We start from the raw sequence: 70167 nt of genomic DNA, 5'->3' as shown, positions 1-70167 counted from the left end.
TCAGGGATTTATTTGCTCAGAAACTCCCACAATTATGTAAATTCTTATTTCCATTAGAGATTCCTCACTCTACAAAACTCAAAGTTCCCTGCCCTGGTTAAACAGTAACTTATACAGGATTTATGTTTGTTTCATGACTTTTTAAGTCTGTAGCTCCAGTTTTTGTGACACACAGCTACATTTCCTCTCCTTAGATTCTGTGAGGTTTCCCAGAAATAAACCATTTACAAGCAGTTTCATCATCTTGACTTAACTTACTTTTAGGCAGGATAAATAGATATATTCCTATGCAATTAGAAATAAGATACTAGAAATAAGCTCCATTCTTCTGAAGGAACGTACATGAGACTCTCTTTTCCATCCTCTGATTTCATTTTACATAGAAATCATTTCACAACTGTAGCACTGTATCACTGTCATCCCATTGCTCATCCATTTGCTCGAGGGGCACCAGTAATATCTCCATTGTGAGACTTGTTGTTATTGTTTTTGGCACATTGAATACGCCACGGGTAGCTTGCCAGGCTCTGCCGTGCAGGTGGGATAATCTTGGTAGCTTGCCAGGCTCTCCAAGAGGGATGGAGAAATCGAACCTGAGCTGGTCTCGTGCAAGGCAAACACTCCACTTGCCATGCCATCGCTCCAGTCACGCTAGTGGAATTTGTGATTTGTGTCTTTTCTGTTATCTGTCCTATGCTTTAAGGTCTTAAAAGCAGAGAACTTAAAATTTTAAACTTCATTCTGACTTTTAGGTATCCACTTCCCCAACATCTCTGTCTCTTCCTGTACCATGTTGTAAATTGGTGGTGAATTACCATTTCAATGTCACTCTATCAGACCAAAGGGAATCCTGTGTGCTTCCCTCATCTTATTAGATATATTCAGCCATTAAATAGATTAAATTCTGTAAATTCCTTTTCAGTGATATGTCTGTAACAAACCCTCTCTGTAATTACAGTTTTATAATCCCCTTTCACAACCTTTTCCTTTAACAACTGCAATAAATTTTCTAAGTGACTTTCCAATCAATAAATCCTCTCCCCACCCAACACTGTGGATATTTTCCCCAATGTGATCTACTAACCCTCTTGTCTCAAACATTTAACACCAGTAGAAACAATTCCAGCTCCAACTTGAGAAAAGAAAATACAAAATCATAAAAGTTCTTGCTCTATTAAGATAATAAGCTTTAATAATAATCTTGAAGGAAACCACATGAGTTGGAAAGTTATTTTTTATTCAGATACTGTGTTGCAAATTACTTTACTTAAAATGTATGTATTGAGGTAATATTGCTTTACAAGAGTTTCTTTCAGTTACAATTTTATACATCTTCAAAATATGTCACCACATCAGATTCCTACACCCAAACACCCATATTGTCCTACCACTGACCATTGAACTCCTTCCACTCTTTCAAGCCCCCTACTCTCCAATTTTGGTAGCCTCAGTTATCAGAGTCCAGAATTTGTTTTAATTTGTTTTCTCTATTTCTTTGCTTTGTTTCTTTGTATTCAATACATGAGCAAGATCATCCATTATTTTTCTTTCTCCTTCTTGCTTATGTTGCTAGTATAATTCCCTTCAGTTCCATACATTGTCACAAAGTGCAATATTTCATCTTTTCTTATCCCATTGTGTATATAGAATATATATATACATTTTTCTTTATCTATTCATCCAACAGAGCACTTGAGTTGTTTACAGATCATGGCTATTTTAAACCACATTGCAATGAGTACAGGTGTGCATATATCTTTCCAAATTAGGACTTTTGTGTTCTTAGAATAGATACCTAAGAGTAGAACTGTTGGGTCATCTGGTAGATATATTTTCAATATTTTTTAAATTTTTTTATTAGGAATCACTGTGGGGTACAGTTACAGATTTGCAAACTTTCGTGCTTGCGTTTCAGTCATACAATGATCGAGAGTACCCGTCCCTCCACCAGTGCCCATTCTCTACCACCATTGATCCTAGTATCCCTCCCACCAATGCCCTCCCCCACCCACTTCCCGCACCCTGCATCTGTGGCAGGGCATTCCCTTTTGTTCTCTCTTTCCTTTTGGGTGTTGTAGTTTGCACTCGAGGCATTGAGTGGCCATTGTGTTCGATCTATGATCTACATTCGGTTCGCATCTCCCAACCCGAGCTGGTCCTCCAAATACCATTTATTTGGTATTCCCTTCTCTGTCTGAGTTGCCTTTTCCCCCAGCATTTGAGACTGGCTTCCATGCACTGTTTACAATAGCCAAAATCTGGAAAAAAACAGAGTGCCCTAGAACAGATGACTGGTTAAAGAAATTTTGGTACATCTACACAATGGAATACTATGCAGCTGTTAGAAAAGATGGTCATGAAATTTGCATATAAACGGGTCAACATGGAAAGTATCATGTTAAGTGAAATGAGTCAGAAAGAGAGGGACAGGCATAGAAAGATTGCACTCATCTGTGGAATATAAAGTAATGGAATGGAAGACTAACACCCAAGAACAGTAGAGATAAGGACCAGGAGGTATATTTTCAATATTTGAAGAAATCTCCATGTTGTTTTCCATAGAGAATGGGCTAAGTTACCTCCTCACCAATACTGTACAAGTGTTCATTTTTTTCCATCCTTCTATCTACAGTTATTGTTTCTGCACTTTTTGTTACTTTTTTTTTTTGTTTGGGGGGTACCTTGTATCCAGGGATCACTCCTGATGGGGTGTAGGGACCATATGTGATGAAAGGGATCAAACCCAGGTTAGTCACATACAAGGTAAGTGCTCTACCCACTGTACAGTTGCCCTGGCCCTGCCCTTTTTGATGTAATTCATCTTACTGGTGTGAGTTACTGTCTCATTGTTATATTTGTATTTTCCTGATAAAAAGTAATAGTGAAAATTTTTTCAGGTTCCTGTGGCAAACTGTATGTCTCCTTTGGTGAAGTGTCTGTTCAGTTCTCCTTCACATTTTTTGTGAAAATTTTCATTTTTCATTTCCATGATTTTTGTGGTGAGTTCCATATATATCTTGGCACTTAGCCCTTTGTCAGATGTATGATGTATGAATATCTTCACTGATTAGGATGCTTTAATGTTTTAGTGATATTTTCTCCCACTGTGCAGAAACTTTTCAGTTTTACTTAATTTCATTTATTTTTGTTTTTCTTCCCTTGAGATCAAAGTCAAATACCAAAGACCACACCAAAGTCATTATCATGGAGGATTTGGCTCCTTCAGTGTGTTTTGTGATTTTAAGTTTAACATCCAAGTCTTTAATTTTACATTGATTTTTTTGTGAGTGTACTCAATGTCAAACAGTGACCCAGTGTAAATCATTTCTCTTTGCTGATTCACAAATACTCTGAGGATGCTGACTCATTCACCAGCCCTGCTTTACTGTTTCCTGATTGAATCTCCCAAGATATGCATACCAAGCAGCGAAAATCCATGGAAACACACTGGTTCCCATGGCTGAGAACTCTAGGGTACAGACACCCCACCATTGCAACCAAGCCAAGGGCTCAAACCCTTCACAAATACTCACTAGAGATGACAAACTGTGAATAATTTCAGGTATCCCCAAACCGAGGCTGAAACTCTGGTGTTTCTCAGAGTCAAGACGGGCAGCATCTCTCCCACCCCCATACTTTCAGAAGTCCCAACAACTATGCCTACTTCCCACAGCCATTGTGTGAACTCATTGGCCCAAACCATAAATCAGTAAGTTTCTGTACCCTGTGGCCACATACATGACCTACTAATATTCCTCAATACTAAAATTCCAATAAGAGCATATGTGTGCTCCTACTGAATGTAAAGAAACACAAAAGATGTAAAGAAACACAGAAACCAGCTAAACTCAACAAACAAAAACCATAACAGATGGCTCAACTAGCAATAAACAGCTTAACAAATTCTTAGGTAAGGACTTAACCTCATGATCAGATAAGATCATTTTCAAATTAAAAATAGATATCCTGATACTAATTTTAATATTAAAGTTTTATTATCTAATCAATTTCAATTCTAGAGTTGTATGAACAGTTATGGCTTTTTTCTATATTAAAATGAATTTTTAAATTAAAAATAAATAAATACCCTGAGGGAACAGTACCTCTAAGAGAGTTAAACACAGACCTAATTACTGGCCAATCAAATTAGGTCAAGATCTTAAAGATTAAATTGATCTGATTTTTTGTTCACAAGTGCCAGAAATTTCTACAGTGTTTTCCTCCCATTTTTAGTGTATAGAAATGAGAGCTGTGTTGCTGTGTAACTGTTTTATTACACACATAAAACACAAAGCTTTGGGACCCAAGAGATAGTACAGCAGGTAAGGTGCTTTCCTTGCAATGCTCAACCTGGGTTTGGTCCAAAGCACCCAATATAGTACTGAGCTGTCTAAGAGTGACCTGAGCAAAGTGAGCATGGCCCAAAACAAAAACAAAATCCACATGCCTTCGACAAGACTGATCTGGTTAGAGGACTATCAGAAGTCAGTTAACAAATGAGTAAGAAGTAAGATACAGACACTAGAATTTAATCACCTTATCCTCTCGCTAGGGAATCCTTCTAGGGCTTTTCCCAGCTATTTACCTCCATCAAGAATGATGTCAAGCCATCTGCATCTGTATATTCATTTACAATAGCACAAATCTGGAAAAACCCAAGTGCCCAAGAATAGATGACTGGTTAAAGAAACTTTGGTACATCTACACTTCGGAATACTATGCAGCTGTTAAAAAAGATGAAGTCATGAAATTTGCATATAAATGGACCAACATGGAAAGTATCATATCAAGTGAAATGAGTCAGAAAGAGAGGGACAGGCATAGAAAGATTGCACTCAGCTGTGGAATATAAAGTAACAGAATGGGAGACTAACACCCAAGAGTAGTAGAGATAAGGACCAGGAGGTTTGCTCCACGGCTTGGAAACCGGCCTCACCTGCTGGAGGAAAAGGCAGCTCAGATAGGGAAGGGAACACTAAGTAAAGGATGTTGGGTGGCCCATTCGGGTTGGAACATGCATGCCAAAAGTAGACTGTAGACCGAACATAATGGCCGCTCAATACCTCTATTGCAAACCACAACACCCAAAAGGAGAGAGGGAGCAAAAGGGATTGCCCTGCCAAAGAGGCAGGGCAGAGTGGAAGGGACGGGGTGGGGGTGGTGGGAGATATGCTGGGACCATTGGTGGTGGAAAATGGGAACTGGTGGAGGGATGGGTACTCATGCATTGTATGACTGAAATACAAGCACGAAAGTTTGTAAACCTGTAACTGTACCTCATGGTGATTTACAAAAGAAAGAAAGAAGAAAGAAAGAAAGAAAGAAAGAAAGAAAGAAAGAAAGAAAGAAAGAAAGAAAGAAAGAAAGAAAGAAAATTAATCAATGAAACAAAAAAGATAAAACAAAACAAAAACTGTTAAAAAAAGAATAATTGAGTCAAATTAACCTTAGTCTATATAAAAAAAACTTCTGTTATTTAAAAAAATACTTCATATGGGGTATTATGAAACAGTGGAAATTAGATATGTTTATTATCACACTGCTGGGTTTGAGTTAAATAAAAATGGTAAATAAAAAAGAACGATGTCAAGCAAGCACCACAAGGGAGACTACATTTTGTACAGACTTCAATAGTACTGCCTGTTTTGTTTTTCCATTTGTGCAGTCTCTAGTATCTGTTTAATGAGTAAATGAGAAAAGGGGAAGAAAAAATTTTTTAAAAAAGTAGGTAAGAGCAGGAGAGTGAAGAAAGTCAAGGGGGAAATGTAACCAAGATATTTCAAAGGGAATGTACAAATGACAAACTGTTTTAGGGAAGGATAAAAGCAAAGAAACAAGCAAAACAAATTAAAACAAATTCCAGGGGATTGTGGATTTAGTCCCATGCCCCATTCTACAGAGGCTGAAGTTTGAACGTAGGTTCTTCGGGGATCACAGGGCAAAATAAATACCAAGAATCCTGTCTCGGTTTTTTTTTTTCCCGCTGATAATAAACTCTGAGTGATGTTTATTCACCCACCAGCCCTGTTCTACTGCTTCCCTACTATGTCCCAGGAGATACATGTTAAATACTTTTACTTTTCATTTGTGTGGTGCCTTCAGTATCTGTTTAATGAGTAAAGGAAAAACAGAGGAAGAAACTTGTAAAAGAAAGTGGTAAGAACAGAAGAGTAAACAAAGTCAAGGAAACAAAATATTTTTCACTAATTTTTTTCACTTGACCCTGTGATTTTTTTTTTTCTCCTCAGGAAACAGTCATATTTGGCAGACTCCTTCACATTATAAATTTTTGCGCAGGTACAACGAGGCGACTAGAAGAAAGGGCTGGGACAATGGGATATTAAATCTAAATCTAAATCTCACCTTATTCTTTAATATCTAAATAATTGTAGTAATGAACGAAACTGCTGAGACAAAAAACAAGCTACCATCTCTGCCCATAGCTAACATGGCTGAAGAGCTTCCTCAGCCCACAGCCCAAGGGGCCCTTAAGGAGAAGCTCCTGACAATCTCCCTCGGGCCCGCCTCTCCACCGGAACCCCGCCTCCCTCTTGTGCCCGCCCATCCACCAGAAATCTGCTGGTGATTGGCTGATGTGTTGCGGCGGATATTACGTCACGCTGTAAGCAGAAGCGACTTGCGTGCGTCCGGACTCTGGGGTTGTTGACTAAGCTGTGCGTGTCCGCCTTTCGCCGAGTCCGGAAGGGAGACTCCGCGTGTTTTGGGTGACTGGGTACTGAGGTACGGCTTCTCGGGGAGACCAGCTCGGTGTTAGTAACCTGGGACCCCCCCTCAGCCCCCCGAGACCGCTGGTTCTGAGAGGAAGGGCCGGAGACGCGGGCGCCGCGAGCTGCGTCACAAGCTGGCGGCACGTCAGGGCGCGCGTCCTGCGGGTGACCGGGGGTTGGGGGGCCGGTCGCCACGGGGCTTGGGGCAGAAGCCGGGGCTGCCCTCGCTGTCGTGGCCCTCTTCTCCCGGGGCAGCGAGGTGCCGAGTCGCCACCGCCCCGCGGCCCCGCCGGACGTTGGCTTCGGGGGCTCGCTGGTCCGTAAGTCGGGGTCAGCGCGCGCTCGCTCTCTCTGTCTCTCGAGGCGGGGGGTGACCGGCGTCCGGAGTCGGTCGCCTTCGTCGTCCGCCTTTCCGCGCCCCCCGTGTCTCCGAGGTTAAAAGACTAGAGTCGTCGGGAAAGGGCCGCGCGCGGCGGGGACCGGGGACACGGAGACCACCTCTCCGCGAGGGCCTTGGAGTTGGGGGCGGGGGGCCGGGGAAGGGAGTCGCGCGGACCCCGCGAGCCCCGGGGCTGGCAGCCCTCTCGGCCGAGTGATGTAACGGCGTGAAAGGACCCGAAGGACTTGGGCCGCGGCCAAAGGACGCCGGCTGGTCGCTCTGGTCACTCGGTAGGATCCGCTCATCGACTTCCCGGCTTGGAAGTGCGCCCCGAGGGCTGATTCAGAGCGACAGTTCTTGGCTGGAGGAGGGGGCGATGGTGGGATGGTGGGTCTGAGGAAGGGGGCCGCTTTCTGTGCGTGTTCCAGCACCCTGTTCTTTTTGAGTTGCGAGGACCCAAGTAAGACCAGGCATTTCCTTTTTTTTTTTTTTTTTTGTGGGGGGTGGGGGGAATCACACCTGGTGATGCTCAGAGGTTTCTCCTGCCTCTGCACTCAGGAATCATTTCTGGTGGTTCTCGGGGAACCGTATGGGATGCTGGGGAATCGAACCCAGGTCAGCTCTGTTCAGGGCAAACGTCCTAGCTGCTGTATTAACGCCCCGGAGTTTCCATTTTTAAGATGCAGCCCCCGTGGTTTCATTGCCTTGGAGTCGGGTCCCTCCTCCCCGTGGTGGGGGAAGACGTGTGTGGCAAGTTGAGCAGAGATTCCTAGTTTGGATTCTATTGCTGTCCTAGAACCCGGTAATTGAGTATCACCTCGAAAAGTTACTTAAGCCCTTAGGATGACATTTTTTTCCTCTGCTCCAAACCTTCTACACAGAGCTCTCTTTTAAATTTTCCTTTTGAACCGCTGCCTTTTTTTTTTTTGTTTTGTTTTTAATCGTATTTGAGACACCATGCTTTACAGTACTGTTAATGGTGGCCTACGGGTGTGCCAGTGTGCTGCACCCTCCCCCAAATTGTCTACTTCCCTCCACCCTCCATTCTGGGCCTGTCCCCACCTGCTCATTTCTCCTGTTCTTTTACTTACGGCCATTTGTTATCCCACAAATGAGAGAGCGCATTTGGTGATGTGATTCTCTGAAGATATGGACAAGATATTGACATTGGGGCCTGGTATGTAGTGGTAACATATAACCGAATGATAGTGGCCAAATGGGTTTCTCTGGAAAGAATGATCTGAGTCATTGTTGGAACAGTAATCTGAATTTGATGATTTGTCTCAAACTGTGAGATGGATTTCTTCCTATTGCAAGAGGCAAGTAGAGAATCCATAATGACATTTTAAAAGGTCACATTCCGTTTTGTTTTCTTTCAAAAGGTGGTTGATGACTCCTTAATTTTGGGTTCTTTGTTTTGCTTTGTTTTTTCCGTAATCTCTAATTTTGGGGTTTTGTTTTGTTTTTCCTGTCTGTTCTAGCATTTCAGATCTGCTTGGTAAACCAAGTGTACCACCATGCTGGCAGCAAGACTTGTGTGTCTCAGGACACTACCTTCCAGGGTTTTCCACCCAACTTTCACCAAAGCCTCCCCTGTTTTGAGGAACTCTATCACGAAGAATCAATGGCGCTTAACACCCAGCAGGGTAAACATAATCTGAATGTTTCGTGTTGTCTGTCTTTGTGCTCCTAGTAGACTTTTTATTGACTCTATCACTATTATTCACTGAAGCAGTCAGCCTTAATAATGTCCGAAATAACTGATTCTTTTCATTAGTTGTCATTCATTTCCATCCTTATTGCACATGAAAAAGTTTCCATAACTTTCTTACTCATCTTGGAGTTTCTCATTCAGAGAATTTAGACTGATTGTGAGGAATTTAGAGCTCCATATTAACAGAGATCATGGAGCCTATAGTTTAATAAAAAGCTTAAGCCAGGAGTATTACCTGTTGGCCAGTTTCTTAAGTTATTAAAGATGCAATTTTAGCTCTTGTTTAGAAAATGGTAATCTTTTTCAGAATGAAAACTGGCTTCTTTTATAATCAGGTCCCTCGTAGTATTCAAAATAGAATGCCCTGGAGGCTGGAGCGATATAGTACAGCAGGTAGGGTGTTAGCCTACATGCAGCAGACCCATATTCAATCCCCGGCATCCTATATGGTCCCCCAAGCACCACCGGGAGTAATTCCTGAGTGCTTGAGCCAGGAGTAACAACCCTTCAGCATAGCTGGGTGTGACCCTAAAAAGCAAAACAAATCAAAAAATAGGACACCCATAAATTTTCAAATGAAAAGTATATAAGGTATTATGCAAATGCCAGAAGAAATATTTTTTCTTATTTGGTTTGGGGGACATACCCAGTGGTGCCAGAGGGCTACTCACAACTTATTGCTCGGTAGTTGCTTTATTAGTATTTGGAATCATGCAATGCCAGGGACCCAAGAGGCATGCAAAGGATGTGCTCCAGTCCATTGAGCTGTCTTTGGCCTAGAGGGTACACTTTTTTCCCCTCTTAAATATTTATACTGTTGCAAATGAGCTCAAATAGAGCTAGTAATTACCCTTTTTTTTTTGGTTTTGTATTAAGAACCTTCTTAGTTCTTTTTTGGGCTTATTCCTGGCAGGGATCTGGGGACTATATGGGATGCCAGGGATCGAACCCAGTCAGCTGGAAGCAAGGCAAGCACACTACCCGCAATATCTCTTCAGCGCCAAGAGCCTTTTTAATCCTATTTACCAGATAAAAACAATCAGTACTTTCTGAATGTATTTTTTTAAGTTAGTGATTACAATATCATTCTATAGGTGTAAATAAAATCTTTGGCTTATGAAATAAACATGTGACAATCTAGAATATTGAAGTTAGAGCATAGGTAGAGTACATATTTAGATAGACGAACACATTTAACGGTGAAATTACATATGTAGAAAGTATGAACTTTACTGTGTTGTCCTAGTAAAATGAAATCCTTCATTGTGTTAACAAGTTTCTTATACATCATCGTTTTTATATACTCAGGATTATGCCACAAAGACAAGATTTGGGAGGCGTACCAAAACTCAAGAACTCAAAGAGGCAGCATTTGAACCATCGATGGAAAAGATATTTAAAAGTAGGTGGTAGTTTTATCATTTTAAAACAAGTACATGGATGTATTTTTAAAAGGGTGTGGAGCGAAGCAGCGTGCTTACCTGACAGGTGGCCATCTGGTTCAATCCCTAAAAAACATAAAGTCCCCTAAGCCCTGACAAAACTGATCCTTGAACCCAGAGCCAGGAGTAAGCCCCAAGCATAACTGGGTTTATCCCCCCACACACACAAAAAAGTCCATTAACAGCTTCCCAGAAGTATATACAAACTTTTAGGTGCATTTTTTTGTAATTAAAAAAGTTAGGGGCTGGAGAGATAGCACAGCGGGTAGGGCGTTTGCCTTGCACGAGGCCGACCCGGTTTCGAATCCCAGCATCTCATATGGTCTCCTGAGCACCGCCAGGAGTAATTCCTGAGTGTAGAACCAGAAATAACCCCTGTGCATCGCCGGGTGTGACCCAAAAAAGCAAAAAAAAAAAAAAAAAGTTAGATACTCTATCATTCTCAGGTATCTGGTGACCCCCAAAAATTGGTATTGTGTGGTTTCAGTGGTTCCCAGATTTTATTTTCATTATTTTATTTTTAAGGATTTTTTTATTAACAGACCGTTGATCTAAAAATAATTGTTAATTTCATTTGAAGTTGGGTATCTAGAACATTTGTGTGTGTTTCAAATCAGTGGTAAAGTCTAGCTTTTCAAGAAGTCTTCTCTTAATTGGTTACCCATTTGGGTCTCTCAGCAATTGAAATTTTGAAATTAACTTTGGTTCACAGTATGGATTTCAGCTTATAAATTAAGTAATCTGTCAAAAGTAAAAAAGTACTACTGCTCCTTAATCTTGAAAAATGGCAATATATCACATGTTGGAAGAGATTACCAATTGCTATACTTTAGGGCATTTCTTTTTCATAAGTCAGCTTCAGTAAACAAATTGTAATCATAGTGACAATGTAATAAATATAGAAAAGGGGAATAAGATGCTTTTATAACTCCACCCTACCCCCAGCTGATAACAGTGTTTCTTAATAATCTAGAAAGCACCCTCTCCCTTTATTCTGCTGTATTTGTATTGCTGTTTAGATTTGTCTTCAGTGTCTAGTCTCTTTTTCCCTTAGCCTCATCGTCATTTGTTAACAGTGCTTTAATGGCGTCAATTTGCTAAGAATGTGAGGAACACAGCCTCACCTCTTGGTAATAAAATAGCTTGTATCAAAGATTCCACATCTTTACATACACTGTTTCCTTAAAATTTGATGGAACAAGAGTAAAAATGCAAGTCTGAAGGTTTTTTATTGATTGCACACCTTTTTTCCATTGGAATATTTTTATTAACTGGTCCCTTTATTTTGAGGCAATTTTAATATTTTCTCATAAAACTGTATACAGACAGTTTTAGCTGTTGGGAAGAGATATAGTAGATTTGATTTTCTTCAAATACTATGAAGAACTTACTAGTACTTTAATTTAGTTGGACATGACAGTATTAATATGTATTTTCTACTGCTTTCCACAGTTGATCAGATGGGAAGATGGTTTATTGCTGGAGGGGCTGCTGTTGGTCTTGGAGCATTATGCTACTATGGCTTGGGAATGTCTAATGAGATTGGAGCTATCGAAAAGGCTGTGTAAGTAAATTGTTCCCTAACAGTTCTAGCCTTAGATGTTTTGGTGTTCTCATCTTCATTTTTACCACTTTTGAAATGTTTAATATCTGGTTTTCCAGCTTTGTAGAAATTATGCATGAGGGGCTTGGATTATTTCTCTCGACTGAGCGCTTACCTTGCATGTGTGAAACCTTGTGTTTGATCACTGGGCACTGTAAAAAATAAATAAATGAATGAAAATAGAATTGTTTGTTTTGCACATACTCAAATCTGAATAATTTTTAATCAAGACTCTCTGCGTTTAAGCAAAGAACTATACATAGATGGGCCAAGTGCTTCTGTGTCTTTAAGTTTTTATAACTCCAAGATACACATAATTTTAGGATAAATGAAACAAATAAGAATTAGGGCAATGGAGTGATATTTTTCAGTATATTCTAGCTTATATATGGTTTAACCAAAATTTATGTCTGCAGTTCTATAACTTTGTTGTTTGTTTCTTACAGAATTTGGCCTCAGTATGTGAGGGATAGAATTCATTCTACCTACATGTACTTAGCAGGAAGTATTGGTGTGACAGCTTTGTCTGCTCTGGCAGTGACCAGAACTCCTGTTCTCATGAACTTCATGTTGCGAGGCTCTTGGGTGGTAAGTCATTTTGTTTATGTTTTACTTTCCATGAAATAATCAAAATATTAAATGAAAAATATTGGGAGGGACGCGCGCTGAAGCGGACTATAGATCAAACACAATGGTCACTCAGTACTTCTGTTGCAAACCACAACACCTAAAAGGAGAGAGAGAACAAAAGGTAATGCCCTGCTACAGAGGTGGATGGGATGGAGGTGGAAGGGATACTGGGATCATCGGTGGTAGAGAATGGGCACTGGTGGAGAGTCAGGTACTCAGCATTGTATGGCTGAAACACAAGCATGAAAAGTTGTAAGTCTGTAACTGTACTTCACGGTGATTCACTAATAAAAAAAATTAAAAACGGGCTAGAGCAATAGTACAGCAGGTAGGGTGTGTGCCTAGCTTGCAGCTGACCCAGCTTCGATTCCCAGCACCCCATGTGGTACCCCAAGCACTGTCAGGAGTAATTCCTGAGTGCAGCGCCAGGAGTAACCCCTGTGCATCTCTAGAAAAAAATGAAAATGAAAAAACCCAAAAAAAATAAATTTTAAAGACAAAAACATTGGGAGGTGGGTATTAAGTGGAATGACTATCCAATTTTAGAATACATTTTTGTTAATGTCTGAATTAGTACAGTAATGACAATATGAAGTACATTCTAAGCTAATCTTTTAGGCCTTTTGTATGGGTGGGCTGGCCATCCCGCTCCAAAAGCACCGCAGAGGTCTCAACCAGGAATGAAATCCCACTTTTAAAAAGAAACAATTTTTTTAAGGAATGGCAAAATTATTATTAAATTTATAAAACCGTTTAAGGAAAGGAGATGCAGTGGTCATTAGAGGTAATTTCATAGTCCAGGAAATCTGAGAAATTGAGGTTTAAAATATGAAGAAGACATTTAGAAAGGGAATATTTTATTGCCTACCAAGAAGAGTGCCTAATCAGAGGCCATAATCAAAATACATCTGCCTGATTCTGGCCAAGCACTTCAAGTTTTCAATTTCTTTAAATTATAGGAATGTTCACCTTTATCCTTTTTACCTTGACACACATTTCTTCCTGGTTATAAACATGGAAAGGCTGGAAGTCCAAGGTACACAAAGAAAAATAAGGATTAAGTACCTGGAAAGATAAGAATGTGGGATCTTATTTCCTATCTAGAGGGGTGGATACTGAAGGCAAGCACCTTCCGTATTATACTATCCCTCTGGCTCCAAGAATAACTTCTAAAAAGATGTCAGGAAGCTCAAATCGTGTACTTGAAGTTAGCTGCAAAACATTGTAAGTGGCAATAGGGAGCATTCTTGCTAACTTCACCCAAACTGACATAAACTCAAGGCCTTTTAATATGTTTTTTAAAATGTGGAATTCAATTATTCATATTTTAAAATGGTTTCATTGGTGGTATTAACTGAATAGGTATTAACTGAACTTAAATTTGTCGGTTTCCTTGTTGTTGTATAATGATTAGTTTCTCTTAACTAGTATGTGTTTTTCAGACAATTGGTGCAACCTTTGCTGCTATGATTGGAGCTGGAATGCTGGTACGGTCAATATCCTATGAAAACAGCCCAGGCCCAAAGCATCTTGCTTGGTTACTGCATTCAGGTATGTTCTAATATGAAATTATTACTGGCTAATTATGAATACAATTAATTTGGGTGACTGGTCACAATTGTAAAGTACGTTTACATTATTCTTATCCTTAGAAAGCAGGTTTCTGCAATTTTATTAGTTGTTTGCTACTGCCAGAATTCTGATATGAAAAATTAATGATTCTGAAGCTGAAACCATGAGAAAACTAAGACTATGAGACTCTTCATATTTCCTCCTATCTAGCATATGCAAAGAAGTCCTTTTTTAAAAAAAAAAAATTAATTCAGTTACTGTGAGGTACATAGTTACAAAGCTGTTCATGGTCAAGTTTCAGTCAAACAACGATCAACACTCATTCTTCCAACAGTGTCAGTTTCCCACTACCAGTGACCCCTGTTTCCCTCCCACCATCTCCCCTGCCCCCTCCCTCCCTTCCACTTGTCCTTCTATTTATTATTTATTTGTTTGTTTGTTTGTTTTAGCTTACGTGATTTCCAGTCTTGATACACAGTACTTGAGGGGTTTTGTTGTTTTTTGCACTGGAATCATTTTTCAGAGGCTACTTCCAAATCAGCAGTGCTCTGGGTTCATGCACTACCAGGGGTCAAAACCCAGGCCTCCCATGTAACAAGCATGTGCTCAGTTCTGTGAACTATCTGCCTGGTTCTTAAAGAGCCATTCTTTCTGGGTGTTCTAAAAAGTGTGAAACTTGGAGGGTAGAAAAGAGAAGGAAGAAAGTAAGATATGTGAATAAATAGAACTAGAAAGTTCTTCTGGGGAGCATTGAGAGAAAGCAAGCAGAGGGGACAGGGGAGGAAGGTCATAGAGCGCATGTCTGGCATATATAATGCCTTAGGTTCAGTTCACTTTCTAGTTACAAAGTTTTACTGCTACCTCATGGTCTCCTTAGCATCACTAGGGAGGTTACCCCCAAAAAGACAACAACAAAACAAAGATCTTTGGAAATGTGTATTCGTGTCTGGGGTGGTTTTGTTTTTGTTTTGTTGTTTTTTAAGTTAAAAAGATCAGAGGGCCCAAGATTGTTTTGTAGACAGGAAGGCATGGGTTTGATTTACCCTCTCCCAGCCTGTCCCTCATGGTGAGCACAATCACGTTGGCACTTGCCATTTGTAATACCTGGCACCATAGCCAGGCAGGGGTTCAACCTCCAGTCATCATGATAGCAACAAAAATCCAGAGAAAGAAAAGATGTGCATCATGTGTTTATTCTCTGATCTTTATTGCCTTTTGGTAGTAAAATGTTTGGCCTTGAGTTAGTCATTTTAGAGACTTTGTAATCTCAGTCCTTGCATATATGAACATTATGAAAATTGGTAAATTTAGATCAAAAATTGAACTGAGTCGAATTTGATAAGTTTAATTAAAATGCTAGTTTTTATACTTGTGATTTGTGACTGTGGCTAGAAGTAACATAAGTGTTGTGATTTAGAATTTTGAATAGCCACAAATTTTGGTTCTGGAACTTGGGGGAGGACTAGTAGCATATCAATGGGGGAGAAGATCTAAAATTATCTATCATATTGTTTAACAGTAGGTACAATATGTTAAAATGCAAAGTTGATTACAAGTAACTTTTCCCCCTTGGTTATTTATACTTGTTTTTTTCCAGGTGTGATGGGTGCAGTAGTGGCTCCTTTGACCATATTGGGGGGGCCTCTTCTCATCAGAGCTGCATGGTACACAGCAAGCATTGTGGGAGGCCTTTCTACTGTGGCCATGTGTGCACCCAGTGAGAAGTTTCTGAACATGGGAGCACCTCTAGGAGTGGGCCTGGGTGTCGTCTTTGCATCGTCACTGGGTAAGCTGCTGTGCTTTAACACTTGTTCTTAGTTCGTGGTGTCCTAAAATCATTTAATGTAGTCTTTGTTCTAATGAAAGGTATTTGTTACAAGTCATTGTTAAGTTGTTTAGAAGCTAAATGTTAGAGGAGTGGGTGGAACCAGCAAAAGGGATCTAGTGTGCCCTATTAATGGACACTAGATTCTTGGTGTGGTGATCATGATGTAGTGTTCACAGATAAAGAATTAATTTTTTTTTTAAGAAATATTTTATTGAACCACCGTGAAAACAAAAAAAATACAAAGCTTTCAGGTTTAAGTCACAGTCAAATACTGATTAAACCACCATCCCTTCACCAGTGCACCCGTTCCACCACCAAGAACCCGAATACACCCCCCTCCCACCCCACCCCCCATCTAAGTAGCTGATGATATTCCCATTATTCTCTCTATATATTGAGTACATTTCATATTTCCATACAGAACTCACTATTGTTGATTGGAAATTTTCCCCAACAATCAGGCCTGCTGAATAAGCATCATCTAATAATTTCTCTTCCTTGGTAAAAGTGAAGACTTTGAGTCTACTGCGGCTATCGCGGCTGCGTGGTTTTGGGTTTCTAATATTTTAGCTCAGTTCACAGTCAAAATGGATGGCTGCAAGAATCTGCTCTGGTGCCAAAATGGGTTAGGAGACCTCAGGATCACAGTCAGTAGGCGGGAGGCTCTGCTTCTCGTGCCGCGGCTCTTGGTTCATCTCTGGGCGGAAGGAGCGCCGGGAACACCTCCCCTCCCAGGATCACCTACAGGCTACGTCACTAAAGAAAGTCCTACCTCCTGGTGGAGGGGTCTTAGAGGGTGGCTCTCACCGCGTGGCTGCTGCCGCTGCCGCCATTTTCGCTCAGAAAAATGGGGTGGAGAGGGAAAAAAAATCCCTCCCCGGGCTGCACGAGGTTGTAGTTCAGTTCACAGTCAAAATGCATGGCTGCAAGAATCTGCTCTGGTGCCAAAATGGGTTAGGAGACTTCAGGATCACAGTCAGTAGGCGGGAGGCTCTGCTTCTCGTGCCGCGGCTCTTGGTTCATCTCTGGGCAGAAGGCGCGCCGGGAACACCTCCGATAAAGAATTAATTTTAACTTCTATTACAAGGCAGTGTTAATTGAACAAAAATTAAACTTTTAAAAATATGGGAAAATGCCAGTTTGACTGGGTTTTATTTTTAGCAACAGTTTCTGGTGCTTGGGGGCTGTTAACCAGCTCATTGCTTTAAAGGTCACGCTTGGTGCTTAGGGGATTCCCATATGTGTTGTCAGGGATGAATTCGGGTTCCTTCATCTCCTTCATGCCAAACAGGTATCCAGTTCACTGAGATCACTCCTTAGCCCAACAGATTTTTTTTTTTAATGCATTGTACCAGTCTCTTTTAATGAATGCTAATATGTTTAATTACAGAAAAGTTCTTTTTTTAAAAAAAACTCGCATCTTTCAATTTCAGGATCTATGTTTCTTCCACCTACCTCTGTGGCTGGTGCCACCTTGTACTCAGTGGCAGTTTACGGTGGATTAGTTCTTTTCAGCATGTTCCTTCTCTATGATACCCAGAAGGTAATCAAGCGTGCAGAAATAACACCGTTGTATGGAGCTCAAAAATATGATCCCATCAATTCGTAAGTATTTTCTAGCATCTTATGTCTTTGTTACTTAAGATCATTTGTGTTTTGACATTTTGACCTTCTTTTTTATAATGACTGGTTTCATAAGGCTGCCATAACAAGTCGTGAACTGGGTGGTTTAAAACGGAACACTTAATTTCTCGATTTCCCAAACTGAAAAAGCCCTGCCTGCTGTATTATGGCTCCAGCCCTCTTTTATGTTTTTGCAGTGCTGTTGGTTTTTCATTCCTCCTCCTGCTGTGGAGGGGAAAGGAAGTTTGACATTCAGAAGGGGATAGTGCCATGACCATTGTCAGTGAGGAGAAGGGCTTGGAGTGATGTCCTGAGGCAGGGATAGGGGACCCCTGAGATGCTTTCTCTTCACCACTTTTACTGAGGTCTAATGTCCATCCCAGATCCCTCACCTGTTGGAAGTGTGAGTGTGGTGTGGGTAAATGTGTAGTTGTCCAGCGTTAGTCGAGGTTGAGAACATCTCATTCAGCCCAGAACATTTTTTTGTGACTATAAGGGACCCAGTAGCCATGCTCTCCCTCTTGTTTCTGTCAGTTCCTGACATGTGTCTTTGAACTAAATGTTCAGAAGGAATATTTGACTTCCTGTTTTTGTGCTTTGAACCTCCCCTCCTCCCCAGCAGTGCTCAGGGAGCTTCTTCTGGGGCTTGTTGCTCAGGGGACCTTATGGTGCTGAGGATTGGACCCTGTTCTCCTGCGTGCGAAGCTTGGGCTCTTGCCCTTTGACTTAGCAACTTAACTCCCTGGCCCTAACTTCCATTTTATTTGAAGTCATAGGAGAGAGGATTGTAACAGGAGAGAGGGTTCCAGTATGTGTTTGTACATCCTGACGAATGTTCCCATTAAAGGTCTACATCATGGAAGAGCCTGGCAAGCTCCCCGTGGCGTATTCAATAATGCCAAATACAGTAACAATAACAGGTCTCATTCCCCTGACCCTGAAAGAAGCCTCCAGTCATTGGGAAAGACGAGTAAGGAGAGGCTGCTAAAATCTTAGGGCTGGGACAAATACAGACGTTACTGGTGCCCACTCAAGCAAATTGATGAACAGGGGGATGACAGTGATGCAGTGATACATAATGGTTGATACCTTCTGAGGAGTCAAAAGAGAACCTCTTTCATATTTCTCTTTTAGCTTCTTGTAATGGCCAACAGTCAGTGGTATTTCCTGCCTTAGATCACATAAATCTATCTCACAATTTCACTGATAATCTTTTTGTGTCTGTTTTTCCTTTTCTTTCAAATATAATAGTCATGTTGGTCTATTCATTTTTATACTTTAGCATAACTTGAATTCAGCCCACTACTATGGAACTGATTGAATTTTACTTTTTTTTTTCTTTAAAACATTTTATTTGGAGGTTTTGAAGGTTTGGAGAGGGAGATGGGGGTTAGGGGAGAGAGAGAGTAACATGTTCAAGAGAGAACACAGGCTTCTCCAAGGGCGGAGAGAGCCCCTACACACATCCCAGCATTAGACACGAAAGCATGAAAGTACACATCTCAAGAGGGGAGATTCGGGCAACACGTGCTTAGGCACCACTTGTGTTCAGCCAAGTGAGCACAAGCAGCACATGGGCTCCGGCAGCATTTGTGCTGAATTTTACTTTTTCTGTTTGATGTGGTGGGGTATTTTGTTGTTTTGTTTTTTTTGGGGTTTTTTTAGTGAGCAGCTTAATGGAAATTTGATTGTCTCAAATAAGTGGTATTCAGGGTTTTCTGTAATTGATTTTGTGGCCATCTGCATTGGTTAAATGTTTTTAATGATTTGACAGACTTAAAAATTAAAATAAACATATTTGGTGAAAAAGAATCTAGTTGGATGTTTTTAAAAATTGGAAACAGTTCAATATGAAAATTCCATTTTGAAAGATAGCTAACGTTCTGTAATATTAGATGTTAATGTGTTTTTCTCTTAGCCTCTCCAGCAAAGTAGAATATTTAAACAAGTCTTAAGTTCATAGTTTCTTTAGTGTTTTATGTATTTGGTTTTGGGACCACAACTGATGGTGTCCACGGCTTATTCCTGGCTTGCACTCCAGGATTACCCTTGGCAGGCTCATGGGGACTGTGTAAGGTACCAGTGATTGAACCTGGGTCAGCCATGTGCATGGCAAGCACCTTATCCAATGTACTATCTCTTCAGCCTATGTTTTTCATATTTAAAAAAAAAATATTTAAAACTGAAACAACATAATGACTGAAAAAACTTAAGTTGAGCTTAGTATTTGTCCAGTTTTCTTGTGGGAGCAAGTAGGCATTGTGGATAGCATATTGTATTTTTAAATGCCAGACTGGTATCTGACACAATTTTTTAAAGGTATTTCTTGGATTTTGTTTTGGTTATTTCATTGTCAGTTACCAATTGTTTTCACAAGATGTCATACTCATATAGAATGCTAAACTGTATGTTTAAAGGGGTAATTTGTCAAAAGAAGATCGCACTGTTTGTAGTCTAGATCTTCCTTGCATCTTACTCTAATTTTTATTTTATATTCCTAGAGAAATTATCAAAGTATCTTAATTACATAATATGTAATAAGCATAATTTTATTTTCTAGGATGCTGGGAATCTACATGGATACACTAAACATATTTATGCGAATTGTCAGTATTCTGGCCAGTGGTGGAGGCAACAGAAAGTGAAGTGACTTTGCTTCTGACTTTGAAAATACTTCAGATATCCTGTTCGTTTAATATGCACTGATACTCATTCATTTCTTCAAGCAGCTTTTGAAGTTTAAAAAATCAGAACTTATCAACACATTTCAAATGTTCCAATAATATGATGCTTCAGGTTTGCTTTCTTTCTGAAGAATAAATTCATTCGTTCTCTACTAAATAAGCAGATATATTTCCATTTCTCATGTTTGAGTAATTCTAAAATGTTACAGTAAATACGAAAACTAAGATTTGTTTTATAGTTGTAATAATTTAAGTTATGATTTCTGCCTTCATAGCACCGCACTGTAGCACTGTCGCCCCGCTGTTCATTGATTTGCTCAAGTGGACACCAGTAATGTCTCCATTGTGAGACTTGTTACTGTTTTGGGCATACCGAATACGCCACAGGTACCTTGCCAGGCTCTGCCGTGTGGGCGGGATACTCGAAGTAGCTTGCCGGGCTCTCCAAGAGGGACAAAGGAATCGAACCAGGGCCAGCTGCATGCAAGGCAAACACCCTACCCTCTGTGCTATCACTCTGCCTTTATATTTTTTGGATTCGGAATTTAGATAATGTGATCTGTATGTAGAGATTTGGTAAAAGGACTGACTAAAAGAGTTAAAAGGTCACAGCTGGAGCTGTAGCACAGCAGGTAGGGCGTTTTCCTTGCACGAGGCCATCCCGGGTTCCATTCCCAGCATCTCATGTGGTTGCCCGGGCACCACCAGGAGTAATTCCTGAGTGCAGAGCTAGGAGTAATCGCTGGGCATCGCTGGGTGTGACCCCGAAAAGAAAAAAAAAAAATCATCCCTAGTCTCTTTGAATAACTTTGAAGTTTAGCACTTTTATAAATACCAGTGATTCAGTGAAAGTCTGGATGTATAGGAATAAACAAGTCATCACTTTCTGCATTTATCTGCTGAACTTACAAAATACTAAGCTTAAAAACAAGGTACAGGTGATTGATTTTCTTGCTGTTCCTCAGTACTATCTTTACAATGTAGATGTAAGGACAGACAAATATTTGGCATTTGATTATATGATATTAGGACCATCCAGATGCAAATCATTGGAGAAATTCCTCGTATATGTGTATATTTCTTATCCTTGCCATAAAATATATATGTACATAGAGCTAACACGGTATATGTGTGTTTTTGTGTTTTAGTCTTCTAAAACAAAGTATCCTAACTATGCCCCCTCCCCCCATTCTAGTTCCTGATTCAGTATCACTGATTTTAAAGGGCTTGTCTGTAGTCATATAATAGAACCCAAACCTTATATCCTTGTTTGAATGTTAATCCTACATTTAAAAAATCTATAGCAGTTCAACAATAGATACAGGGCAGAAGATCCAGAAAATTAAAGATACTATAGCACTTTTTCTGACTTTTCTAAAACAATGAAGACCTTTATTTAAAAGGTGGGTTACTTAATACATTTTAAATAGTTTGAATATTTCTAAAATAACAAAGTGATGGGGCAGGAAGAAGTCACTAGCTCTTTTGCTTCTATTAATCATTGGACTTTTCTCCTTCACATCACAGGAAGAATAAAGGCCTGAAATTGATAGGTTGAGGCAAAAAGAAAAATATCTACTTCATTTTCCATTGTCATCTAAAGTGTTAAAAAAGTAACTCAAATGTGTGACTAAAAAATTCTTTTGAAAAGCCTTTGAGTTAGTATAAAATGGTGTCTAATGAACATTTCAATCAGATAATAAGAGATTACTGACTAGGTACCACATTAACTGGGTCTAGCGTCACAATGATAAAAAAAGTAATTGTCTTCTGAAGCATCAAATAGTCTGTTGTGGTAAGTGTCAGAAAAGAAGTGAACAAAGTTGAAATGTGAGTGATGTTTCCAAGATGTCCCAGAAGGAAATATTTAATGATTATCATTCGTTTAAAAAGTAGTGGAGTGCTGGCTTGAATAGCACATACACTTTAAAAAAAAAAGTGAAAGTAGTTGACATTCGATATTGGAGGAAGTGTGAGGAGTAGGGTAAGAGGTGGCAAGGAAAGAATGTTCCCTGTGAAGCCTGACTTCCTGTTTACAATAAATAAGTTCTATACCATAATCTGAATCCTAGAATATTTTCTTATAAGAACATTATACAAAAAGCAGTTAGTTATGCTTTCCTTTAAAAAATTTTAATCTGGAGGAATGTGTCCATAAGTTCCTGACACCAATGCTGAAATTTGCATGATTCCAGTAGAGAAGAATGCAGATATGCCAGGAATAGCTAATAATAGATTTTTTTAGTTTCAATATGTTACAGATTCTGATATTTGAATAAACTTCCACCTTAAAAGTCTAAAACAACAAAGCAATCATTGGATGGGGTTTGGGTTTGGTGGTTTTATTTTTTTCTCTTTGGACTGTTCAAAACAAACTTACCTTTGTACATTTTTGCTCTGGTCATGAACAAGTCATTCAAATTATGGAAATAGAACAATTTTCTAAGGGATGGCATAATTACTGAATTTAATATTTTGCATATTGTGTGCTAATCCCTTTATAAAGAAGTATGACTTTTTTGAGAATAATTACTACTACTTTCCAGAGGAGCCCATATATGGTCATATATATGACTGAGAACCATGTATTTTCTGGAGTTCATGATCAGTTCTATGGGGTCGTAAGTTCTGTTTTAAAATGATCAAATTAGACATATTCTGCTAAAAATATCCAGAACATTAGAACTTGTTTTACCAAAAGAGATTGACTGCAGTGTCTGAAGGCAGATGCTCTTCTATTTGCCCTAATTCAAATACCAGAGTGCCTACTCCACTTGGAACTACAAATTACTTTTTTTTCCCCCATGGTTTACAAAGTTGTCATCATTGAGTTTCAGTCATTCAGTGTTCCAACACCCATCCCTTCACCAGTATACATTATCCACCACAAATGTGCCCAGTTTTCCTACCACTTCCTTACCCCCAGTCTGCCTTTATGGCAGACTTTCTTTCTCCCTTTCCTTCTTCCCCTCCCCCCGTATTTTTCATTTTAGGCACTGTGATTTGCAGTACTGTTACTGAATGGTTACTGTGCATATCACTACTTCCTTTGAGTACTGATCATTTCCAGCTATCATTTTCATAGTGGTCCCATCTCTGTCCTAACTGTACTACCTTGCCACTTGTGGCAAGCATCCTACCATGGATCAGTTCTCCTGGCCCTCCTCTCTGTTGTCTTAAAAATTAACTATTAAAGTCAGTGTACTTAAGAAGATGAAATCCTCCATCTCAGTACATGGTGTACTTAGTGTAGCACTCAAAATGGAAGTCAGCTTTCAGGAAAAAATAAAAGCAATGACATTAAGAATTTCTCTCTTCTGAAGCAATCTGAGAAGACGGAAGTTATTCTGGTATTTGCACTTAATAACAGCAAAAGGAGAATCTGTAGCACTGTCGTACCATTGTTCATCGATTTGTTAGAGAGGGCACCAGTAGTGTCTCCATTGTGAGACTTCTTGTAACATTTTTTTTTTGGCATAGCGAATACGCCACAGGTGGCTTGCCAGGCTCTGCCATGCTGGTGGGATACTCTCGGTAGGTTGCCAGGCTCTCCGAGAGGGACAAAAGAATTGTAGCTTGCTGGGCTCTCCAAGAAGGATGAAGAAATTGAACCTGGGTCGGCCACATGCAAGGCAAATGCCCTACCGGCTGTGCTATCGCTCCGGTCCTTACTATTAGTATGGGAAGAAAATAATCACTGCTAACTGTTCTATCCAGTCAAGCACTAACTAGTGATGAAACAAACACTGGTATTATTTTTCTGAAGGCATTTTGGTGGTACTTAATACCACAAAAATAAAATCCTTTGGTTCAACAGTCCTTATTTTAAGGAAATATTAGGAGCTGGAGAGACAGTATAGACGGTAGAACAGTTACTTTGCAACTTGTTTTAGATCCCTGTAGACCTGAATTGGATCCCAGGCAAGGCATATGGTCCCCAGAGTTTCACCAGGAGTGATCTCTAAGCAGAGAGTCAGGAGTTAAGCTCTGAGCACCTCCAGGTGTAGCTCAACAACCAACAAATAAAAGAAATATACACACATATATTAAACCATTCAGAGACTTATCAGTGAGGGTATTCTTACATTAAATTTATAAAAGCCAGAAACTAGAGAAAAAAAAAAGACTCAACAACAGATTGATTTAAGACGAGCACTGTCTTAGTGAGAAAAAGATTCACTTTTTGCTATCAGTCTTTCTCTGTTGAAAACAAATGACACAATAATTGTTAGCAAAATTTATTAAAGCTAATTTTAGGGCTATCTGGCAGGAATTTTTTCCCCCTCTTATATGTGCTACCTACATAACTATTGACTAGTTTAAATCTACCATCATAATCTATAACATAGTCAATAGTTTAAAGCTAGTAAGGTTGTAATTTGGAGAAAAGATCTCTGAGATAAGGAATACAACCTATCCTCTACTAATATACTGAGATATGAACATTTAACAAGAAGTACATATTTGTGACGTCAGGATTCCTGGGGGACCAGAACAGCAGGTAGGGCGCTTCATACAGCTGACCTGGGGTTCTATCCCCAGCACCCTCTCTGATCACCAGAGCCCCACCAGGAATGATCCCTGAATGCAGAGCCAGAAGTCAGTCCTGAACACCAGTGGTTGTCACCAAAAAATATAAATAAGTAAAAAAAAAACCAATTCTATCAAGAGCATCCTTAACATAACATACTAGAAAAGTTTTCAAAAAGCAGGCATGAAAACATGGGGAATGCAGGGCACTAAAAACCTTACTGAATTCATCCAACTTTATTCTCTTTCTCCTAAACAATCAAAGAAAGAATAATATCATATGCAGTAGCCACACCTCTGTGAAGTCATATTGTGCCCCAAACATAGGTTTTAACATTCAACAAGGTTTTACAGTCTTACTTGCTATGTCCAGCCAGCATTAAATCATTTTTTTTTCTAATCAAATTTGTATTGGCATTCTCTTTTTCTGGGCACATGAATTTAGAAACATTTTTATTTTTATTTTTTTAAAAGCCATCTTTATTTTTTTTTAATTTTTTTTTTAATTTTTTGCTTTTTGGGTCACACCCAGCGATGCTCAGGGGTTACTCCTGGCTTTGCACTCAGGAATTACTCCTGGCAGTGCTTGGGGGACCATATGGGATGCCGGGGATCGAACCCAGGTCGGCCGCGTGCAAGGCAAATGCCCTACCCGCTGTGCTATCGCTCCGGCCCCTAGAAACATTTTTAAGACATCTAATGTTAATAGTTACCAGTGAACCCTTTTATAATGGCTGCCTAATAAGGTACAGTGTCAGATGGGCACAAATTTCCACACTAGCTCTGTATGCCTAGAATATGAGGACAACTCACCTTAGTATTCTAGAGTGGTTTTATATAGTTACTCAACATGGTGAAATTAGGACACTATTAGAAAGATTGCTAGAGATCTTAGTTTGCTCATTAGTTGTGTTCAATTTTTCACATTTTGCAATGTGTTTAATTTTCTTTTAAATAGCATGTCTTAAAATCTGGTGTTTGGAATTTATGTTATTTTCCATTCATAATTTTTTAAATAATTGTCCTTGAATTTAAAGGATTATCTCAGTAATTTGATGCAGTAACTTACTGCAGAGTCTCCTGCACCCATGCCTGGCTGTCTTCACTGGGGCCCCTCAAAGTGGGGAGGGTTGAGTTTCCTTCCCCACCCCGAGCAGAGCCCCGGAAGCCAAAGACCTCCAGAACCCAGCCGCAACCATGCTCAAGACCACTCTCCACATGCTCAGATGAGCATCACACATGAAGGAACCAGCAGAGGAGACCAGGTGTGCAGGACCTGGGGCTGAAATCTCCAAGCCTGCTCAGATCCTGACGGGTCCTCCACTCAGATTCCCTTTTTTCCAGTAGCTAGGCAGTCACACCCACAAACTCCCAGTGCTGTGTAATCCTATCAATGGCCAACATCCAGAGACTATAAAACAAATCTCTCAGCCATGACCTCTTATTGTCTAGTTCTCCGTCTCAGAGAACCTGGCAAGCTACCAAGAGTATCCTACCCACACAGCAGAGCCTGACAAGCTCCACATGGTATACTGTATATGCCAAAAACAGTAACAATGACAGGTCTCATTCCCCTGACCCTGAAATAGCCTCCAATGCGGCACCGTTGAAAAGGATGAGTAAGGAGAGGCTGCTAAAATCTCAGGGCTAGGATGAATGGAGACACTATTGGCGCCCGCTCGAGCAAATTGATGAACAAGGATTACAGTGACAGTGAACTTTTACTGATGATTCAGAGTGCCACTTCCTGAAAGTATAAACAGGCTAGTCACACCCAGTGAAGTAGGTCATATGGGCCAAATGATTTCTCAGCAATACAGAATGACTCCCCAAAAAGATAATGGAAATTGAAAGAGAAACTACTAATGTTTTGGTATGGTCATAAGGAAAGTGAGGGATTAAGTTTGTTCAGTTGATCCTCCTTAAAGGAATTAACTGGAGAAAAACAATAACACTCTTCCCAGCTAGAAATAACCATGTCTAAAAATAACACGTTGATGGTCAGAGGCAGAGGGTTGAAGCCATAAGAGATCTAGTAGTAGAAAGTCTATAGTTCTACAGACCTTTGAACAGGGAATGCTGGAAGTACGGTTATTTCCCTTACTGTTGCTTGGGGAATTTAGGGCCCAAATTCAGCCTTTATCTTCACAAGTCACTTCACATTTTAATTCTGTGAGGTACCATAGAGTTAAAATGTGAGAAATATCACTCAGGTGCTATGAAAGCATTATCCAGGCTGATTGTTTTAGGGAAAGGACAGTTGTGCCAAGTGACTTCAGGACCATAAGTACCTATTTGCCAGCACATAAGAGTTAGATTCTCTATTTTATGAAGTGGGAAGGCAGTTTCCATATACATCACAGGATGTATTGACCTAATTTGCAGAGAACCTGGCTGCCTCTGCCTGCAAACAAAATGTGCATAATTGTTTTTATGCTCACAAATCATCCTCCCCATGAGGAAAAAGATGAGAATATGATTACCTGTGTCGTGAATTGTAGGAGAGTCATTTTAAAAGTTGGGGAAACTATGACAAGGTTTTTTACTTATATTTTGAGAGAATAAGTCGGTGTTTGGTAGCAAATTACAGTGACGTATATAATGTTAAAGGTAACTTACTTAAGGAAAGCAGGTATGGAGAGAAATTACATCAAAACGCTATGCTATATTCCTGATCTTGAAACCCACTGGGACGATTTGGTGAAGTAGAACTTGACTCTACCCTGTGTTCTTTGACACATCTCCAAGTGGAAAGGGACGAAGTCTTCAAAGGCTGTGGAGCCCCGACATGCTGAGTCAACAGTGACATCAGGGTTAGAGTTTACTTCAGGATGCAGAATTCTGGCCACACCTCACATATCCACCCTGTCCTGGGAGTGCTAGATATGGGGCGTGTGAATGTTGAAAGATGACATTTCTGGGAAGCCTACCTACTAGGAAACCTGCAAGGTCAGAATAGACACAGATAAACAGGATTTATCGGAGCCCTGCCTTTGGTTCTCCAATCTGGAGTTCCGGCTTTCCCATTCCTTTTTCTGCCCAACACTCTTGTTATACTGGTTGTCATCCACTACCTGTGGTGGCTCTGGTGCCAGTCATTTGGACCTCAATTTCTAGTATGCCCCTAAATTCTGGCAAATTCTTTATTAGAACCATCCCATATACTTGAGCACAATGGTGCGTTTTTTTGTTTTTGTGTTTGTGTTTTAGAGTCAAATAGTTGAAAGCTGTGTATGTCCCTTTCCCACAATTGGCTACCTAATTACTTTAGCACAATAGGACACTTTAACATGTTCATCAAAAGAATCTGTTCCTCTCCAGCCACTATTTCACTGAGGAACAGAAACAAGTTGAGTCCAGGCTCACACAGCTAAAATGCATCAGAATGCTGGTTTTAAAACTGGAATCATGTGACTAGAGCTTATGTGTTTAGCAAGTGGAGGATGTAGGCCGATAGAAATTGAGAGCTCTGGGTACCATGGGGTGGGCTTGATAAAAACGGAGAACAGAAGGCCAGAGAAAGCAGAAAAAATGCCAAGTGACTTCATAGGTAGTCTGGCAACAACATGGTAATAATAGTATAGAATAGGTTGGAAAGTACTGGAATAGAATACAATCTCTCGGGTTCTCTTGTAGAGTGAAGTAGACGTGACATTCTGGCCTTTCATATTGCTAGCGTCAGAACAAGGCATGTGTAAGTCACAAGAGTTGTGAGTCAACAATTGAGGGTGAGGGGTAGGTTTCACATTCACATATTAGCACTAAGGGGATCAAAAAAAGGGGTAAAGACAGAGCCCAAAGTTACCAGCCTGACACTAGCAGCAAAATCAAAAGGTCAGGAAGTTCAGTTTAATTGTAAAATCAGGAAGCTACCATTTGGGGGTATAATTCAGAGGTATCAAGAGCTCATCAATGCTGTGGGTTATTTTCAACTATTAACTCTCAGAAGGATAAATTCCCAGAAAAGAGCAATGCAGAATCTCCTGCCCCCGTGCCAGGCTGTCTTCACCAGGGCTCCCTCAGAGGGGGGCGGGTTGAGTTTCCCTCCCCACCCCAAGCAGAGTCTCAGCAGCCAGAAACCTCCAGAACCCAGCCGCAGCCATGCTCAAGGCCACTCTCCACATGCTCGGATGAGCCTCACCCATGAAGGAACTGGCAGAGAAACCCAGGTATGCGGGACCCATGGCTGAGAACTCCAAGCCTACTCAGATTGGGACCGGGCCTCCTCCACTCAGATCCCCCATTTCCCAGTAGCTTGGCAGTCCCACCCACAAACTGCCCCCGGCACCATGTAATCGCATCAATGGCCAAGATCCAGAGACTATAAAACAAAGCTTCCGGAAGAGATCGATGAAGAATCTCGCACAGCAGAGCCTGGCATGCTGCCCATGGCGTATTCAATGTGCCAAAAACAGTAACAATAATGGACCTCATGCCCCTGACCCTGAACGCAACAGGGACAAATGGAGACATTGCTGGCGCCCGCTCAAGTAAATCAGTGAACAACGGGGTGACAGTGAACTCTCAGGGAACCAGCATCAAAAGAGAACCTCAACCTTGGGGACTGCTATAAAACTGGAGGGGGGGGGTAATTTGGAAAATGAGAAGAGTGTGTGTGTGTAGATAATTTGGAAAAATGAGAAAAGGAGTACACCATGGCACTTTTGGTGAGGTGAAAGAAAACTTTCCCTGTTGCAAGATGGATTTAAATGCTTGTCCATGTAGTGCTAGGAGGATTAAAGGACCACAGGCTCTCCATTTTCAGCTGATAGGCAATTTGATAGGGAAATGAGAAAGTTTCTTCTAATCAATTACAGGGTCTGTAAAACACCTTTGGGAAACAACTAAGTGGCCAGGAGTGAAGTGTTAGATGCTAAGTGACCTTAGAAATCATAAAAACTTTTACTTTTTTTCTTCTAAGGAGTTCTAAGGAGTAGGAACTTTTTTTCCTCAGTAAGACAGCCAACTTTTCAGAATCATCTTTAGAAATTATTCAAAGCCACAATTGGATTATTTTTATACCCAAACTGCATATTCTTAAAACTAACAGGTGTTCCTGTTAAAATGCTGCTCATTTTCACCTCTCTCAGCTCAACATGAGATTTCAGATATTCTAAAAAGCCATAGGTGTTTCTTCCTTTTTTAAAGTAAGTTGACAGCTATCTTTGAAAAAGAAAAAGAAAAAAGCATGTGAAAATCTGTGAATGGTGATTGTCTCTGGGAAGGAGAGTTCTGGGTGGCACTTTCACTTTTTTCCCTGATTACTTAATAAGGGCATGCGTTGCTTAATAATTTTCATAAGCATTTTAAAAGCAGGTAGAATTTGGCATCTGATTCTATTCTGATTAAAAATTTGGTCCTAGAAACACCTGGAAAACTGTGAATTGCATGTGTGAGTGTGTAAGAAACAGAACCCCTAAGATAGAGCAGTTCTTTCTGCACTTGGCTAAGCAGTGCCCTTGGGACTCTTCTTCGGTGAGAAAAAAAAAAGCTGTAGAGAGAACTGAACATCTATTTCTGATTGCACAACTGAGTTGCCAAGGGACCTGGGAAAATGACCCAAGTCCTCACATAATTGGACATGGATCCAGATGAATCTTTCCCTTCACTGGTCCAGAATCATCATTTCTGCATCACTGCTTAGTAATTGTTCCTTAAGATTTGACCTAATCCCTGACTCTCTACGAAGTAGTTTGTTCTTTTCCTCTATGATGATGTTTTGCCAAAAGCCATAACAAAAAATACTCCAACACAAATGGGTGGTTGTTATAACAGGTAACAATTCATATACAGCTAAAGATTGCCTAGTTACCTCAGTGATAATACCCCAGATAACCCAGATTTTTTAAAAAAGAAGGTTAAAGGTATGGTTAGTCCTTGATATGGAGCATATGTTAACCCTCTTCTTAGAAAGCATCTTCAGGAAACTGCTGACTGTACAGACCTCTATCATACAACCTAACAACAGCATGCCAACTGCTAATTTGCAGCCTCATCATTGATGTCACCCTCTTCTGAACACCCTTCATCAATTCCGGAGTTTTCCTTGATGAACTCCCAGATCTTACTGTCCCTGTCCTCTGTGGTGATGGGCTTCCCAGCATAGCACTGAGGTTCAGAACACAGGCTGGAAAGAGAATCAGAATGGAGGTGCCATGTGACAATAGCACACAGCACATGGTCTTTGAGCCCAGCAACCTCAACCAATTTTATGTGGGTTGGTTTTGATATTTTTTTGTGAAGTCATAAAACCATACAAGCTATCAGGCTACTTATTTATTGCCAGAAATGACTAAGCTTGTGATTTCAGTTCTTCTAACTGGAGCAAAAAAGGAGGTCGAGTCGGGGTGCCACAATCTGAATGGCTGCCAGGACCCAGGAAGACCCTGGAGAGTTGAGCCAGATGCTGGCTTCTAATGTGCCCTTCCCAGCTGAGAATCAGAGCTTTTGCCTTGGCAGGCAGGGCACACTTAGTAAGGCAATGGACAGTTGGACATGATGCCGCAAGGGGAAACAGTGCACAGCTGCCTCCACTAACAGAGAGATCGTGAGACAAAATATTCTGTGCCTTCTGTGCCCTGGGTTAAGCACATGTCATCCTCTGTCCAATAGATAGTCAATGGCAGATTTTTCCCCAAAGCTACCCTTATAAAATGTTCCCTCCATGCTTTTTCTCAGGCTGACCTTATACCTTGCCTATTCGTTTCATCACTTTCTTAAACAGCCATCAAGTTCTAGTGCACTGTCCTATAATAAGAGTTCATCTTGTTGCAGGCAGCGTATTTTGAGTGTGTACTCATCTAGACCTACCCATTGAACATATGGGAAGCAACTTTGAAGACATTCAATGCAAGTTCAGTGGCAAACATGGCAAACATATGGTGGAGTAAGAACTTGAACTTCAAGTTAGTACTGTGAGGTTGTCAGAGTTCAGGCTTTGTTTCTCCGCTTTACTCAAGACTCTTCCCTGTGGCTTTGTAAAGGAGTTTGTGATCCTGGGGGCTGGAGCAATAGTACAGCAGGTAGGGCGTTTGCCTTGTATGCAGCTGACCTGGGTTCGATTCCCAGCATCCCATATGGTCCTCTGAGCACCACCAGGGGTGATTCCTGAGTGTAGAGCCAGGAGTAACCCCTGTGCATCGCCAGGTGTGACTCATAAAGCAAAAAGAAAAAAGAAAAAAAAAGGAGTTTGTGATCCTTCTATCTGGCACATCTATGAATAATCAGGAAGATGTGTCTGTGATGGAATTATTATTGACACTAAAAGTTAACGTTCAACTCTGAAAAGTGGTTCCTCCCTGGCAGAAGCTTCCTGCTCTGATCAGTGAGGCAGACCCTGGGAACTTTCAGGGCTTGGCCTTTTACAGTTGTATGACAGTTCACCAAATGCTCTAGCTTCTTGAAAAGCTGGTTTTTTCCTCTTGGGAGGGGCTGACTGTACCCTTTGTGAAAATTCCAAGGCTGCTGGCTCTCAGCCCATTGGGAAACGCCTCTTTACCGCTCTATAAATGTTTGAAGTGGGCCCAAGGGTGCACTTGTGTGGCTCAGCTGCTCCCCAAGTCGTGCGATTCCAGCCCTGCCACTATGAGGTTTCAAGTCCTCTGCAGCCTGCTCTGCCTCTTGCTTCTCTGCTTCTCCGTCTTCTCCGTGGAAGGTAAGACAGTCTTCAAGGGGGCTGTGCCCTGAGCAGGGATCCCGGTGTTGGGAAGGGTGGAGCTCAGGTGCCCTACAGGCAGTCCTGCATCCTAAACAGATGTGTTCTCCTATAAACCTGTGTGTCCCCAAGTTGTCTAGCAGCATCATGGGTCTGAAGCCCACAGGTCCCAGCTCTCCCAGCATACATGTAAGTTAAAGAAAGTGCTTAGCATGCAAGCATGCACCAGTGCAGCTAGATTGCTTCATGCTCTTAAATCCTACCTGGCTACAAATCTGAAGCTGCTCTTTTGGTCTTGTATCATGCCCGGAGTACAGTGAATTTAGGTTGAGTGAATACATAAACTACTCAGACTGAGCCTGAACATCTCCAAATTTTATGGGCAGTAAACTCCTGTGGCAGATGGCATGAGAAAGCTCATGATAGGGCACATGTTCATATTCAGAAGTGTGCAAGATGGACCTTCCGGCTATGTGGACATGCAACTTTGGCACTTTTGTCTGTCTGGATTGAGATAGCTTTCTCTTGCTTGACCCTCAAATACTTCCTACTTTCGGTTCTTTCCTTTCGTGGTTTTGGTTAACATTTATTAGAGTTGGGGATGCAGGACTATATAAGGTTGAAAAGCACCCATAATTCCATAACCCAATATTAGTCATTATGTTTCCTTTCAGTATTGCATTGCAAGCATTTATTATGATTGGTAAACCTTTATAGGTTCAGTGTTGTACCTTTTAATTTTGTCATTATCATTATCACCCAAATATTTAAATTATTCTAAAGGCATCAATACCAGGATATCAATAGCAATTATCTCCAAGCAATAAAATTTTAGGAAGTATTTGTTCACTGAGGTTTCAGCAATCAACATTGTCATATATATGATATGGAAAACTGATTAGAGTTCCTAATACACAATTCATAGCAATGCAGTGTATTAGATCTCTGACAAGTTAGAGGGTGCCTATGTTAATGACTGCCTTTATCAGAATTTTTTCTTATTTATTTAGGAATCTCTGGCAGAGTCTCCAATGCAGTGGTGACTTAGGTTTACCTTGCCTGGGAGAGACTGTACTGTGATGAATCTACATGCTTATATCTTTAGGAGGTTCACAACTTGACATGATTTTAGATGTGTAGTAAAAAGTATATGTATATACATGAAGCACTTACTTAGGATTATTTTCTATAGCTAAACTGTCCAAGAGGTGCAGGAGCGATAGCACAGCGGGTAGGGCATTTACCTTGCACGCGGCCGACCCGGGGTTCGATCCCCAACATCCCATATGGTCCCCCAAGCACCGCCAGGAGTAATTCCTGAGCTCAGGGCCAGGAATAACCCCTGAGCATCGCTGGGTGTGACCCAAAAAGCAAAAAATAAAAATAAAAATAAACTGTCCAAGAAAGTTCACTATCTAAGGAAAGACGTCCAGGTCATGTTGCTGAAGTTTCACTCAGGCAGGAAAACAAGGCGCAAATGTGGGGCAAGCATGTCTCCCCATGCCAGTTGTATTAGGAACAAGAAACGGCTCTTTCCCGGGGCCATACTGTTGCCTAGAGCCTTGATTGGAAGCTCGCTCAGTGGGCCCCCTGATATCCCCAAATGTGCTAAGGGAGACCCACCCCTCTTTTTGTCTGCCTTTAGGAAGAAAGCATCCTAGGCGTCCGTCCAAGTCCTCAAGAATCAGCTGCTGCCCCAGGGTTGCTGGCCCTGTCGCAGGGACCCAGAAAGGTAAGGACCACCCTAATGGTAAAGAGAAGCTCTGGGGAGGCAGGAACAAGGCACTGTGTTCCGGCAACCCGGTGCTGATGAGGGAGCCGCAAACATGCGAGCTCAGCTTCATAGAGCTTCTAGTCAAGAGGGGGAAGGTGATCTTCCCCAAAGTCAACAAATAAATCATTCTGAGTGGACTGCATTCTGCCAAGGAAAAGAACAGGATAAATTTAAAAAAAAAACATACAAGATGTACCTCTACACTGCCAGAGGCATTAGAGCAGGCCTAAAGAAAGATGAGAAGCTAAAGGCTGGGGGCCGGGGAGGGGAGAAATGGTCAGGAGGTGCTCATGGTAGCTACAAACCAAGGTACAGATGACTCCAAGAGATGGCCCAGGAGGTGGGGCAACCAGCAGGTAGGTGGATACACAGGGTCAGAAGTTTACCAAGGTCAGAGTACCCCACAGACAGAGGCGGGTAGTTTCCATCCAAGCACCAGACTAAGCACAGAGCACAGCTGCATGCCAGGGTGTGGCCTAAAAGAGCAAAGATCTTCCACAGAAAAGGGGCATTGAGTGGTGAGGGAGACAGACGGGCCCAGGGATGGCTGCAGGAGTCAGTACCCAGGTAGGTTAACGCTTGCCCATTGCCTGATCTGGAGTGTCAGTGCAGGACTTCTGCTGACCTTTGGGAGGTGGGCCCAAGGGTCTGGGCCAGGCAGAATTCACAAGGAAAAACTTTTGAGCCCGGAAATAAACCTGGGCTGGAGACATTGTACAGCAGGGAAAGCACTTGTCTGCTACCAAAAGACCTGGGTTCGACCCCGGCACCACCAGGAATGATCCCTGAGCACAGAGCCAGGAGTAAGCCCTGAGCACAGCTGTGTGTGACCAAAACTCCAAAATAAACAAAACCCAGAATCTAGTCCCCAACTCTCTCTGGGGTCTCATGGTCCGCTTGCGGGGGTCCGAGAAGGCTACAGCCCTGCCTTCTCTATGGTTCTGGCCCTGGGAGCTTCTGGCCGGAGCCTGAGCCCCTGACCCCACTCCCGCTCCCAAGACGCTGGGGTGTGAAATGAGCGGGAGGGAGAGAGACTGCGCGGCCCTGCCTCAGGCCACATCTGCAGCAGAGGCAGCGGCTCCTTCCAAACTGGCATCACACCCAGCCAGGGCTGGATAAAAATAACCGGTTCTCACACGCTGACGCAGGAGTGTGAGGCGCCCAGTGGGACGGTGGGACGAGTGCACTGACTGCAGCTCTATCCGCACCCCTGCCAGGCCCCCACCTGGTTGAGGAAGAGTGTGCCCACATCCATGGAATTAACCTCCTCCACCAAGGAGGCAGCATGGGCCTTGCTCAGACATGGAGGCACTTCTACACACAGCTCAGATTCACACATGCACACACAGACACATTTGCACATACCTGACACCTGCACAGCATGCAAAAGGACATGTAGCCAGGTTAATCCCCTGTGTGCCAGCATGAAGCAACATTTAGTTCGCCATGTAATATTTTAAAGAAAAGCATCTAGATTTGTGGCTTTCATATTGATCTGGATCCTTACAGTTTACAGACTCTTAAAATTCAAGCGTAAGGAACTGGATGATAACACAAGAGCCGCCTGAACATTGCTGGGTATAACTCTGGAGGACCCTAGCACTGCCAGTGTGGCCAAAACAATCCTAGGTGCATCCTGGACCCCCGATATTGAACCCCATGTCCACTTGGCCTGGAACCACAAGTAACTTCCCCCCCCGGCCTTTTGAACCTTGGATATAAACTGCCCCCTTCCCTACCCATAGCCCACTACAAAAAAATAATAATAATAAAGATAATACTAATTGCAGGGATTTGAAAACAATTTAGAACAGGAAGAAGAACAAGAAGCATTTTTATTGGGTTCTTATCATGCAATCTTATTAGAAACTACTGGGGAATCATTGTAGCCATTTTACAGATGGGGAAACTGAAATGCAGAAGGCATTCATGCTCAGAGGCAAACTCAGGAACCTGGGTTTGTGCACCTCTTCCCCTTACAATGGTCTCTTTTATAGAGAGCAAGTTTCCTTGTGAGACTTCCTGAAATCATGAGCACGAAGTAACCCTGGGCTGGAATCTCTGCTTCCCCCCAGCCGACCTGGCCCTCAGCAAGTTGCCCAGCTGTCCAGCCCCAGTTTCTTCATCTGTAAAGGGATTTGATTATAGACTGGCCCTCACTGAGGAGTCTGTACCGTCACGACTATAAATTTGGCACTGAGTGCCCCCCAGATTATGCTCCAGTGTCCTGCTGTGGAGCAGAGCCTAGCCCTGCCAGAGCAGCGAAAGCAGGACGCCTGTGTTTTCCTCTCTGAGAATGGAGACTGGGTCTTGCCTGCCCAGGTTCCACCCTCTGGCTTCTGGGGCTGACAGCGATTGGACCAGGATCAGAAAGATGTAAGCCAGGCAAACACAGCACCTCCTATACTTCCTCTCCAGCCTCCTCTTTTTTTTTTCCATACAAACATGTTTACTTTAGTTTTATTTTTATTGTACCTCATTTAAAACTAATAGTACAACCGTGGGCATTTTCCTTCCTGTTGTGAATCATCTTGATAATGGGCAGGTTTTATCACCATGAAACATTGGCATTGTGGCGATACCATTACTAATTAACCATTTATCTATTAGGATAGCTAGATTCTTTTCACATTTTTTTCCTATTATCACAAACAAAACTGAAAATAATTACTGAATATATGAAGGTTTTACTTCTCTGTTGATTACTCTTCCCCCAAGTGAGACTGACTTGTCAAAGTAGCTAGCATTACTGAGACACTGTTTGGGTGGAGAGTGTTAGGTCTGGGGTGCAGGCCCTCTACTGAGGTCATCAGAAACAGGGCTCCTCAGCCCTCTACTCAAGGGGACACTGCTCTTGACCAAGCCAATTTAGTAGACAAGCCGCCTTCTGCCATTAAAATCAGATTTCTCCCTAATGGTTCTAGTGGACCCAGGACTAGTCATGTTTGCCTTCAAAGATGCTAGGAAGGAGAGTAAGATCTGACTCATCCTTTGGTTTAAGAATGGCTTGGGTGTTTGTAAGTGATCTTAATGGTTTCCTTTCTCCCCCACCCCTGGTTCTCTCGGCCACTTTGCCTCCTGTCTTGTCTCTCTTCTCTGCTTATTGCTTCTTCCCAGGACGCATTATGAAGATCTGTAGACCTTGCAAGTTGAAACCACAACCCCGCCGTTGGGTGGTACCTGGGGCACTCCCACAGGTGTGATGTTAGCAAAACAAGGCTTCAGACAGCTGAAATACCCCTACTTGGTATCCCAGGATCCCAGAAACCTTGATTTCCTCCCAGGATGCTCCTCACCAAAGCTGAATCTGATGTCAAAGTTCCTGAGAGCTGTGACCACAAAGAAAACCACAAGTTTCCTCCACTAAGGACATCATCTTCCTTTGTTGCACATTGGGATGGGCTAATGTCCTTGCTAGCTCTTAGAAGAGCTGACCAAACTCTTCAGCAAACTTAAACCTGGATTCAGATGGCAAAGCCTTAGAATGCCTGCCTGCCTTGCTCTAGTGGCCTTGGACAAATATTCAAGTTTCTCTGGGTTCCATGTTGGCTTCAGAAATTTAAAATCCAGTAAGAAAAAAATGTTCAAGGGAAAGCCCTTCAATCATAGGCTCCAACATAGTTCACTCCACCCTTTAGTCCAGGGTGGTGCACTGTTGGAGGGCTCGCCTCAGGCAGCAAGGGCTCAAGGAAAGTTCTGGAACTCTAGATCTTGGTCCTAATCATGCCACCAACCTTTAGAGGTTTTTAGCACTAGACCCAACCTGAGTTTTCTGAGAGTTAGGATTCCATCGTGAACTATTGCAGCGATAAATCCAGGTATTTCTGAGACCACTCAAAAGGATAGGTGCAGAGTATCAAATGCCCAAGAGCAACTGGCTGTCGAGGATGACGGAAGCTGGGCTCTGAGACACACCTAGCCCTTTAACTATGCTACCTGGGGAGCTCTGAAAGAATTCCTTTTCCTACCCTGCTGTGAATCTGCTGGAAAGAAAATTCAAACCACCAACCAAATAAATCACAAAATAAATTAAATGCACCGCCTTTCCTTGTTTGAGAAAGTCTGGGACAGAAGCCACAACATTCCACTAACTGCGCGCTTAGAATCACCTCCCAGCACAGTGTAATCGATGAGAGGGGGAAGATGAAGACCTAGAGGCAGTAGCACTGGGGCTTGGTCTTGCCCAACATACCTGAATTCAAATCTCAGTCCTACCCAGGATATTCTGTGTGACCCGGGCAAGGGAGATTCATGGGGCAGGTATGAGGCTCCAGCACCACGACTATAAATCAGCCACACAGTCAGGTATTGATACATCAAAGGGCTTGGCTCAGGGGAGGCGGGTACTTCCCTGTGCTAGCCTAAGGGAGTGTGTTTGCCCACTGGGAGCACAGAGCTGTAGGGATGAGGCTCAGAGGGCACAGATGGCTCCATGTAAGAGGCTTACACTTCAATTAAGCTCCTATCTAATCGGCTTCTGTCAGGGAGGTGAGAAGCCCCTCTCTCATGTGCCTAGCCAGGGCTGAGAATACTAGGCCCACCAGGAATGAGGTGGATGGTCTCTGGGGAAGCAGTCCCGGGGCAAGTCAGAAGACCTTCCCTCGTTCCAAGCCAGACCTTTCATTTCCCTTTCGAAAGCTTCATGTGTGAGTTTGTTCCCCATGGCAGGTAGTGGCCAGACTGTGCTGCATCCTCCTCAGACTCAGAGATGGAAACAGTCCTTGAGTCTGAAAACTGATCATTGCTTTCCAAGGCTATAAGCACAAGGTAAGAATGGAATAGAGCACAAAAGAGGGGGTGAAGTGACAAGGAGTTAGTGCTTCTTTCCTTTGTTTGGGGGCCACACCCAGAAGTACACAGGGGTTACTTCTGACTCTGCACTCAGGGTTCACTCCTAGTGGTGCTCAAGGGACAATATGGGGTGCAGGGGATCAAACCCAGACTGGCCTCATACAAACCACATGCCCTATGTGCTGCACTGTCATTCTGGTCCCTAAAGAGCTAGTGCATAGGTACATACCTGCCCATGCCCCCCGTGTGTGTGTGTGTGGGGGGGGTGTCTGGGGGTGGGAGATGCAGGGAAGATACAGTATGGGTTGGGCAGGGAGATTTAGTGTCTGAGGAAAATTCAGCCACCTCAGGGAACAAAGGGCAAGTGGAGGACAATCTGGGAACACAGGAGGATCTAGCACCTACTATTTGGATTTGATTCTGAAGGCAATGAAGAACCAGAGCTATGTCTAAGCAACAGAGCCCAGGTAAGGAAAGGAAACGGGAATGATCAGGGATTGGGACATGATCATGATCATGTCCCAATGATCCGGCACAGAGGGGCCGGAGGAGAGGGGTTCGAAACAACAGTGGAGTGGCCTTGCAGACTCGGGAGGAAGGTGGACAGTGGAGACAAGTCCACAGTGACTTCTCTGTGCTGTCAGAACTCACCCATCAAAAATGCCAGAGCTGAAGCTTCCTAATCCTTGTCCCTCCTCTTTAAAGGCCCTACACACTCCCCAGGGGGGGAAAAAAAAACCTAAACACATGTGCTTCAGAGTTAACCAGAAGACACAATTCATGGGCAACTTGTCAGAGCCTGAACTGAGTCCCTCCATAGGCGCAAGAAGCAGGAACCCCCAAACCTGTGGCTTCTGGAAGTAGTGCAGCGGGGAAAGACCAGACATGTAGGGCACACAGATCAAAGGAAGACACGGCCCTTGGAAAGAGTAAGGGTACCATCTCTGAGGGCTAGGATGCAGTGCCCACAGCTCTGCGCCGCCAGCTTGCAGGAGACAGTGCTATAAATAGACCAGCTTCGGGTGGCTGAGCAGACACCAGCCCCTCAGAATCCCAGGTCAATAGTGGGAAGTCTGAGAGAAACCCTGCCCCTGTCGTCCCACTGAGGAGAGGGGAGAAGCCTGAGACCCATCCCCAAGCAGACTTAAGAGATGCTGGTCGCAGCTGAAGGCCTACTCTCCTCAGAAGGCAGGCACTACTCCCCATGAAAACACTGGAAACATTCGCTCTCCCCACCCGTGTGATGCCAGCTCCAGAAATAAAACTGTGACTGACCTAGACTTTTCAAATTTTTCAGTGATGGGAGAATGTGGCCCTCAAGGGGGAGACTACCTCTTGAGGGAAGAGATAAAGACTATTCAAGGCTGTTATTAGTTTTCTTTGGGGACCGCACCCAAAGATGTTCAGGGGCCGGCCACTCCCAGTGCAGTACTCAGGACTCCCCAGGCTGTACTCAGGGGTCATGAGTTTTCCAGGGATCAAAGCTCCCATAAGTAAAATATGTGTGTCAGCACTTTTAGCCATTTTCTGCGCACCCCATCCTGACCCTGCTCCCCATTCAAGACTATTGGGTACAAAGAAAACCCAAACACCCAAACACCTGGAAGTGATTGTTAGTTATAAGACTGAAACTTTTTTTTGCAGGGGTTGGGGGGCACACCCAGTGATGATGAGGGCTATCTCCTGGCTCTGCACTTAGGAATTACTTCTGGCGGTTCCCAGTACCATATGAGATGCTGGGGACTGAACCTGGGTTTGCTGTACCAAGGTTCAGTTCTGTACTGAACTGTATAAGCACCAAGTTCAAGCACCAAGACTGAAACTCTTATCTTGCCCTAACGGACTTCTTGGACTCTCTGGACACTTCTTCAGCTTACAGCGTGGCAGTTAGGAAAGTATACAGTCTCTATGGCAACTAAAGGGGCTCATACTGCCTGTCTCGGTGGGAAGCTTGGTGTACTTAATAGAGTAGAACCCCCATCTCAGAAACTGACTTGTGTTCCAATGATGTGGACAAGTGCCCACTGTGTGACACCAGGGAGGCCAGATACCCTTTTGAAAACAAAACTAAGTGTACCTGCCCCAGAGTGAATGGAACATAGAGATGCCTGCTCTAAAATAGAAGCCAAATGGACACCCCAGATCTGTTTCCACCAAACGAAGAAGGTCAGACTAAAAGGCTCCTCTCCTCCTTCTCAACCCCTTTCAAGGTGGAGTACTTTGGCCTCTTTCATCCCCAGCTATTAACCTTTGTCTGGTAACATATATTTTATAATCTAGTGTGCACATCTGCTCTGATAATTGATATCAAAGCTTATCTTTGTACAAGCAAAGATCTCGGTTATCTCTGGCTGCATAATGTCCCTGCATGACCCCACATGGGACCCCACTAACTGACAGCCATTTTCTCTGCCTTGAAAAAGCATTATGGAACCACTGGGTGTGTCCCGGGCTCTGGTCTAATCTGGAGAGATGGCTTGACCTTGCCTGTTTACCAGCAGTCTGGTAACAGACTCCAGAGGCAACTGGCAGATTTGCTATCAACAGCTCCATTTCTGGAAAAGGTCTTGGCACTTATCTGCTGATTATTCTGTCAGACTGCACTGCCCCTCAGGACTTGCAGAGTGTGAATCAGAGGGTGGGAGGTGAAAAATAGCAAGAAAGTAAGAACTGAAAATGTCCTTTTATACATCAGAATGCAAGAGTTTTGTATGTTCAAGTCAATGCTTTAATATGCGATGGATGTAAATAAACATGTACCATAATCTCCACCATTCCGTATTACCTTTCATTCAATCACTAAAAACATCTCCATTTTATGCCTCGCTCAAAAGTCAATTCAGTTTATGCCCTTGATTATTCTAGTCTCAATTTGTGGATAGATGTATGGGTGAGTGCATGGAGAGAGAGAGAGAGAGAGAGAGAGAGAGAGAGAGAGAGAGGAGTGCCTGCCAAAGAGGTGATGGGTGCACCAGGAGGGAAACTGGGGACATTGGTGGTGGAAAATGTACACGGGTGAAGAGACAGGTGTTGGAACATTATATGACTGAACCCAGTCATGAACAACTTTCTAACTGTGCATTTCACTGTGATTCAATTTTTAAAAATTATTAATTAAAATTTAAAAATTAAAGAGTTCCAGCTCTAGAAGGGGACAACACAAAATGGTTATAGATCAAGACCCTCTATCTTTCACTGGCATTTTGAGCCTAGCCATATGGCTTACCCTCTCTGTGTCTTAACATCTTTATTCCTAAAGTAGAAACAATTACACCAGGAGAGGCTGCGGGTTATGTGAGAGAATATGAAGATATGAGTGAGAGTACACACACTTGGTTACACATACACCCATACATAAACACATGCACATACATGTACATACATACACACACACACACACACTGTGGAGAGTGCTCCTCCTCTGTTTCTCATCTCTGTCAAGTGAGTTAACTGAGTGTAATCATAACCTCGACCCACGTTTTAAGGAGAAGAGCAGACGAGACCCAGGGGGAGCTGACATTTTCTCAGCACACTGATATAGGCCCCCAGAAGCTGCGGCTCTGCCTCCAGCTTATTGGATGATCACCTCAGTCTCTTTGTCCCTCTGTAGAACATAGGTAATATCTTGGCTTTACTCCGAGTTTTGTCACACAAAGTGCAAGGGGAAAAAGTATACATGGTATTTTAATTTTTTCCCTGAAAACCACAATAAATATTTTTTTAACTTTTATTTATTTATTTATTATTGACTCAAAATGAGGTACACACTGTTACAAAGTTGTTCACGATTGGGTTTCAGTCTTATAATGTTCCAACATCCATCCCTTCAGTAATTTTAAATGTATCATTCCAGCCAAGTGGCCAGGTTCAAAGGGATTCAACAAGAAGGGTTTATGTTACTTGGACCACAAAATGGTCAAATACCCTGGGGCCACCAATTCACCTTCTCCTAAATCATGAAGAGAGAAAAAATAGGGCTGGCCCCAGAAAAGAGGGTGCTCTGCTGCAGGGAAGTCCCCACAGGGGACTGTTGAGACCCCTGGGGAGCACACAAAAGGGTCTCTGCTCTTTGTAGACAACCCTCCCAAGGACAGGTTCAGGGACTGCTCTGTTCTCTCCAGACAAACTTCACAAGTCAAACTCAGAGTGTCAAAGGAAGAGGTGGGACAAGCCCAGAGCAATCCACCAGCAACCAGGAAGGCCTCCTACTGTCTTTAGGCTGGAAACATGCAGGAATAGCATCGCCTGGTCCAGAAGTTGTCTGAGTTCACTTGGGAGAACTCACCTGGGGGGAGGTCAGGAATGGGTTAAGAGCCCTGAATATGGGTCTGGGAAACACGTCACACTCTTCCTCTCCTCTCCTGCTCCCTTATTTGCTCTCACCCCGAAGCTTTGGGGAGCCCTGTCCCTGGAACCGAAGGCCATCTGCATCCCCTGCTGACCCTCCCCCTTGTCTGCTACACATACCATTGCTGTTCCAGGGAAGAAGTCCTCAGAGAGGTTAGCCTGTTCCCCGGAGTCTGTTTTCTAGCCTACAGTGTTTGGTGCAGAGAGACTAGTGAAGTCCCAAAGAGACACCGAAGAAGTTCATTAAAAATGTGCTGGTTGTTGGGGCCAGAGCAACAGTACAGCAGGCAGCTCGGGTATTTGCCCCGAAGACACCATATCCTCAGGCCGCTTACCTGGAGCTGCAGGCCCAGTTGGACAAGAATAGCGGGAGGGGATCTGAGGCCTCCTGAGTACCAGTAGGGAGTCTCCCAGCCCAAAAGAAAAAAAAGAACTTCAGTCCAAGAGATAGCTCCCAAGGCTGGAGGATATATTATGCGTGCAAGAGACAGGAGTTCCATTCAGGGCCCTCGTGGACCCCCAGCACCACCAGGCGAACCCAGCACGAAGCCAAGAGTATCCCCTAAGCAGCGCAATGTGTGGTGCAGGGTCCTTGACTTGGGGGTGGTAGAGGTATGGTCACTTTGTACATGAAAAGCACAGTGTTAACACAATTTTAATCATGTTAACTACAATAAAAATAAAAAATTGTCTGCACTAGGGGAAAAAAAGCTGAGAGAGGTGAGAGATAGTACAGCATCGATCAGGCATTTGCCTTCCACGTGGCTGACTCTCGTCCCACCAGGAGTGATCTCCGAGTGAAGAACCAGAGTAAGCCCTGAGTACTACCAGGTGTGGTCCAAAAACAAGACTAACCCCCCCAAAAGCTTGTGCAGCAACTTGGCATAAGTAACAAAGGCACAACAACGTTAACAACAACTAGCATAACCTCAACTACAATTTTTGTTTTGTTTGGGGGTCACAGCCAGCTTGAGCTCCGCGTTGACACCTGGTTTTGCACTCAGGGATCACTCCTGGCGGGCTCTTGGGTACCACGGATGGAGCTGGGGATGGAACCCAGGTCGGGAGCGTGCAAGGCAAGCAAGCAACCTGGCCCCTCAACTACGATTTTTTTTTTTTTAAAAAGAGAAAAACAATCGGACTAGAGCAGTCTGCAAGAAACCCCAATTTTCTGGTGCCCTGCTTCTACCAACCTGAAGGAAAGACCCTTCCCCCGACTGTCGGGTCTGCAGACCTGGAGACCCGGGTCTCCTGCACACCTGATCTGGACGAAGGGGGCGTGGCAGCAGAGCGGGTGCCCGGGTCACGCCCCGCGCACCCCATCCCCTCGCGCTCCCCCGCCCTGCCAGGAGCTCGGCTCTGGGCGCGCTAATTGGTCTCTGCAGGCGGCTGGCGGGAGCCCCGAGTCATCCGCTTAGAGCCCCGCGCCCCTCCCGCGCCGCCGCCGTCATCTCCGCACCCCTCGCGGTGCCCTGCGCCCGGCTGCCACTGCCGGCTGAGACATGGGGCGCCGCCCGCGGGGAGCCCTGGCGCTGGCGCTGCTGCACCTCTGCCTGGGTGAGTGGTCCCGGGAGCCCCGCACGGGGGGCGAGGGCTGGGCTGGGCTCTGAGAGACCCCGGGTCTGCATCGTTCGCTTCCAGAGTGGGGCTCAGGGCTGGGAGCGCTACCGGGGTCGCGCTCCAGAAGTCAGTGGTCCGGGGACCCGGTGGTGGTGCTGGGGGGCGCCGGGGCGGGGGGTAGGGCAGTGGTGGGGCGGGGGCTCTGGAGCTCGGACCTTGCTGCTGCTTGGGCGAGACTTGGTTGGCAGGAGTGGGGGCTGTCTTGGGGACAGGGGACATGCCTCCGCCGCTCTCCTGTGACCTTGGCCCGGGCACTGCCCCGCTTTGGGCGCAAGCTCCGGGTCTGCCCACCCAGGGGCTTGAACTCGGTGGCCAGCGCGGGGCGCGCGAAAGGAGGTAGAAGAGATGGGGGGATCTTGCCTGATTCCCTGGCGAGGGAACTGGGGAGTCCAGGGTCTAGGATCGCACCCCGAGACGCGCGGGGCTGCCTCGGTGCTGCCCCAGCCGTGCGCCCGGTGTCCAGCTCTTGTCCTGCCCTGCTCTCCAGCCCAGGCCAACTTCGCGCCCCACTTCTTGGACAACGGGGTCGGCAGTACCAACGGAAACATGGCTCTGTTCAGCCTCCCGGAGGACACACCCGTAGGTGAGCAGCCCTGGCACCCACCGAACCCCATTCTGTCTCCCGGGCCTCGCCCCCAGAAACCGCTGGTGCTCCTAGGAACACTGGACAGGGGGCATCCTTAGAGTCAGGCTGCGGGCGCTACCCCGGGCGCCCTGTTTGCGCCCGGAATCCCCAGGGCAGTTGCTGGGAAGGAGGTCACGGCTGCTATGGAGACTCCCGCCAGACCTGCTTAGGACCTAGAGACCAGAGAGGGCCCCGGGGAGCGAGCAGCAGAGAGCTGCCGGCTGACTTGGCCACTCCACAGCAGGTTGCTCACCCACGGAGTGACCTTGAGCGCGTGCGCACACACACACACACACACACACACACACACACACACACACACACACACACACACACACACACCTTTCAGGCCTTTAAACGGCTAAGATCACCCAGCTCCCTGGGTCAGGAAACAGGAGTGTGTGCAGGAGGCGAGGTGAGAGCTCTCACCTTCCCTCTCCCTCACCTTGCTGGGGCTGAGGCCCGAGCAGTATGAAGAACCCCCTGAAGTGCTCACCCCAGCTTCAGGGACTGGCTGCAGAGGGGGGGGTCACCCCTTCTGTCTTACTGGCTCCTCTCTTTCCCCTATATCCCCTCCACAAGACAGGGGTCACGATCAGGCGTCCTGACCCCACCCCAGAGGGTAGCAGAGGCCAGGGAAAGCTCCTCCGTGATCTATTTCAGATTGAAATGGGCAAGTGGAGCTAGGGCAGGAGAGAACGCATTTGCCTGGCATGCAACCCTTAGACTTCAATCCCCACGGGTGCATATGGCCCCTGATCATATGAGCAAGTGACCAGAGGTCACTCCTGAGCTCTGAGAGCTGCCCGGTGGGCCCTGAGCCCCCAGCTCGTCCTAAAATGCAATCTCCAAGTGCCTTAGGAACCTATCAGCGGGCTGGCATTGTGGAGCTCCAGAATCAAGCAAAAGGGAGCAGCACCCAGACGGTGGGGGGGAGGGGGCAGGGGAGGAGCAGCCAGCAGCCAGTTTCCAGTTCCAAGCCTCTCTCGTCAGCCCTGGATCGAATGTTCTGGAAAAACCAAGAATCAGATTCTAGGTCTCCCCTCCATTTCCCTCCCAGGCTCTCACGTGTACACCTTGAATGGAACAGACCCTGAGGGCGACCCCCTCACCTACCACATCACCTTTGACCCCAGCGCTAGAAGTGTCTTTTCAGTGGACCCCAATTTGGGAAACGTCACTCTGGTAGAAGCGCTGGATCGAGAGGTATGTAAGGAGTGCCATGGTGAGTGCTGCTTGCTGGGGCTGCAGGCTGGGGGCTGGGTTATCCCCTAGAGAGGTCTTGCAGAGTTCTGGTCCTCCACAGACAGGAAGCTCAGACAGTGGATCAAGACAGGAAACAAGGGTTACAAAGTGGTCCTGAGTCTGGTAAAACTCACCACGGGGGCCTGGAGTGACAGTACAGCGGGTAGAGGGTAGGGCGTTGACCTTGCACGCGGCCGACTGGGGTTTGATTCCCAGCATCCCATATGGTCTCCTGGACACCACCAGGGATAACCCCTGTGCATTGCCGGATGTGACCCAAAAAGAAAAAAATAAAATAAAAACCTCACCACCGGCCCCTGGAGCCTATGGGTGGCAAGTCATGTACTGCCTTTCTCTGTGGAGTCCGACACCGGGCTGATGGGAAGGATTCAATGTAACCAGACCTTGACCTTGGCACTGCTGGTAACCCGGGTGGAGGCACAGGCCAGGCTAGAGAGAGGAAAGGGTGAATCTCGGAGACTTCTGGAGGGACGCGGTGCTGGCCTGGCTGCTCTGTCCCTCCCTGGCACCTCTGGGAAGCTGGAGATCCCAACGCCCTTCCTCAGGGAGGCCCCACCATGTCTTGGACAAAATGACTGGGCTATGCGAAGCTGGGAGAGAGATAATAAAAAGGAAAAAGAAAATTCCTTCTTCCTGAGCTTACCAGAACACCGAGTTAGCATCTCTCCTCTTCCAGCAGGGGGTTGTTTTCTCAAGGGTTTTTGACAAGTCCTGACATGGGAACCCCATCACCACACCAGGAGAAGTAGCCTCAGGCCTGTCCAGGCATATTCTCAGCACCCCTCACTCCACCCTGCTCCAGGGCTCTCTGATGCACTCCAGGGAGCAGGGAAGGCTCACTGTGCCCACTACCCACAGCCCAGGGGGCTCCAGACTCCTGGACACTCACTTAGTGCTTGTGCTCCACAGAGGGAGGATGAGATTGAAGCCATCATCAGCATTTCCGACGGCCTGAATCTGGTGAGTGCGGACTCTCCCCTGGCCCACTGTCCGGGCAGCGAGGAGCTCCTTCACCTTCATGAGATCCTTCTGCCCGCTTACCTCCTTCGAGACCCAGAAGGAACCGTCCCCAACTGTCTGCATGAAGGGCTAAACGGGCTTCAAGGGAGGGGACAAGAAATGAGGAAGGAGAGAGATGAAGAGGGTTGGGGAGAGGAAGGAGAGGGATAAAGAGGGATGGAGAGGGATGGATAAGGGAAGGAGAGGACTGGGGAGAGGAATGAGAGGGGCAGAGATGGATAGAGAGGAGGAGAGGGAAGAAGAGAGATGGAGAGAGGAAGGCAAGGGAAGGAGGGGGATGGAGAGGGAAGGAAAGGGATGGAGAGGGATGGAGAGGGAAGGAGAGGGAAAGAGAGGGAAGGAGAGGGATGGAGAGGGAAGGAGAGGGAAGGAGAGGGAAGGAGAGGGAAGGAGAGGGAAGGAGAGGGAAGGAGAGGGAAGGAGGGGGAAGGAGGGGGAAGGAGAGGGATGGAGAGGGAAGGAGAGGGAAGGAGAGGGATGGAGAGGGAAGGAGAGGGAAGGAGAGGGAAGGAGGGGGAAGGAGGGGGAAGGAGAGGGAAGGAGAGGGATGGAGAGGGAAGGAGAGGGAAGGAGAGGGAAGGAGAGTAAAGGAGGGGGAAGGAGGGGGAAGGAGAGGGATGGAGAGGGATGAGAGGGAAGGAGAGGGATGGAGAGGGAAGGAGAGGGAAGGAGAGGGAAGGAGAGGGAAGGAGGGGGAAGGAGGGGGAAGGAGAGGGATGGAGAGGGATGGAGAGGGAAGGAGAGGAAAGGAGAGGGCAGTCAGTGGTACATTCCAGAGCATCTCCTGGAACCTGCTTCCCTACCTACTTCTTGACTCTTCCCAGTCACTCACTGAACATCTGTGCACCGGACCCCTCCCTTTTCCAGCCTTGTCTGTACTTCCTGGCTTAGCTGCAGGGGTTTCCCTGCCTCCAGGCCCCCCAGGACCAAAGGTCCGAGTCAGGATGAGTCAGAATATGACTGTGGAGTACAGACCTGGCACCGCCAGGCAGACGCTACTAAGAGCTGGCTGCCACTACCCTTAGGACGAGGGCCAAGGTTCAGCCAGGCATGCGGGTCCCCCATTGCGCACCATCTGCCTCGCCCAGCCCACCATTTCTCCTACCTACCATCTAGCAATAAATCTACACATCGTCTGAACTCGCCATGTGCCTCCTTCCTCTTTGTTCTTGCACACGTTCTTCTTTCTTCCTGGAAGCCCTCTCTGCCTCCTTTCTCACCTCTCACCTGACAAACTGCTGCAGAGCTTCTCCCACTTTGTGGAGACTCTCTGTCCACCACAGGCTGAAATAACTGCCTCTTCTTGGGGCTTCAGCACGCAGCCTCTGGAATCATGCACTCACAGCCACCAACGGATGTTTTTGCCTAAGCCGCTGGGGTCCTGGGTGCCTAGAGTGCTGCAGTGCAGTGAGGCAATGACGCAAGGCCCTTGCCTGGTTGCTGTCACTCATTTTACATACTGATCCTGACTCGCCCCCTCATCCTGCAAAATATCAGACCTTCTGTGACCAGCACGGTGCTTGGCACCACAAAGTCCCTTAAAAATACTAGTTGCATAAGGAAGGAAGGAGGGAGGGAGGGAAAGAAGGAAGGAGGAAGAGAGGAACAAAGGGAAAAAGGGATGAAGGGAGGAAAGATGGAAGTATGGGAGGAAGGGAGGGAGGGAGGGAGGAAGGAAGGAAGGAAGGAAGGAAGGAAGGAAGGAAGGAAGGAAGGAAGGAAGGAAGGAAGGAAGGAAGGAAGGAAGGAAGGAAGGAAGGAAGGAAGGAAGGAAGGAAGGAGGGAGGGAGGGAAGGAGGGAGGGAGGGAGGGAGGGAGGGAAAGGTAAGAGAAGGGACTGAGGAGAGGAGGGGAGGGTCTATAGATCTGGGGCACCAGAGAACACTTTCTCTCTGCGCCTCTCTTCCTCTTCCCAGGTGGCAGAAAAAGTCGTCGTCCTGGTCACTGATGCCAATGACGAGGCACCCAGGTTCATCCAGGAGCCTTATGTGGCCCAGGTTCCTGAGGTAAGCAGAGGGATTCCAGGGTAGGGAAGCCACACCCATGCTGCCCTCTGAGGCTGCCCTAAGACATGGTCCAGGGAAATAGGGCACTAGAGTGGTCAGCAGCCGTCAGCCCTTGCTGCGCACTGGGCAGCCCTCACTCTGCCCTCCTCATCCATCTGTCCCCTTCCCATGCAGCACCATTTTTCTTCCAAATAGAGGTTTCTTTAATGTCCATTATTGTTACACATTTATTCTGGAGGTATGAAATACATACAGAAGTAGAAGAAAGAAAGACATTCAAAAACCAGTGGGTGAAATTCCTGCCCTGATTGTGGGGTTTACTGTGGGCGTCCAGGGAACTGTAGGAGCCTCAGCTACAATTATGAGGTGAAAGGGTTGCTATCATTTGAAGAAGGTTGAAGAAGGTAGATTTCTTTCTTTTTTTAAAATTTTTTAATTTTATAAGGTAGCTCACAATGGGCTGGAGCAATAGCACAGCAGGTAGGGAATTTGCCTTGCACGCAGCCAACCCAGGTTCAATTCCTCCGTCCCTCTCCGAGAGCCCAGCAAACTACTGAGAGTATCCCGCCCGCATGTCAGAGCCTGATAAGCTACCCGTGGCATATTGGATATGCCCAAAACAGTAACAATTCTCACAATGGAGACATTATTGGTGCCTGCTCGAGCAAATCGATGAACAACGGGACGACAGTGCTACAGTGCTACAGTTCACAATACTTGATTACATTTAATATTCAAACACCAATCCCACTACTATTATACCTTCCCACCACCATATTTGGGGTGTTTTCATCCCAAACCCCAATCCCTGTCCCAAAGCAGAACTGAAATAATATATTTGTTGTTGGGTCATGCCAGGCTTACTTAGTGGATACTCTGGCTCTGTGCTCAGAAATTACTCCTGGTGGGGCTCAGGGGACCATAAGGGATGCCAGGGATCAAACCTAGGTCAGCCGTGTTCAGGGTAAGCACCCTACCCACCATACTATCTCCCCAGCCCCCAAAGAAGGTAGATTTCTAGGTGGAGTGCTGCGTGATTGTTTTTCTGAAAAGGGGGCAGCAGGCAAAATAAGTTTAGGAACTTCTGCTTTAAGAGAACTCTGCCTAGTTGCCTGATCTGTCAATTTTTTTCGGGCGGGGTAAAGGGGGAAGATTGAAAATGCTCTCAAGGCTTCCTGTCCTTGGAAGGTCAAACTCTGAACATAAAACTTCCTTTTCTCTAATGGGAGTTATTTCTTAAGATGCCGCCTGATCTGACTCCCCTGAGCCAAGGTCCTCCAAGTAGCCTGTGATTATTCTGTAGGGGTCCCACTTCGCTCTCTTCCCCAGGATGAGGGTCACCTGCCCTACCCTCACACTCACACACATGAGCTGCTCTTTTCTTCTGTTTTCTTTTTTGTCTCTTTGGGTCACACCTGGCTATGCTCAAGGGTTACTCCTGGCTCTGCTCTCAGGGAATCACTCCTGGTGGTGTTCAGGGGATCATATGGGACGCTAGGGATCAAACCCGGGTCGGCCACCTCCAAGGCAAACACCCTCCCAGCTGTCCTATTGCTCCAGCCCCCATGAGCTGTTCTTGAATTTTTTTTCATGTCTGCTGTTTCAGTAGGAAGGAGAGATTTCATTCTGGTCCTGCGCAGTATGTGTTTGATCCTGGGTGACGCCCCCCAGTTCGTGTTCATTAACCTTGGCTCGCTTGTGAATCATCGCGTCCTGCTCTCTATTTGGAGAACTGCTTTTCTCTTGGGCCCTCCTCCAGCTTCCTAGGGCGGCAGCTGGCTGTCTGCTTTTCTCCTTCACAGGAGGATGGTGCCTCTTTTTCTTGAGGGGTCCCCCCCCTCATGCCTGCCACTCCTGCAGGCTCAGTACTCCCTGGTTCATCATCATGTTCCACCTCCTTTGCTGCTCTTTTCGAGCCACAGCAGCAGTGCTCAGGGATTATTCCTGACTCTGAAACTCGGGAATCACTTCTGGTGGGACTTGGGGGACCACCTGGGATGCCAGGGACTGAACCCAAGCTGGCTAAGTGCAAGACATGTGCCCCACCCACTCTGCCCTCCCCCATATTTCACCTTTTTTTACATCTTTCACCCAAACCCCACCTTCCCATGCTCGCCTAATCCTTCCCCTGAACTTGCTGTCATTTCCCTGCCTAACTGTGTCCCCTCAGGACACGCCTGCTGGGAGCAGTATCCTTACGGTGCAAGCAGTGGACAAGGACACGGGTTCTGGAGGGAGCGTCAACTACTTCCTACAGGTAAGGTGGGACACACAGGACACACCACCAATTAGAAGGGACACCTAATGGCTCTGATCTCCATCACCACGGCCTTTAGCTCAGTGCTCTGCTAAGTGTTGGAATACCTGGGAGCCTTAGTCATCAGTTGTGGGGCTGGATGGATAACAGGGTGCGTGAGAGGGGCTCCAGCAGAACTTGCTTCCCCTGCCAGACCCATCCCTCTGTGCCACTGCATTCCATCTCCCCAGGTCTTGGGCCTTCAGCAATCCAGCCCCTGCCTCTTCTCCAGGACAAGGCCCTGGCACTTGATGCTCATATAGGATCCAAAAAAAAAAAAAAAAAAAAACCTGCTCTGGGCCCAGAATCTCAGGAAAAAGCACAGAAGTACAGTGCTCCTCCAAGGGCTGAACTGCCCACCCTGTCCATCAGTCGGTCCTACCCCCTCAGTCTGTCCCACCCCATCCATCCATCCCACCCCGTCAAAGGCTGAGCATCCTGCTCACAGCCCCCTCCTGGCTGCTCAGGAACCAGCTGCCCACAGCAGCGCTTCTGCTTCTCTCTCCCTGGGCTCTCCCACCCTCACAGTTCCAAGGTGCTCTAGCCCAGTGGTTGAAGAAGACATGTTTGAGCTGGAGAGATGAGGAGTTAAGGAATTTGTCTGGTATCCAGCCCAGCCTGGATGAAATGCCTGGGACGCTATATGATTCTCAAGTACCACCAGATCTCTTCGCACAGAGCCAGGAGTAAACCCTAAGCTTCAATTGTTGTAGCAAAAAAAAAAACCCAAAACCAAACTAACAATAGCAAAATGTGCCCTAGAGAAACTTCCTGCCCTCCACGGGTACCAAGAAGAACCAAACTCTCCACTGGGGGACACCCCCACTCTTTCCTAACTCCTGTGTCAACTTCCTCATGCGTTGAATGGGAGAAACTAAAGTTCTTCCAAACTGGATTGTTGTCAGGGTCAGTCAGAGCAAGGATCCGGAACAGGCCGTGGCTCTCAGACACCCTCCTTTAGGATGAGACTCTCTTCACGTTTTTTTGTTTTATTTTGTTTTGCTTGTTTTGGTTTTTTGTCTTTTATGGGTCACACCTGGTGATGCTCGTGAGTTACTCCTGGCTCTGCACTCAGGAATTCCTCGGGCAGTTCTCGGGGAACCATATGGGATACTGGCGATCGAACCTGGGTCAGCCGTGTGCAAGGCAAATGCCCTACCCTCCATACTATCGCTCCGGCCCCCAAGACTCTCTTTCGTCCTCAACTCATCTCACTTGCTCCCTCAGCCCAAGCCAGAGGCCACTTCGAGCAGCCTCTGGCACTTATCTGGTGGGGTTTAAAATCCAGAAGGTTCTACCTGTCACAAGGGATGGTGAGCCCCAGCAGCCTGGCTCAGGACCCTCTGCTGACGAGCAGCCTTTTCTCCTGCCAGAACTTCCCAAGTAGAGCTGAACCCCGTGCAGGGCCCAGTGAGCAGACTCTTTTCCATGAGCGGAGGAAAGAGTCAAGGCTCTACCACCCAAGAACTTTCTGACTTAAACTGAGAAAGGGAGTCTAAGCCCAGAGATCTCAGAAAGGGGGGGCAGGTCCAAAAAGTCTGAACGCCCTGAAATCTACATCTCCACCTGAGAGCAAAGGATGAAGGCTAAATCTGCACACCCCTGCCCCCACCTTCTTAATAAGTGGAACAGGCATTCCAGGGGCCAGCCTGGACCCATTTCCAGGCTCACTCGGTCCCTCACTCTTGCAGAACCCACACTCCAACAAATTCACCCTGGACCGCCACAGTGGGGTGCTGCGCCTCCAGTCTCGGAGCACCCTGGACTACGAGAAGGCCCGAGCCCATTTTGTCACCGTGGTTGCCAAGGTAACAGAAAGGAAGGATTTGGGGCAGCATCCTGTCCTTCCTGTGCTCTTCTCAGAGGATGCTCCCTTAAGCTAGAGCAGAGTGACCTTCCAGGAGGGCATGGGAGCAGCTCGGAGAGTTTGGGGTAGGGAGTAGGAAAGAGCTGCTTGGAATCACTGCTGGGTGGACCCCACCAGATATATGCTCAGAGAAGCTGGTGTCTATTGGTTGCAGATGTGTCTCCCCAAACTCCCCACTCCAAGATGAATGGGCCCAGTTCCTACCACTAACACTTCCTCTACCCGGCTTCCAGGCAGCTCCATCTCTGCTAGGTCTGTGCACGGCCTTTCAAGCTCTCTTTGACCAGTTTCACTCTCCTAGCCTCAGTTCCCTCATCTGTATTCTGCCATGACTGTACCCAGTTAACTAAGTTCCTCATATCTCTAAGGAACATGATGTAGAACCTGGAACTCTCAGCGCAGGCTCCAAGGGGCTCTTCCCCCAGTTGCCCAGTGAGGCCCAGGGCTTCCTTTTCCAAGAAGGCCCTGTGGTCACTTGTTGGCCGAAAACATCCCACCTTTTGGCCTCTACCAAAAGACCAGAAGACTCGACTCCCACAGGTGCACCTTGCCAGTATATTATTTTGGTACAGGCTTACGTGGTGCGTGCCTACTACATATCTGTTATTGATGAAAACTGTCATGCGTCCTCTCATTTCATTGTTTCCTCATGCCTTTGAAGAGAAAGCTCTCTGCAGGTGACATGGGAGCAAACAGAACTCAGACAGCAGCTGGCACTGCAGCTTGTAAATAGCAGGAAATAGGATTTTACCAGGATTGCTCTCACTCCCAGACCGGCCCTCTTCATCCTTCAATTCTTTCCCAGGATGGTGGAGGGAGGCTGCGAGGGGCTGATGTGGTGTTCTCCGCCACCACCACCATCACAATCAATGTGGAGGACGTGCAGGACATGGCCCCTGTCTTTGTGGGCACCCCTTACTACGGCTATGTGTATGAGGACACTCTTCCAGTGAGTAGACGTCCTTCTCAGCACAGTGTCCCTCCGTACCCCTCCTCCCCTGTCCTTCTTGCTGCCCAGTGGCCCCTCCAATGGGATGGTTGGGATGGGCCCCTTGGGTTGACCCCTTCATGCAAAAGCCAGCTCCGTACTTTATTAGGCTCAAGCTATTTTTGTCTCTGAGCTGGAGAAGTATCAATTGGGTACGTGGATGGCTTAGACCATGCCAGACATTCCTTGTTTCACTCAGACTTAGCCACCACCCAACTAACAGATGTCAGCCACACAAAAAAGGCAGAGAAGAGAGGCTGGTTGCATCATAGCTTGCTTTGGGGGAGGCCTTTCCTTCACCTCTGCAAGAGGTCAGGCTTGGTGCCTCTCCAGCCCAGAAAACTTTGGAGGCCTGTAGTGTTCTGAGTCACCACAAGGTAGTCCCGTGAGGTATGGGGACAACCTTCCTGGTTTCCCTTCTCCTTCCTGAGTTCTGTGAGGTATCAAGATGGCCTTCCTGAGCTCCCCTCTTTTTTCCGAGCATTTTCTACACCTCATAGCTGCTGAACCCCGGGCTATCAGCGAAGACCTTGCCCCTGAGCCTGGTGCTGATACCTGAGCTTCTCTCTATCTGTAAGCTCACCTGGACTCTATGCCCTCAATCTCTCTCACCCCAGTGCCTTAGTCCTCTTCCTAAAAATTTCCACGAAAGTTTCCCTTCACCTTCACAGGTCAACCCAGACACCAATATCCATGACATCTCTTCTGAGACAGGAGTGCCTCCCCTCTGTTTCCAGGCCCCCCCACCCCCCCAATATGTGTGCCTTCCCTTGGGCACACTGTGTATTTCTGTGTCCCCTCCTGGCCAGATTTGGTGGGACTCAATTGCATTCTCAATAATTTCTAACTTTATATAGCAATGGAAATAAGTCATGGGGACCCCCCCTCCCCCCAACCCTTTGCCATGGGCAGTGTCCAAATTAGGATTCATGACTAAGGACCTTTTCAGAAGTGTGCAGCTGAGAGATGAGCACAGAGCAAGGCAGCAAAATGCTGGGCATCCCATGTGAGCTTTTTGAAGGTGGACTGTATCCCAGTTCTGTGATTGGTATCAGGGGAGGAGACAGCCCTATCAGGGGAGGGGAAAGGCCCCATCTCACCCCTCAGCCTTAGGAAGCTACTCCTGTCCTCAAGGGCTCAGAAGTACTGACGGTGCTCGCCATTGACGGAGATCGGGGCAAACCCAACCGCATTGTCTACAGCCTCGTGAATGGTGAGTCTGGGGCTGTTTCAAGACAGACCAGTGGCCGTGCTACAGTTCCATCTCCCGAATGGCCAGAGTGAGGATCTCCAACCGCTCTGTCCCCATAGGACCAGAATTACAGGGCGGGGGGGCGGTGTTGAGATGCTAGTCTCTGCAGGACACAGCAAGTCCCCTTGGGTACATTTTCTCCAACTATTATTATAAAGAGCAACACTGGAGGTGGGGAGGGGGTGGGGGGGGCGAGTGCTACCCATAGATCTAGGTGCTCAGATCTATTCTCTATTTCACATAGGCATACACTTTTTGATGGGAATGGTTGTTAGTATTTCTTATACTTTTGGAGTTATATTTGTTTCTTACTCTTCACGGTTTTTGGTGTAGACATAGTTTTGAAGTCAATAAAACGCAATGATGATGGCACCATATTGTATTTTCCTATAGTAAGTATGGTACTTGCCCTCTACATGGATGATAAATCTGAGACTCACGCAAGCTAGATGGTGTTCCAAGTCCCACAAGTGAGCTGAAACCTAAGTATTCTGGCTCTGACCCTGGTTTTATCACCAACAGAGCTGGTGGAGCATGCCCTGGAGTCTTCTCTGCAGCCTAGTAGGTGGTCCCTAAAGGACTAGGCTCTTTACTGGGGCCTGCATGCTCAGACATCTGTGACTGTGAGCCTGGAGCTTGCCCCGTGTACATTCCCCTCCAGTCACTCCTGTGTGATGAATGTGCCCCCCATCTCACACAGTCACCTTTTTCCAAGCAAGGAGTTCCCACCTGCCTGTCTTCCCCACGTCACTGCAAATCTTTACACAATTACAAACACTTACCCATCTTCTCTTCCATCATCTATTTTCTCTCTCCTCTTACCTCCCTAACTTCTCTTTTTATCTATATCCATTTTCTTGTCTCCATACATATGTAACAGTATTGTTTTCTTGCTTCTTCTCCTTTTACACACATCTAAATACATAGACGCACACTGAGCATGAGAGATACAAAGTATAATGAAACCTGGGAGCCAGACACAAAAGTTTCTAAGCCCAGATCTAATGTCTATGTTTATTCCTAGACAAGTTACTTACTCCTCTGAGAGTCAGTCTTCTCCTTGGCAAGACACAGGTAGACGGTATTACATACTATGGGGACTTCAAGGAGATACTGCTTGACTGTATGCCACCCAGTCCTCGGCGCCCCTTGTGGCATTGTGCAGAATTGCAGGGTTCTTCTCTCTGGCAGGAAGTGAAGGAGCCTTTGAAATTAATAAGACATCTGGAGCCATCTCCGTCATGCAGAGCCCTGCCCAGCTCCCGAAAGAGGTGTATGAGCTGTTTGTGCAGGTAATTTCCATCTCTCGTGGATTTCACTGCCTTCCAACACTGGAGGGCTACAAAGGTGATATGATCCAGCCCCTCCCCCTCTGCAAGTTTTTCTTTTCTATCCCTTGAGGCTCATAGCCTGGGGAGGAAACTAGGTGTTGCTCCTAGGAACATCTACAGAAGGCAACTTCTGTAAAAGGCGAGTACAGATGCCAAAGGCCCTGGCAAGGGGAGATGTGAATTCACAAGCAGAGATTTATGACAAGGCAGGAGAACATATGGTAGAAGTAGTAACGGCTCAGGTGTGGATGAGACCCAACAGGGGGAGACAAGTGAAGGGGAATATTGTTCAGGGTAGGGGTGCAGTGGAGTCGCTGCCAGCTAGGAGCACCCAGTGAGCCAAGATTGAGGGTGATGGCACAGGATGTATTAGGGGAAGTGAAGTGGGACTGGAGCTGAGAGGGAATACGGAGAATGAGAAATGATTGGCTTTCAGCTAGGGCCAGAGAAGCAAAGGCTCCCAATACGAAGTATTAAAGTCGGTGGGCCCCAATGGACGGCCAGGGTTTATAACTTCTTGTCTTCCTCGCAGAAAGGAAGTTCGGGAGTGGATGAGCAGTGAAGTAAAAACAGATTTTATTTGGAGGTTTTTAGGAAGGGGAAGGAGGGAAAGAAAGTGAGAGAGACTAACCCGCTCATGGGAGAAGTCGGGCTTCTCCAAAGGCAGAGAGAGTCTCAGTACACATCTCAAGAGGGCAGATGCGGGTGGCACATGTGTTTGGGTGCTACATGTGTTCAGCCATGTAGGCGCAAGCAGCACATGGGCTCGGACTGTCTATGAGCACCCTTTCTTTGTTCAAGGTGGATTTTAAAGGGTTTATCCAACCTCTCCCCACATGGCGATTTCTAGCGCGGTAAGAGTTTGTTATTTGGGGGGTGCCACAAGGTGGGGGATTGCTTTGTTTTGGAGTTTATCCGGCAGAAGTGGGGGTCTTTCAGGTGTCATAAATCTCCTTCAGGTCCTTAATTGCAGTCTCTGTTCTGCTGATGTTCGTGTCTCTGTGGGGTCCAACCTCCTCAGGGTCGTCACTGGTGCCAGGAAGATTTTATCAGGTCTAGGCTTTAATTCTTGCAGCTTCAGTGTTATTGAATTTATTACTTCTCAGAAATTCCATTGCCATGAGCCCTCTCCCACCTACCTGCCTGTCTCAGAACAGCTTTTTTCCCTGGAGCAGGGCTTGCTTCATGCACAAGTGATCTATGCTATTAAACAGCAACTATCTATGCTTAGAAGCACTTCAGGCTGGCCCAAATGCCCTGCTACTACCGTCTTAAAAATTTTTAGTAATATTTTGGAAGAGGAGCTACCTATGGTCACTAAACCTGTAAATTTTGTAGCTTATCCTTCCTGAGAACTATAAAGGACATCTGAGTGCTGAGAAGAATTAAAGTTAAGGCAAAAATAAATAAATAGATAAAGTTAAGGCACGAGTGCATTCTAGCAGTAATTTGACCAGTTGCTCTAATTAAATAATAGTCTAATCTCTCAAATCCAGAGAGCTTGGAAAATAGTGATTTCTAGGACTCACTCTGGTCCTGAGCCTTAAATATGTCTGGGACAAACTCAGGTGTTTGCTTATTTTAAGCTCTAGTCTATCCTAGCAGTTGAGATGCATGATACTCAGATTTGGAGGAAAGGAGTAGAGGAAGAGAGGCAGAGCCTTTAACCAAGGTGATGGAAGAAGAAGGAACACGGGGATGAGGAAAGGTGGAGTGGCAGCCATGGAGACACTACAAAGTACTTGCGTGGCAGACTCCATGGGATGTGGCTCTATGGGAGGGAGTGTGGGGAGGGAAAGGAGAGGAGGAGTGGATGAAGCTGGGTTGTACTGTGCCTTTGGGAACCGAGGAGAGGAAGAAAATTAAGCAGCATGAACATGATGAATTTTGGTGCCTCAAGGACCCTCAAATTGAAACATCTGAACTTGGGTATAACAGGTTTGGGATTTAGAAGAGTATCAACATACATGTGGGTTTGAAAGGATGAATGGAAATGAAATTTCCTGGAGGATGTTTATGGGGAGAGGGAAAATGTTTTCTTGTCAAGAGCACAGCTAGGGGAGCACCTGTGACTTAAGAGTGAGGAAGAGGCAAGGAACAGGTGGAGGAGAGATCAGCAGAGACTTGAGTTACTTTTAGTGAGGAAATAAAGCACTTGGGAAGGAAAAGATGGCCAGTGCTGCATAGAGCACGGAAGCCAGTGGGAAGACGCCTGCCTGTGAAAAGGGCTGAACATTGAGTGGTTAATCAAATGCGGCAAGAAGGGGAGAACTAGGACAGCACCTAGGGTGTGACAGAGTCAGGTGACAGGGAGGGTGATTTTAAGTTACCCAAGATCCAGAGCATGCCTACTAAACAAGGAATTCCTTAGGGGACTCATGATGTTTGTCAAGTGGTTCGTGTGGTACTTATGTGTGCGTTGGATTTGGGGCAAGTATTAGTTATGCACTGCTGCAGCTCCATATCTCCCCTCCCTGCAGCCTCCCCCACAACCTAATGGACAGAAGGTCAAAACATGGTGGACTTCGGGTTGGAACACATGTCTGACCGCAAGGAGGGGTGAGGTGAAAAGAGCACTGTCTAAGGGGTCAGACAGCTTGGAGTTCCTCCTATTTCAGCTTGGCAGCTGACCGGCTGTGTGACACCGGGTGATTGTCTCACTGCTCTCTGTGCCTCTGTAAAGTGGGGAAATTTCTTCTAAATTTCTCAGCAGACGAAATTTAGTATTTTCTGGTTTTAGTGACAGTACCGTAAACTTAAGAGTCTCAAAATTTCACATACTTATAGTTCACAGTTTCTGTGGGCAAGGATCTAGGTTCAGCATAGCTGACTCCTGTAAGGTCTCTCACTCCACTGAAGTCAAATTATTAGCCATTTTTTACCGAAGACTTGAGTAGGAAAGGAGCAGCCTCCAAGTTGCATGGTGACCGACAGGATTAGTTCCTGTGGGCTTTGGGCTGAGGATTATAATGAGCTCCTTAAAGTCTGAGCACGTTGGACATAGTTGCTTTCATCAAAGCCAGTAAGTGAGACCCTAGCCATGGTCTGTAGTCATCTAATCGGAAAGTCATATGTCGTTGCCTTTGCCACAGGTCCTCAGGTAGAAGCATGTTGCTAGGCCAACCCACATTTAAGGTGAGGCGATAATACAAAGGCATGAATAGCAGGAGGTGGGGATCACTGAGGGTATGCCACACCGCTATAATCATCCTTCCACTCCAGGTGACTGAGGTCAGCGCTGCAGGGATCCCAGCTGCCCAGGCCATGGCCCCTGTCACCATCAGGATCGTGGACCTGAACAATCATCCACCTACATTCTATGGCGAGAATGGCCCCCAGAACAGATTTGAGCTGTCCATGTACGAGCACCCACCGCAGGGAGAGATCCTGCGTGGACTCAAGATCACTGTCAATGACTCAGACCAGGTATGTGGTGCAGCCTTGCACCCCTCCACCCCCTCTCCAAGGTGCCAGAGCTCAGTCTGTCCCAGATTTCACTGCCTCTGTCTCAAGGGCCCGACTGCTGGGAGATAAATGAACAAGGGTATAATCAGGAAGACGAGGTGGGAGAGTGCCTTAAATTTGTGGCTCTAGTTTGTTTGCTTAATGACAGTCATAATTCACTAAAAAGTAAAAGCCAGTCAAACATAAGCATTGTTGGCTTGTTTCATTTGTTTGTTTCTTTGTCTTGAGCTGCAACTTGTTATGCTCAGAGGTCACTTCTGTTGATGCTTGGGGGGACCATTCTGTGCCGGGGTGTGAGCAAGCACTGGAGGATTTCTGCATGCAAAGCATGTGCTCCAGCCCTTTGAGTTATCTTGACAGCTCAATAAAAATGATCTATATCTGCCCTTGGGAAGGCTTCTGTGAGTGTGTCCTGTCACCTACATCTGGTGGAGGCCAAAGCCTTGTGTGTTTGTTACCTGACTTACTCCTTACAGTCCATTAAACCCTTCTGCTCTATGACTTTTCTCACCTACAGAAAAAAAAAGTAATGATCCTTCCTAGGTTAGGAGCAGATGGAGGCTGCTCGATTAGCATGAATATACAATGTATTTCTATTCTCATTTATTTTCCCTGCTTCCTATCTCTGAACTCAATTGCTCAGGGAGCCAATGCCAAATTCAACTTACGGCTGGTGGGCCCTGGGGGCATCTTCCGAGTGGTCCCGCAGACAGTCCTAAATGAAGCCCAAGTCACGATCATCGTGGAGAACTCAGCTGCCATTGACTTTGAAAAGTCTAAGATGTTAACCTTCAAGGTAAGGCGATGCTTCACACTGTGCTGGATGAGGGGATGCTCAGAGGTCACCTGGATTCATTCTTGCAGGCACTTTATTACTGCTGGCCCACTATTGCTTTAGGGCCCTCTACCTCTCATTATGGATTCGGGGAGCCTCCAAGAAGGGGGAAGAAGAGTGATACAAGGGGCTACTGTTTACAGGGCTTTCAAAGGGAAGCTCCTGATATGAGTGTGCTGTGGCACCAGATGGGGAGAGAGAGAGAAAGAGAGAGAGAAAGAGAGAGAGAAAGAGAGAGAAAGAGAGAGAGAGAGAGAAAAGCCATTGGATGGTCTAGAAGAGGCTTCTCTCACAGCAATGGTGTCTGTCATCTCATAAAACTTCACCAGAAGAGGCCATAGTGATAGTACAGCAGGTGGGGTGTTTGCCTTGCACACAGTCGACCCAGGTTCAATCCCAGCATCCCATATGGTCCCTTGAGAAACGCCAGGAGTAATTTCTGAGTTCAGAGCCAGGAGTAACCCCTGAGCATCCCTGAGTGAGACCCCAAAAAACCAAAAAATAAAAAAGAAACCTTCAACGGAAGGTGAATAAAACTTCTTATTCTATTTAAAATGATAAACTTATAAATAATACATATTATACAACATAAAATTAGTCAGAAACACTTGTTTCTCTTGTAATTATAATTATATACACCTGCATATCTGTGGACAGCATCATGGTTACAAAAGAAACTACTAAAAGCTTCTATGAATTCCATGAATGAATATTTGTTATCATCAATATTACATAATACTATTCTTTGAATACTATTCTTGGAATTACAATATTCCTGGATAAAAAAAGGAAATAAAAAGTACAAACATTTGAGAGAAAAGAGATTTGATCATTATTTGTAGGCGATTATTTCCTAGAATAGCAATAGATATTATTGAAAACCCCTCAGAAACACAGAAGCATGGCTAACAGGATTGATCACAGTTTTAAAACTCAAAATCCCATGGTCTTCCTATTGAACAAGCAACACTGAGAAAATACAATCAAAAGACTCTTTTCTACAGTAACAACTAAATTATAACATTTCTAGGAATATCCATAACAATAATTTTACAGCACCTAAATGACTAAAAAATGCAAAAATGTAATGAGGTCCATAAAGAATACAAGAAAAACAAAGGCACATCTTGTTAAAAACTGTAAACTTCCATTCAATTAGCAAAGATTTCAGGGTCACCTTACTTTAGTCTTATCTATAGTTTCCTTGGGGAAGGTGGTTAAGGAAACTGTCACAATTCAACCAGTTTCTATCTGAAGAAATAAACCTACGAGTCTATAAGGGAAATTCAGGGGAAGAAAAGATTATGAGAGAGAAACTTGTTCCAACAAAAGTTGGATTTTATTATGAAGCAAAATAATGTTTTAATTGAAACTATAAAAATACAAAATAAAAGAAATGGTCTCAGATTCCAATGGGAATTTGAGCAGGCATTACAGTCAGCGGGGGGAGTGTATGCCCCTCGTACGGGTGGCACAAATAGAATAGCTAGTCAGCTGCTGAGTGTAAGAAGGAAACAGAAGTCAGTGGGGCTGGAACAGTCCTGATTTGGAAGTGAGGAGACTTTGAGTGATGCTTTCACCCTCCTCCCCTCCTTTCCTAGCTCCTGGCCATTGAAGTGAATACCCCAGAAAAGTTCAGCTCCACGGCAGATGTCTTGATCCAGCTCCTGGACACCAATGACAATGTCCCCAAGTTTACTTCCCAGTACTACATTGCCAGGATCCCTGAGAACACCCCAGGGGGCTCCAATGTGATGGCTGTCACAGTGAGTTGGGAACTGACCCACAGGCTGGGAGTGTGGGGTGGGAGGCCCACTGAAGGGTCCCTGATGAGTCAGACCAACCTGGGTTTCAGTTTGAATCTCAAAGCTCACCTTTGTTATCCTTGTCCAGTATCTGGACCAGCCACCTGCCCCTGGAAAATCTGTTTCTTCTTATGTACAGTGAGGATGAAAAGTCCCCCAGGGCTCAAAGGAAGGCATAAATGTCAGTCCCAAGTCTCTAGCACAAAACTTATCTCTTTTCCTTCCTCATTTACAGAGGAGGAATAGATTTTTTTATTTTCATGTGTAAATCTTTTGGTTCCTCCAACACTTGGCCCCTTCTGGGCATAAATAAAACCAGGGCTCTAGCATAGACCTCCAATTAAGCAAACATCCTCACATCGCAACAGAAACCAACTCTCAGACTCCATGCACAGCTGCAGATGTGCCCTGTCAACGGGGCAGGTGCCACTGGGAGCTTTCTCTCTTCCAGGCTGTGGATCCAGACACGGGTCCTTGGGGCGAAGTCAGATACTCCATCTACGGATCTGGGGCAGACCTGTGAGTAGATCCATTGTCTCAGGACAGCAGGGACTTGGCTGAGGACAGGCTGAGGGGGTGTGCCACACTTGGAAAAGAAAGGACATGAGTTGGGCAGTATGGAGACAAGGAGCAGAGGAAGGAAAGGCTGAGCCTGAGCTAGAGAAGTAGAGACATCTGGTAAGAGAAGAGGCACCAGCATCATGGCTGGAGTTGTGGGCACTGGCCTCAGGAACCAGGCAGGTGTGTCGGACTAGGAAGGAGGGAGGCCCCTAGGAGAAGAGGGGTAGTCCATGACTTTGCTTAAGCTTGATAATAATAGATGGGTGAGGGGTTGGCTGGACTTGCCTTCCTCAGTCAGGCTACAAGGGAAGAGAAATGAGCTTATGGGAGAAGCTGCAGAAGACAATACTGCTTCTCTCTAGAGGCCTCTCATGACTTCAGGCCTGTGTGTGTGTTGTGTGTGTGTGTGTGTGTGTGTGTACATATATATGTATGCTCCTGTGCATACACACACCTATGCCCTTTCTGCCTGGCAGCTTCCTAATCCAGCCAACTACTGGGATCATTTTTACTCAGCCCTGGGCCAATCTGGACGCTGAGGCCACGGCCAGGTACAACTTCTATGTGAAGGCAGAGGATATGGAGGGCAGGTCCAGCCTGGCCGAGGTGTTTGTCACTCTGCTGGATGTCAATGACCACTACCCCCAATTTGGAAAGAGCATCCAAGAGAAGACAATGGTGCTGGGGACCCCTGTGAAAATTGAGGTGGGCTTCACAGGCTTTCTGCGTTCCCTAAAAAGCCTGATTTCAGCAGTTGCATGATCTTTGTTGCCCAATTATTTTATTTTAAAATGTAGAGAATCCTCATATAGGCAAGGATAGTTATCTCCTCTTACCCCTCAACCTCAGAAATAATCTCTGAGCCAGGGAGTTATTACAAAATTAAAAGGTAAGATTCAGCCAAATCGTGCTGCTCTGTGCTTTCAAAGCAATGTCTCTCCCACTGTACTCCAGACTTAGTGCAGAAATGCAGAAACTTTGACCTCTTGACTTCGAATCCCAATGCCTCTCTTTTGTTTACTTAGGCAAGTTACCAAGCATCTGAGTTTCAGTTCTTTTTCATTCTCTTCTATTTGTTTTAACAATACTTAGACGTATTCTGAGAACGGATTAGAATAGTACATACACAGGGCCTGGCATAATCTCCGACTCCTGTGTGGCACACATTCAGTTCCTCTCCTCATTTGGGTTCAGTCTAAATAAGATGATGATTGGGGCCAGAGAGATAGTACCACAGGTAGGGCATTTGCCTTGCATATGCAGTCAGCCCAAGTCCGATCCCTGGCACCCCATATGGTCCCCCAAGCACCCAGAAGTAATTCCTGAGTGCAGAGTCAGGAATAAACCCTAAGCACCCCCGCTATGTGGCCCAAAAACCCAACTCCATTTTCCCCCACCACCAATAATGATCATTTTCCATCAATTCAGCCAGACTCGTGTGACCTTCTGATTTAGCCAGGGAACACAAGTATCACCCTGGAAACCTGACTCCATGTTTCTCTCCCAGGCCACAGACCAGGATGCGGAGGAGCCCAACAACCTAGTGGATTATTCTATCACCCATGCAGAGCCAGCCAATGTGTTTGACATTGATGCCCGCACAGGGGAGATTCGGCTGAAGAACTCCATCCGCTCCCTGGACGCCCTGCACAACATCACTCCCCACGGGGACCGTACATGGTCCCTGGAAGTGCAGGCCAAGGACCGTGGCTCCCCATCCTTCAGCACCACGGCCTTACTCAAGATTGACATCATAGACACGGAGGTGGGTGTGAAGGCCGGCTCAGGCCTTGCTGCTGCAGTGTGATCAGAGGGACCCACCCTTTCCGGCCTCCCTCCAACATCATTGATGCTCTTAAAAAGCTGCTGGAGCTATTCAGCACACAGGCAGGGAAGTCACTGAAATTCTAGTCTTCACATCTACGGATGCTGTGCCTTGGTAGCCCTTGCCCTCTATCCTGTGAAAAGCGCGGGGTGATGGCCGCTTCACCTGGGTGTCGCAGGCAGAAGTACAATCGTGATGTGTAGCTCTCAGCTCAGGGTCTGGCACTAAGTCATCCCTTTGGAGCTTCCTGATCGTTTAGGGCAGTGACCCCATGATTAAAGTAAGTGATGCCTCACTGTCTCGAGAGCAGCGTCCAGTTCATGCGAGGTTTTCTCAGTCCCAAGGGGGTTGTTTGCTGGAGGGCCAGAAATGCCGCCCAGTGGCATGTCTCAAGCCCTGGTGTTCCTTCCACCTCTGCCACTTTGGGGGAAAGATGAGGGAAAAGTTTATTGCATCACCCTCTCCCTCTGCGTATTTTTTCTGGGTTGAAGCCCCTGGTGCTCCTGAGAGTTTCCAGGGATATGTGACACCAGAAAACTTAAAAATCAGGAGACTTGTGGGAGCTCCATCCGGTGTCTCTCCCTTGCAGACGCTGTCTCCGGACCCCATGGCCGCCTTCCTGATGCAGACCAAAGACAACCCCATGAAGGCCGTGGGCGTGCTGGCCGGCATCATGGCCACCATCGTGGCCATAACCGTCCTCATCTCCACTGCCACCTTCTGGCGCAACAAGAAGTCCAACAAGGTCCAGCCCGTGAGGCGAGTGCTCCGCAAGCGGCCCCGGCCTGCTCCCCGCACCGTCCGCATCGAGTGGCTCAAGTTCCGCAGGACCAAGGCCGCTGCCAAGTTTGTGCTCAAAGAGGATCCTCCCAATGAGAACTGCAACAACAACAGCCTTGGGAGTGCGCTGCCCCCCAGAGCCCCGCCACTCCCGCCACCCCCCAGCACGGCGCCCAACCTAGGCCTGCCCCCCTGGACTGTGCCTACCGTCTCTGGCTCCCTCACTCCTCAGCAGCCCCTGCAGCCCCCCAGGCCCACAGCCTTTGCAAGCCCCGTCCATTCCGCTCTGGTGTCTGAGCTCAGGCAAAAGTTTGAGCAGAGGTCAGACAACAAGGCCTACTTCTAGAGTGTGTGTGTGTGTGTGTGTGTGTGTGTGTGTGTGTGTGTGTGTGTGTGTGTGTGGTGTACCCTCTTCTCCTACCCCAACTGTCCTGCTGCTTGGACCCTGCTCTCCTCCCCTTTGCTTCTCCCCTGTTTTGTATACCTTAGCGTCAACCCCCTCCTCCTTACCCCATATTTAGGGCTCTGGACAGCACCTGGTCAAGAGATCTCTCTGGTTAGGAGCGCCGTTGACCAGTGCTTCTCCATCACCCAGGTCCCTGACACAGCTAAGATGTGCTCCATTCAACAGAGGCTGGGGATCAGGAAGGAGCCAGCTCTCAGTGTCTTTTTACCAACTCCAGACCTCACAATCCCTTGGTTCCTCCCGGGGCCTCAGCATCACTGCTTTAATAGTATAACCCTGGACCAATGGGACAAGGACAACTAGACCCTAGATCCTGGAACCTCTGGCTAAAAGCAGGAGTTAGAAAAGGAAGTTGAGAGCTGGTTGAGGCTAAGGCTGAAGATGGTCAACCTCAGCATATGTATCAGGGAGGTCAAAGAGGCCCTGAAAACTCTCTCTAAGTGCAATACTGTGCCTGATGGCCAGGGGGAAGAAGAAGGAGAAGACAGGCTCTGGGCAGAGACTCTGGACTTATGCGAAACCCAAGTGGGACCAGGAACCCTGAGGGGTAAGATGGTCCCAAAGGCATGAGGACAGGTACTGCTTTTGGCCAGAGCTGTCTTTGGCCAGAAATGTCCAAGCTGCAGTACCATATGTACTAGAAGTGCTGAGACTCTCTTTTTAGATGGGGCTGAAGCCATAGTGGGGAATTTGCTTTGCACACAGTCAACCTGAGCCCAGCATGGAGTAACTCCTGAATGCAGAGCCAAGGGTAACCCCTGAGCACCAAGGGTGTGACCCAAAGACCAAATTTTTTAAAGCCCCTCTCGGTAGAGCTCCCCTCCATGAAGACTGTGAGGGTCAAGGACTCTAATGAACATCAATCTGGGAGACACCCGGGTTTCATTCAGTTCTTCTGCTAATGGGGTCTAAGAGTGGGAAGCCATCTGCTTCTTTGCCTAGAAAAGGAAAGAAGGAAACCCTGTTTGCTCATGCCCAGGTCTAGAGTCAGAAGTGAACAGTGGTGAGTAGGGCTTTACCCAAGCGCAAAAAAGCACAAATGGAAAGTATTTTTCTGCAGGCCAGAACTCTGGGGTGCAGCTCTGCCAAAAAAGTATTAGGAACTCATTGGCAGCCACTCTGCCAAAGACCCCTGGGGGCGCCAGGTTTGGGAGCCACGCCCTGTTCTAGGTAGCCAGAGCTGGATGTTGGCATTGCCCTGGACATGCCCAGCTCCCCATCCGTTTCACTGGGCAATGCATTCAACCTCAGCACCTGATTTGCAGAGATGTCTAAAGATGAGTTTCCAAGGAAAGAGTGATTGCACAAAGCTATGGAGATGGTGGCAGCAAGGACCTGGTCTGGGGGCCCCCAGCTTTTTCCTCTAGCTGGGCACTGGGAACCTGGCCAACTTGTGACAACATCCCCCAGGAGAGAAGACATGTAGGCCTCAAAATTTCATGCAAAGAAATTCTGCCTGACTTTACTACTCTAAGGAAAGCTAAAAGTGTGTGGAGAGTGGTGGGGTGGGGGTTGGGGTGGGATAATGAATATAGGGTTTTTTGTTTGTTTGTTTGTTTTTTGCATTTCTCTCAACTCTAATAATCCTTCTAGAACGTCAGCGATTTCATTTAAAGAGATTATCTACATAGAGTTTCATGATTCCTGGGCCTGTATTTTTAACTGTTCTTCAATTGTGTCAGTGTACCATCTCCTTGCTGGGGTTTCTGCTGCCCCGACCCAGAGAGTATTAAGAGGGGGGCTTTAACAAACCAGGAGCCCTGAGTGAACAACCAGGTATTTTGCATCTGTATTTCAGGACAGGCTGCACTGGGTCATGCTTGCCCTCCACTGGGAATACAGCATCTTTACAGTTTGCATGCAATCAACAGTTTTTTGTAAATGGTAAATAAAAGCTATGAACCGAAGACCAGGCTGACCTGCTGCTTCTTTTCATATCAGCTGCCTCGTCTTTCTAACAGCCCAGGTCTGCCTGCTCCCACCATCTTGAGTGGACAGATCCACCCCCAGCCCCCAGATCTGGTGCAAGAGAATGCAAAATATGATTCAAATTTCCACCTGAATGCACAACAGCAGCATGCTTTCAAAGCTGGTCCCCAGCTTCCATTATCCATGAGTGTGGCCACCATAGGCCTGAGCTGAGCTTTTCTTTGAAATAGTGTTATGGTCCAGTATCTGAAAGGCTACACAAAGCAATGAGCTTTGTAGTATAAATCAAGCAAGCGGAGTTCAGAAAGCAAAAGCTGAGAAAGCTGACCAGTCAGGGCCTTCCCTTCTAACAGGAGAGCAACTCACTCCTTTGTTCTCAAACCCTTTTTATCCCTGATTTCTGCAAGTCTCCCAATTCTTGGTGCTCTAACTTCCTGGTGACCAGGAAGTGACCAGGAAATCGTTGCAATTCACAGAGTTGCAAGAGGATATGGAGGATAACCGCTGGGCCACCTTAGAAAGCACCAGTCACCATCACCTGGAGGACGGGACCCCACGCCACACACATCCTCTCCTTCAGGATGTTCCCACCCGCTTAGAGTGGGGGAATCTTTCCTCTGTACAAGGAAGGTGTAGAGACCTGAGTGGACAAAGGCAAGTAGAGGAGCTGTGAGCCCTGGAGGCTGGTCATGTATCAGCAGGTACAAAGCTGGCAATAGTACTTCAATTATACATAGCTCCCTCTCTTCATCCTCACAGCAGCAGTGCAGAGATGAGGAAAGTGAAGACTTGTGCGCTCTCTCTCTCTCTCTCTCTCTCTCTCTCTCTCTCTCTCTCTCTGCCCTCCAGTGGAATTGTAGCCTAATGAGACTGGCCTGAGAGAAGCAACAGGACTCTAGAGCGCAGTTGTCCCTCAACTCAGCTGAAAAAA

At 45.7% G+C, this 70167-nt stretch overlaps 3 protein-coding genes across 6 annotated transcripts; all 3 read left to right on the top strand.

Moving 5' to 3' along the window:
- Positions 1–6602: 6602 nt before the first annotated feature.
- GHITM (growth hormone inducible transmembrane protein) lies at positions 6603–21329 on the top strand. 4 transcript variants are annotated; one of them, XM_055119262.1, is made up of 9 exons: positions 6603–6741; positions 8589–8753; positions 10130–10223; positions 11716–11827; positions 12313–12454; positions 13939–14047; positions 15666–15854; positions 17330–17501; positions 20080–21329. In XM_055119262.1, exons 2-9 carry the CDS (start codon positions 8625–8627, stop codon positions 20162–20164), a joined length of 1032 nt encoding a protein of 343 aa, XP_054975237.1. In that variant the 5' UTR covers positions 6603–6741; positions 8589–8624; the 3' UTR covers positions 20165–21329. The 4 variants fall into 4 exon arrangements, with proteins under 4 accessions (XP_054975237.1, XP_054975238.1, XP_004607482.1 ...); XM_055119263.1 differs by lacking the exon at positions 6603–6741 and adding an exon at positions 6904–7044; XM_004607425.2 differs by lacking the exon at positions 6603–6741 and adding an exon at positions 6904–7048.
- Positions 21330–32184: 10855 nt separating this feature from the next.
- On the top strand, positions 32185–38114 carry GPR15LG (G protein-coupled receptor 15 ligand). The gene is made up of 3 exons (XM_055119621.1): positions 32185–32387; positions 34033–34119; positions 37279–38114. Exons 1-3 carry the CDS (start codon positions 32318–32320, stop codon positions 37362–37364), a joined length of 243 nt encoding a protein of 80 aa, XP_054975596.1. The 5' UTR covers positions 32185–32317; the 3' UTR covers positions 37365–38114.
- Positions 38115–44668: 6554 nt separating this feature from the next.
- On the top strand, positions 44669–69214 carry CDHR1 (cadherin related family member 1). The gene is made up of 17 exons (XM_004607424.2): positions 44669–44856; positions 45407–45502; positions 46605–46750; positions 47720–47770; positions 49747–49836; positions 52007–52093; positions 53824–53940; positions 54805–54948; positions 56122–56200; positions 57431–57531; positions 60793–60996; positions 61679–61831; positions 63472–63636; positions 64127–64194; positions 64713–64941; positions 65744–66001; positions 66651–69214. Exons 1-17 carry the CDS (start codon positions 44802–44804, stop codon positions 67185–67187), a joined length of 2580 nt encoding a protein of 859 aa, XP_004607481.2. The 5' UTR covers positions 44669–44801; the 3' UTR covers positions 67188–69214.
- The last annotated feature ends 953 nt before the right edge of the window (positions 69215–70167 follow it).

The sequence above is a fragment of the Sorex araneus genome, chromosome 11 (genome assembly GCF_027595985.1).
Source record: "Sorex araneus isolate mSorAra2 chromosome 11, mSorAra2.pri, whole genome shotgun sequence".
NCBI classification, from domain to species: Eukaryota; Metazoa; Chordata; class Mammalia; order Eulipotyphla; family Soricidae; genus Sorex; species Sorex araneus.
The sequence above is the reverse complement of the archived record's forward strand: the minus strand, read 5'-3'. Positions and strand labels throughout refer to the sequence as shown.

What these genes read in the sequence shown, in the direction of transcription:
- GHITM (XM_055119262.1), top strand. Translation starts at nt 8,625, where the DNA reads ATGCTGGCAGCAAGACTTGTGTGTCTCAGGACACTACCTTCCAGGGTT. An exon ending in GATGGAAAAGATATTTAAAA is followed by an intron (nt 10,224 to 11,715) that starts GTAGGTGGTAGT and finishes TGCTTTCCACAG; the next exon opens with TTGATCAGATGGGAAGATGG. An exon ending in GGAGCTATCGAAAAGGCTGT is followed by an intron (nt 11,828 to 12,312) that starts GTAAGTAAATTG and finishes TGTTTCTTACAG; the next exon opens with AATTTGGCCTCAGTATGTGA.
- GPR15LG (XM_055119621.1), top strand. Translation starts at nt 32,318, where the DNA reads ATGAGGTTTCAAGTCCTCTGCAGCCTGCTCTGCCTCTTGCTTCTCTGC. An exon ending in CTCCGTCTTCTCCGTGGAAG is followed by an intron (nt 32,388 to 34,032) that starts GTAAGACAGTCT and finishes GTCTGCCTTTAG; the next exon opens with GAAGAAAGCATCCTAGGCGT. An exon ending in TGTCGCAGGGACCCAGAAAG is followed by an intron (nt 34,120 to 37,278) that starts GTAAGGACCACC and finishes GCTTCTTCCCAG; the next exon opens with GACGCATTATGAAGATCTGT.
- CDHR1 (XM_004607424.2), top strand. Translation starts at nt 44,802, where the DNA reads ATGGGGCGCCGCCCGCGGGGAGCCCTGGCGCTGGCGCTGCTGCACCTC. An exon ending in CTAAGATGTTAACCTTCAAG is followed by an intron (nt 61,832 to 63,471) that starts GTAAGGCGATGC and finishes CTCCTTTCCTAG; the next exon opens with CTCCTGGCCATTGAAGTGAA. An exon ending in TACGGATCTGGGGCAGACCT is followed by an intron (nt 64,195 to 64,712) that starts GTGAGTAGATCC and finishes TCTGCCTGGCAG; the next exon opens with CTTCCTAATCCAGCCAACTA.